Consider the following 69,479-nt stretch of genomic DNA (forward strand, 5'->3'; position numbering starts at 1 on the left):
TCTCATAACCCCTCCGTTTCAAAGAAATCAGCGGCAGGACGATTGCCGGTAAACTCCCTTGTGCACAGGAAAGCCTCCGCCCTGCCCCAGCCGCAGCCCTTTCCTGCCCCAGGTCCTGCTCGGCTGTGTGGCTCATCGCGAAGGCTGTGGTCACCACACAGGCCAGGGAGGCTCGGTGACAGGGCCATGCGTCTTATTTGCACCTGCTGTGTGTTCAGAGGGGCGACAGGACACAGGCTGGGCCAGGGGCGCCCTTCCCGCGGACCCCGCCCTAACCTGGGCCCGGGACCCGCTCGGACCCTCCCAGCTGGCGCCGCCCTGAGGACGGGGCGCGGGACTTTCCCGGGCGCCTCCGAACCCGCACCAGGTCCTCGCGCGGAGCAGGCGCCACACCCAGCGCTGCGGCCTGGACGTGAGCCCGCAGCGCGCGCTCTGCTCTGCACCGGGACGGGTGCTGCTGGGCGTGGCTGCCTTTCCCCTGCTGACACTGAAGCTCTCGCAGTTCAGGGTCCATAGCAGCTGAGTGGCCTCTTTGTTTCTGAATGTTCATGGTCCTGAGGCAATGTCACAGGAGCATTAAAGGACGGGGTCTGAGCTGTGCGCCACCGTGAAGGACTCTGGGAAGGTAAGGAGACACGAGCATTTCCGCGATCCGCTGCAGGTCCAACGTCTGCATCAGGTGGAAAGCCAGGGACTGCAGGAGAAGATGGCGACCTGGAAGACAATGGCAGCTGTCCCCGAGCTCCCCACTTAGCGACGTCTCATTCCACACCACAACAGAACAACAAGAAGGGGCAGTTAAGCGAGGCCAAATCTCTGCTCTCAGCAGGAAGGAAGGGAGGGGCCTGCGTGCAGCCGCCTTGGGTCTAAAACCGCTCACAGGGTTTCCTCTGGCAGAGGCCACGGCGAGGCGCCCTGCGGACTCCTTGCTGGTGGGACAGTGGTCACTGGTGAATGTCGTTCCATTAAAGTCTCTAAAAGTTGTCCTAAGGCCATATAGCAAGTGCAGAAACGTTAATTTTTTTAACTCTACTGAATCTTAGTAAGAGGGGTGAGAATGTGCATAGTAGTTGAGCCATGACTTTCTCCTTCCCCAACACACCTTCAGCTCCCCTCGAAGGAGATTCCATTCTGGGCGGATGCGGAGGCCCAGCGGACGCCACCCCTCTGCCCTGGGACCCCAGAGAGCGTGGCGCCTTCCAACAGGGGCAGGCGGGTAGCGGTTCTCATCCCTCCGGCCTGCTCCTCACTCCAGTCTCAGTGGCTATGATGTAAGATAAAGTCAGAGCACATTGTGAGTAGGACTTCAATGAAAACATAAGCTTTGACATTGACCCGTGGCCTTGTTACCAGGACCTCGTACCCTGGTGTTGGTTTGTTCCCGGGGGCTGGCCAGAGGGCTAGCGCGTGAAACCGGATTAAGGCTGAATGCAAAAGTTCAGGCAAATACAACAATCAAAGTCTGAACCAACAGGAACAAAAAGCCAGATGAAACAGACTTTTCATTTACTCTTTATTGACAGCACGTTATGTGCCAAAAAGATATCAGAAAGGAAATTATAAATATTTGAGATGAATGAAAATGAAAAAGCAACATAACAAAATCTATGAGGAGTACCTAAAACAACACTTAGAGGAAAATGCATAGGTGGAAACATGCATGTAGCTACACTGAATAGACAATAATGAGCTCGAACCAATACCCTACTATTCTGCTTTAAGTAGTGATTGAGGCAGCAACGTATACCTAAGGAATCACAAGAAAAACATAATAAAGACTGGAGTGGAAATTAATGAACTAGAGAATAGAAAAACACTACAGAAAACCAACAAAACTAAAGCTAGGTTCTTCGGAAATACCAACAAATTGACAAATCTTTAGACCGTTTTAGCTAAAAACATAGAGAATTACTAAATCAGGAATAAAAGTGGGGACAGTGTTACCGAGTTTATCAAAATATAACAATTATAAGGACACGTCGCAAACAATTTTATGCCCCCCCAAATTAGAAAGCATAGATGAAATGGAAAAATTCATAAACTAAAATTGACTCAAGAAAAAAAAATAGAACATCGAAATAGACCTATAATACATACAAAGGTTAAATTACTAATAAAAATTATTACCTATCAGGAAAAACCCAGGCCCAGATGGGTTCCCTGATGATATATAACTACAGAAATGTATCTGCTATGCATATGGACAGAAAAACCTTCAACAAAATACTAAAAAACTAATCCAGTGCTATTCAAAAAGGCATATACCCTGCGACTAAGGGAAATCTATCCCAGGAGTGCAAAACTGGCTTCACATCCAGAAATCAATTAGTGCAGTAAATCAAAACAACAGAATGAAGAAGAAAAAACACAGGACAATCTCAGTAGATTTAGAAGCACTCGACAGCACTGAACACCCTTTCAAAAAAACAAATAAACACTCAACCCTCTAGGAAGAGACAGGAGCTTCCACAACCTGCGAAAGGCACCTGTAGAAACGCCACCGCTGGCGCTGTACTGGGCGAGGACAGACTGAAGCCTCCCCCGCTAAGATCGGGGGGAACACCCAGAGGCCTGCTCTCGTCCGTCCACTCTGTACTCTGTGCGGGAGGGTCTGACGAGGGCAGTCAGGCCCTAAAGTCACTGTTCAAAAATGAGAATGAAGTTTCCAGTAGAAAACTTCACGTTCCCACTCACTCCCTCAGTAGGGAGTGCTCCTGTCTCTTTAAGTTGTCACCTCTGCCCCGCCTCCCAGGGCTTCCTGCCCTCTGAGGCTGAGAGGCAGGACACTCTCCTCCCTCCGAAGAGGAGGAAGAGCCTGCTGCGCGCTCACAACCCCAGGACAGCAGTCGGTCAGGGGCTTCTGGGGCCCAGTCACAGCCTGCAGCCTCCTCTGCAGGAAAGGTGAGCCCAGCCGGGGAGGCAGCCGCAGGGGCGGGGCTGTGAGGGTGGGGAAGGGCTCAGCGGGGGCAGGGGGCTCGCTGAGTGAGCACCTGAGGGCCAGGGGGTCAGGGGGCAGCGGGAAGGGGCGCGGGGCCTAGAAGGAGAGACTCAGGACCCCCGAGTCCCACACAGGGCAGGCTCCCAGCAGCAGCTCCGCCGGCCCCCAGGCCCAGGGACCGGCGCTCTCCCAAGGGCCCCCCAAACAAGGAGGGAGGGGTGGCTGGCTCTCCTGCAGGGACCGAGGCTCCCTTAGAAGGCGCAGGCTCTCTCCCCACCTGCATAGTCACACAAGCAGACAGGCTTCTGAGCACATGGAAGCCAGTCTGACCTCAGAACAAGGGACAAAGTGACAATTCTGTGGGAACCTGGGCTGAACCACCTAACACAGCCCGCTCTCCTCCGAGTTGTCCACACAGGGTCTTGCAGGAGGAGGCCAACGTCATGACCACGGTCTTCGCCCCTTGACCCACCTCTGCCCTTAGACACTTGCTCCCCAGCCGGAGCTGCCAGGCTATGTGGGCGCGGAGCCGCTGAGCGCCGCCCCCACTGCCAGCAGGACGAGGGGCTGAACCAGGGGGACTGGTCCAGAGACTCGGGCCTCAGGCTGAGCGCCTGGGAAGCACCCGCAGCGGGGAGCGGGGCTGCTGCTGTTCTGAAAGTGCGGGTCTGCGCCCCGGCACCGCTGAGAAGTTGCCTCTCCCAGAATCCCCTGGATAGCGCCCAGAGCCAGGGGGTTCAGGGAGCCCTGGGCGAGGTGAAGAAACCTGCCCTGGGGGTTTCAGACACAGGACCCTGGGTGCTGTCCACCCTTCAAGGACAGCGTGTGTTCTGTGACCCAGGTGTCAGCTCCCTGGGACCGCAGAGAACTTTCTGAATCCCACCGCAGACGCTGCGGGAAGCTCTGAAGGGCCTGCCCTCGGTCCTGGGACTTCCCTGGGCCTTCCCACCTCCATCTTGGACCAGGACGCTTTGCTGCCACTAAATTCCTGGTCTTTGCTCTGAATCTGTGGCTCTTTCTCCCACTCTGGTCTGTTGACACCCACGGGAGTGTGTGGATCCTCCAGGCAGCCGGGCGGCGGGGGGTGTGAATGTTAGAGTGGCCTGGGCGGGGGAGGGGGCGGGTTCCTGCAGGAACGCCATCGCCTTTGGGCTGAGGGCCAGGCCAGCCTGTCCTCGAAGTGCTTTGGCCAGAGACGAGGTATTCGGCCCACATCCCCCTTGGCCTTTCCTTAGCAGGTGCCACCAGGAGAGAACGCAGTCCCTGCGGTAACCAGGTGGAATTAGAAGTGGACGATGGACAGGACTCAGACAGCCTTGGGGAAGGGGGGGGGGCGGGGGGAGCACTGGACGGTCACAGTGGTGAGGGCACAGGCGGCTGGAAAGGCCTGGAATCTGCTCTCTGGGGGCAGCCCAGTGACGGGGTCCTGGTCACGAGGCTGGAGAGGACACTGAGGTCACACAGTGCGCTGTGCTCCGGTTTCCGTGATCGTAGAAGGGCCGATCCTATTAAATGTTGCCTGATTGGCTGCAACCATGTGATTGGGAGGAGCCTCAGCCTGGGAGGCGGGGCATCAGGAGCCGGATGGGCGTGGCCCTGGCTCTCCTGGACACAGATCCCAGGAGACACACGTAGACAGGACTAGGATTTGAGTCCGGAGCGCGGAGTCACAGGCTCTCCAGGTCGCCCGGGACCTACATATGTTCTCCAGTTTCCCAAACCCCAAATCCAGTTCTCTTCCGGTTTGTCTCCCGCGCCCACCGCTCTAAGGGCTTCCCTCCCGGAGCCATTGTTTGGGTTCTCAGTTTCCCAAAGCCTCCTGGGAAAACGTAGTAGCCACAGCTTTGGTCGCCGACAGAGAACTACCTGGGAGAAAAGGGCACCTGAAGCTCTGTCCCTGACCTGAGTCACCGTCCCCGTCTCCCCTCGGCCGTGGCATCTGACGGCCCTGAAAAGACCAACCGAGCTCAGCAGACCCTGTCCCAGCACCACCCCGCCCCTGCCCGGGCCCGGGCCCTTCCGGAGTTCGTCCCTCAGCTCCGTTGTTCAGGGGACGCGGGACCCAAGACTGTGTCACGGTGCTGTCCCCAGCTCTTTGGAGGTAGTTACACCTATGTGATGAACCAACTGTGTTTGGGACTCTTTCAGCGGAGCATGGGAGGCCAGAAGAAGGCAAGAGACGAGGAAAGCGCCTACGGTAAGAGCGCGTCTCGCACTGCGAACTCGCCCCCAGGGGTGAGCTCTGGGAGATGAGGTAAATGGGCGAGCTCCAGACCGAGCAGACAGGCCCCAAAGGGCTCCCCGAGGTGTCGGGGCCAAACAGCAGGAGGCCTGAGGCGTGCGCAGCGGCTGCGGCTCTGCCCCTGCCCAGCTGGGGGCACTAACCTCTTAGACTGGCCGGCGCCTCCGTGGCCAAAGTGTGAGATGAGGACACTCAGCCCACTCTGACCTCCACGGAGGAGGGTGCAGAGGGCATCAGCTCGGGCACCAGAGGGGGATTCATCAGGTAAGAGCCTTAGAGACCCAGGATGCAGGGGAGGGGGGGAACAGGTGTCTTACTGGTAGGCAGCAGGTTTCAGAGGGAGGGGCGGGAGGAGCAGGGAGGAGGAGCGAGAGAAGGAAGAAGGAAGGAAAGAAGGGATCTGATCTCATCCTCCCAACACCCCCAGGAGGAAACGACACCACGCTATTACTCCCCGTTTTGCTCTAAGGTTTAATTAGCACCTAGATGAGGGAACTTCCCGGGTGGCACCGCTGGCTTATGGCGGGACTGTGAGTCAATCCCGAGGTGTCTGGGACCCCACACAGCCCGTCACGCCCAGGCCACTGCCCCCTCCTGCCCTTCTTCCCTGGGTGGCATCTGGGAGGAGAAGGGCAGAGGCCGCTGAAGCTGCCCAACGGGGACGGCTGTGCTCGGTGGGGACCACCAAGGATAGAGCAGGCGAGGCGGAGCCTGGACTGTAAAGGGGCGTCCTCGAGAGAAATGCCCACCCCGGGGCTGAGCATCTGCAGGGGCACACGGAGAACCTGAGATGACAGGGCAGATGGTGAAGGTCCCCCAGGGTCAAACGGCTCTGACCAACGACCCCAATAACAGTTTGCCTGGAAAAGCAGAGTTGAAACATGGTTGTTCTCCTTTGGTTAAAGGCCTCGGGGGTGGTGGGTGGGGGCAGGTAACCAAGGTACTTAGGTGCTTATGGGTTTGGAAGCTCACAGACCCCTGTCCTCCAGGTTCCAAGGACGCCACGCAGGTCCTGCAGGAGCGCCGGCTGAGGCTGATCCTGGCCGGGAGGTCAGGGACAGGCAAGAGCGCCACTGGGAACAGCATCCTGGGCGAGAGACGCTTCCTCTCCAGGCTGGCAGCCACCTCGGTGACCAGAACCTGCGAGGTGGGGAGCTGCACGTGGGGTCAGTGGCTCGTGGAAGTCATGGACACCCCGGACCTTTTCAGCCCCCGGGTCGCCAAGACAGACCCGGGGGTGCAAGGAGCGGACACGCTGCTACCTGCTGTCGGCACCCGGGCCCCACGCGGTGGTCCTGGTGACTCAGCTGGGCCGCTTCACGGCGCAGGACCAGGAGGCCCTGAGGGCACTGAAGAAACTGTTCGGGCGCCGTGTGTTGGCGCGCACCGTGGTGCTGTTCACGCGCAAGGAGGACCTGGCGGGCGGCTCGCTGCAGGAGTACGTGCGCGACACGGACAACCGCGCGCTGCGCCGGCTGGTGGCCAAGTGCGGGGGCCACGTGTGCGCCTTCAACAACAGGGCGGTGGGCGCGGAGCAGGAAGCCCAGGTGCAGGAGCTGCTGCAGATGGTGGAGCGCCTGGTGAGCGACCACTCTGGCAAACACTTCACCAACAAGGTGTATCGCCTGGCGCAGAAGCTGGCCACAAACCCACAGAAGCAGAGTGACAAGGTGACCAAGAAGCTGGCGGGCCGGAAGCAGGGCTTGCTCAGGCGGTTGTTCCCGGCTGCCAGGCAGGGAAGCTGATCGGACCCCGCTGCTGGGCTCCCTGGCCATTCTCTGGCTGGTGTTCGCCAGACACCGGCCTGAGGCCAAGCGGAGGTCCTCAGTGACAGGCTGTAGAGATGAAGTTGACGCGTCGGCTGAGCATCACACGCCTCCCTGGTGTCTGTCCCTCCAGGGTCCGCATGCTTTCTATGTGTCCCTCCCCTGGCAGTGATACATCAAGGGCAAAACGCCGCCAGGGCCTGTCTCCCCGCAGAACGTGCCCGTGTGACCTGGCCCTCTCTGAGCTCCTTTCTTACTTAAGCCACATAACTGTCGCCCCTTTTGCCTGCCTTCTACTGACCTCAGGCTCCTGTCCCCTGTCAGGGAATCAGCCCCCATGTGCCCACGGGGCCACGGGCGGGAACCAACACAGAGCCTCAGTCCACGCCCCTTTGTTCCCATTGACCAGGCCCTGAATGAATAAATGCACTGGGCGCTCACGCTGTGTTGTCGGAAGTCAGCCTCTGTAGCTGTCGGTTCCCCTGCCTGATCCCCGCATTGAACGAGGACACTACTCTGTCAGCCCCAGCCCCACCTGCAAAACCACACACGTGACCAAGTGCAGAGACACGCGTGCGCGCACACACGCACTGGGGGTTGTGCCCACAGGAAGAGAACACACTGGAGAACTGTCCCTCTGTTGCAGCAGGGACGACCCCCTGTGTCACCCCTCAGTCCCCTTAGCAGCTCGAATGCAGAGGCTTCTACAAGGCCAAGGAAACTAAAACTAGAGACGCGAGTCATGAGGAGCCGCTGAGACCCTGTGAAAATCCACTTCCACGGGGCCCTTGCTCACTGGCTGGCACGCTCACGGGGGAGGGCGTGCTTTTCAACTCGGGGGTAAAGCCTAAAAAATTAAGAGGTCTGGAAACTTCTAATTCAACCTCATGATTAAGGGCGGACAGGCCTCGGTGGGCCGAGCACTGGGGACGCACTGGCGGGCGAAGCGCCAGCCCCTCTGCCCCAGGCGGGTCCGGCAGCTCAGCTCCGGGCCCCGGTGGGTGGGCCGGGTCGGCCCCGCTGACCTCTGCACCCGCGCCGCCCCTCTGTCCCCGGAGACTCCCCACCACACCAAACCCAGGCTCCCCCGGTCCTGCCGGGCGCCCACAGCGCCCTGGGCCGGTGCCTTCGCAGACAGAGTCCCAGGTCACTGATGCCCTCGGGTCACTGAAGAGACACGCCAAAGCGGGGGATAACCGGCCACGGCGGAGCAGGTAGGGGCGCGAGAGGCCCGCAGCCCCGCCTGGACCCACTGCGGACACGAACGGGGACCCAGCGCCGAGGCCGACACGCGGCACTTCCGCTGTCAAGGTCCCTTTGCACCCAGGCTTGCGCGCAGGTCCCCGCGGGGCCCTGAGGCGCAGTCTTGGTTTTGGTCTTGTCCACTTTTCAATACCCTTTTGCAAGGACCAAACAGGAAAAGTCTGCCATTGTCACGTTGCTGAGAGAGGAGGAGGCCACCGGGAAACAAAGGAGAAAGAAAGAAAAGCAGAGTCCGGTGCGAGCAATGTGACGTTTGATTCTTGGCCTAAGGTCAGAGGGATGGAGCCCAGAGATCCCCAGGGACAGCAGCTGAGCCGCTGGGAGTGCGGGGAGGAGCCCCGGGGGCCCCAGGAGCAGACACGCCCATCGCAGCTGCAGCCAGGACCCCTCAGGGAGGGGCGTGGGTTTGCTGTCTGTGCCCAGGGAGAGGACAGGGATTGGCGGGCAGATCAAACACACGACCCAACCATAAGCTGCTCAGAGAAACATCCTTTCAAATATCATGGCAGAAACAGGCTCAACATTAAAGGATGGAGAAGGTAAATGGTGCAACTATTAATCATGCAAAAGGAAGAAGGAATGGCTATACTCGTAGCAAATAAATCAGACTTCAGAACAAAGGAAACTACCAGATGCAGAAAGGAACATTGTCGAGTGATAAAAAGGTCACTCCACCCGGAAGACAAAGCAATCCTACATGTCTTCTCCAACAACAGAGAGGCAAAACCTCCGCGCAGAAGCTGACGAGCGAAAGGAGCATTAGGCAATTCCAGACCATGGTTAGAGACTCCCCCCCCCCCCCCCGACTCCCCCAGCCACCAAGGGAAGAGCTACAGAGAAAATGACCCGGGACCGGGAAGGCCGCCCTGACACCTCCCATCAACGGGGCTAATGGACATTTGTAGAAGTTGAAATTTACAGAAGACACGTATTTTCAGGTGCACATGGACCATATGCCACGCTAGGCCCCGTTCTGAGCTTTAACACAAATCTTACCCAATTTAAAAGAACTGAAATGGAGAGGAACCCGCCCTCGGGTCACAGCGGCGTGTAGCGCGAGCTCAGGAATGGAAAACAGCAGGTGCCGCTCCTCCACTGCCCGTCCGCGGCCGGCAGAGCCGGGACTCCCTGCACCGTCCTCGCAACCGGAGAAAGGCCTGTGGACGGCCCTTCAAGGTCAAAGCCTAAGTCTGAAAAGGGACTTTCCTGGGCCTGGAAGGCACTCATGGCACTGTCACTGAAGGAACAGTACGGGGCAAAGGGACAGTCTCCCTTTCATTCTACTCATTGGTGAAACCAGTCTCTCTGTTGAGGAGAAGAGGAGAGAATGTCCCCCACCACATGTAGGTCCCCTGGCCCAACACCCCTCACTCCTTTCACTCTTAGAGGACAGATGGCCTTGCTCATGTGGGGACAGCGGCAGTCTCTGCTCTCCCTTGGCAGAATATTAGCAAACTGAACTCTCCAGGACAATAAGAGGGCCACACGCCACAGGCAGGTGCACGTAAGTCGGTGCACCTCCTCTCATTGCAGGGAATGTGTACCTTCCTGTGGTGGATGCCGTCGTTAGGTAGGACCAGGGTCTCAAGGTCTGGGAGGCTCTTCCTAAATGTGTTCCATTCTTTTTTAATTGATTACTGGAGAGGGATTTGTTGTTTCACTTATTTACGTAGTCATTGGTTAGTCCTTGTATGTGTGCTAAGCCGGAATCAAACCCGCAACCTGGGCCCATCAGGACAACACGCTAACCTGCAGAGCTGCCCGGCCAGGGCGAAATGCGTTCTTCTACACGGTGAGCTGAAGCGCAGGGCTTTGCAGGCGCAGCCGTCAGCAGGACGGCCACGCAACCCCACGCCACCCCACAGCCTCCCCGTGGGGAGAAGAGCTTTGGATGTGAGACCCCATCTCCTTTACTTGCTGCAAGTAAATAAAATGGCCTTGTGACAACCAGGCCTCGTCCTTGAACAGAACACCCCAAGCGGTGAACCCCTTCAGTGTAGACATCGTGAGACTCTAGCCACAAAAGTGTCAAGGCCAAGGGGACGTGCCGGGATACAGGATGTAAGAGCTACCGGTGGGTTCGTAGAGGCTAGGACAGGGGTCACAGAGGGATCGGTGGCTTGTGGACAAGAGACATTTGTCTTTCACGCCCTGGAGGGTGGAGCCCAGGGGCAGGTCGCCCTCAACGGTGGGTCCAGGGAGGGCTCTCCTGGGGCTGCAGAGGGACAGCTTCCCGCTGGGTCCCCAGGGGCAGGAGGGAGAGCCGGCGCCCCGGGGCCCTTTATATGGCACGGAGCTCCCTCAAGGGGCCGTCCAAGGGCACCACCCTCTTGGCATCAGGTTTCAACGCCTGGGTTTGAGGGACAGCAACCCTCAGACCACAGCAGACACCGGCCCACCCTCACGCCTTCGGGTTCTCGCAGAGGGTGGGCGTCTCCACGGTGACCCCTGTAGAATCATGACCTACCTCTCCCTTCTTAAACAGTATTTCTGTAAATAATGGCCCGTTTGCTTAAGCACTCTAGAAACTGACTCCAAAAGAAGCGACATTGACCTTCCGACATTCCAGCTTCCAGAGACCGGCTGACCCTCAGCCGGTGACCGGCAGCGAAGGTGCTGGCGGGCACGTAGCCCCTGCCCAGAGGACGCTCAGCCGCTCCTTTGTTCTGTTTCCTTTCCCCTCCTTCCCGTCCTCACTGGAACCCCTGCCCACGTCCAGTTGGTCGGATGGTCTTTGAGACAAGAACCACCCCCTTCCCAGGCCGCTGGACTTTGAATAAACCACGCTTCCTTACGCAGCCCCTGTCCCCCGAGCGCCGCTTTCGAAGCTGCAGGCCGCTGGGCCCGAGCTCCGTGTTGGGTTTTTACAGTCACGCATGAAAGAGCGTGCGACCTGCCCTCGGCCCCAGGGTCCCACGTGCTGTTACTGGTGACCCAGCTGGGCCGCCTCACCACGGTGACAATGCCAACACGATGGCAATGAGGAGGGCGAAGGAGGTCTTTGGGGCACGAGCCCTGAGACACGCGGTGGTCCCCTTCACCCACAAGGAGGACTCGGGGGGCGAGTCCTTGGGTGGGTCCATAGCCCATGTGGACAACCTCAGCCTGCGGGGCCTGGTCCAGGGGTGCGGGGGCCGGTACTGTGGCTTCAACAACCGGGCCACCGGGGAGGAGCAGAGGGCGCAGCTGGCAGAGCTGATGGCTGTGGTCGAGAGCCTGGAGTGGGAGCCCCAGGGTGGCGCCTTCTACAGCCGCAGCCTCTTCTCCCTGCCCTGGGGCTCCGCGAGGGCATGGTGGCGCCCGCGGAGAAGAGCACAGGCGCCACCTGGCCCAGGTGCACTGTGTTTTTGTATGTGCTATGCTGGCGTGTGTTGTGTCTTTGAATATTTGGGAGTATATGGGTCTGTTATGGTTGTGAGCGTTTTGTGTGAGTGGTCTGTGGCGTGTTTGGGCTGTGGTTGTGGGTATGCCTGAGTGTTTGTGTATGTCTCTGCTGGGGGTGTGTATGTTTGTGAGCGTGTGTGTTGTGAGTACATTGCGTGAGTGCTCTGTGGCGTGTTTGGGGTGCGTGTTACATTTGTGGTGTGCGTGTGCGCTGTGTCTGTGTGTGTGTCTGTGGTCCGTGGTCCGTGGTCCATTACAAGGCACGGTGGCTAAGGGGGCAGAAGGACGCCGTGTGCTTCCTGTCCTGCCCCAAACGCCCGCAGCGTTGCGGGGAAGAGGCTCCGTGAGTTTCACTTTCCTCCTGACAAACAACGGGGGCCGCGCCTGCTCCGTGTCCCCGATGGAGACACACTGGGCGGGGGCAGAGGCGGGAGGCACCGTGCAGGGCAGGTGTGCGGGGGCCCCGGGGGACAGACACCCCCTGACTGTGACTGTCCCCCGTGTCCTGCGTGCCCCAGCAGGCAGTCCCGTCCCCAGCCCGCAGGGGAGACGGAGCAGAGACAGCGGGACGGGCTGCGGAACGGGGAGCCCCGTCAGCCCGTGGGGCAGAGCGGGTGACGGCAGGGCGCAGTGCTCTCTCCCCCGGAGGGTGACGGACGGCACTTCCTGCTGGGGTGACGGGGCCCCCTGCAAACACGGGGACGCGCCCTAGACAATGTCATAAAATGGGCCGGTCACCTGTAGGGACCACAGGGACATCCCGTCGAGGCGCGGCTTTCGCACCCACGGGGCCTCTGAGGCCCAGGCGGCGAGACGTCGCTGACAGGTGGCCATGAAGAAGGGCAGTGGGGTCCCCGGCTCCCGCAGGGCTGTCCTCGCATCATGAGGCTCCTGTGCCAGGGCTCCGGGCCTCCTCACCACAGCACCCGGCCGGCCGCCCGCCTCCGAGCCCCGTGCCGCCCGCACGGCCAGGCCGCCCTCCGGGACCATCCTGGCCCCAGGCCCGGCCCGCCCGCAGCCGGCCCCTCAGCACAGCCTCCTGCGCACGCCCCCGCCCCCCCCCCACTGCGCACCCTCCGGCCACCGTCTTCCCACGGCTCCTGGGACAGACTGTCAGCCCTGCTTCTGTGTCTCTGCTCCTGCTCCTCCTCCTCCTCCTCCTCACAGGGCGGCCCCAGGACCCAGGGTCCCTCCTGACGCCATCGTTCCTCAGGTGGCAGGTTGATGACTCCTCCATGAAATTGCTTGAACTCACAATGAGGGCCCCGGGCGGGGGCAAAGAAACAGGGTCCCTGAAAGGGGCAGAAAGTGTCTCATGCCTTCCTCCCCTCTCCTCACTCAGTCTATACCCCTGCCCCAAAGCAACGCAAACACTTCCTTCTTGGAGGAGAAAGGCAAAGCCAGCGGCCTCAGGAAGCTCAGTCAGACATGTTGTTTCCTTAGGCGGAGGAAGGGGAACAGGAGCTGATTGTCTGGGACAGTCCTCCAGGAGCGTCATCCCAGCATCCGACCCAAGACGTGGCAGCAGGTAACCCTGAGCGAGGTGCGGACAGGGACGTGGGGTGCAGGGGCGCGCGGGGAGAGGCAGCGGAGCGCAACCAGTCAGCGCTTCACCCCGCAGAGGGCCCTTGGACGGGGCCTTCCTTACCCCCCGAAAACGAGGGAAAGACCCCAACTGGCACAGCGGGGGAAAGGGCGCGAGAGGCGGCACCAGCCGCGCCCTCCAGAAGGGGAGTGTGACAAGACGGCTCCCCTCGGCGGGGGCTTGCAAGCCAGCGAGCCCACGGTGGGGGGGGCGCGGGGCTGGCTCGGGTCGGGGCGCGGAGGGTCAGCAGGGCCGCCCCGCACCATGGAAGGCACGGCTGCCTCAGAGCGAGCGGGGCTGGCCCCCCCCCAGGGCTCCCCCCGCAAGCTACTGCGTCGGGGCCGCGCTCACGAGTCAGGGGGGCGGCCTCCTCATCTCACCGGGGAGCCAGAGCTCGGGCGCTGGCCATGCATCCGTTTCCTGGCCAGAAGAAATATTTGTGATTCATTGTGTGTTTGACCACAAGTGATTGTTTTTACTCCATGAACCTCAGCGGCCCGAGTCACTGGGAGAAAGCCCTGTTAATAGCCTGCGTGGGAAATGCACCCATACGAGAGCTGACACCTGCTTTAGCCTTTCTCATGGCAACCAAGGTTACATACTACTTTTGAAACCCTCCCCAGAGCCTGAGTGGCGTGCCTGGCGTGCGCCGGCTCCGGGCTCGCCCCGAGGGCAGTTCCCGTGTTCGCCCAGCTCCAGGCCGGCGGGGGGGGGGGGGTAGGGAGGGACACTATGCGCACCCGGTTTCTTTGACACCAGCCCCCCTCGCCCCCCACTCACTCACGTTGTTTTCAAAGCCAAGCGGGGGAAGCTGGAGGAAACCAGAGTCCCCAGCCAGTGTTAGTGGGTGAGTCGGACAGAAAAGGATGCTAGTCCCACCTTGAGGAGGGTTGGGGCTCTATCACGGAGACCCATCAATGTCTTCATTGTGCTGCAGACCCGGAAACCAGAGGGCTCCTTTGGCACTGGCCTCTGTGCTCCAGGCTGTGAGCTGAAAGGCCAGGGGAGGGAATTCTCTTCCGGTCCTCAGACTCCAGTGCTCTCTGAAACCCTAACCTTAGGTTTTCAGTACCAGGCTGGCATGTCCGTGTCTCCTCTTGGCCTGTGGTTCCTGTGCACTGCTGGGCGGGAACACTCAGCCCAGATGTCAGGGACGGAGCCTAAGAACGTGCCCCCAGGGAGCCTCTGTGCTGTGGAGCCTGGGGTCCTGTTGAAAGGTGCCACCCTCCCCACGTTCAAGATGCAAAAGCAGAGGGAGGTGATGGGGGCAGGCACTCGGGGACAAGACGTAGACACAGAGGCCACGCTCTGCCCTCGTCACCAGGGACACCTAGGAAAGCCCATTCAGGATGGGCCGATTCTGTCTGGGTGAGAACACAGGACTCTGAGAAGACCTTTCAAACCTGAACATGGAACTGCGGTGCCTGCCGCATCGTCCAGCAGTTCCATGCTGGGCAGGTGCCCCGTAGAATCCAAAACAGAGGTGCAGAGCGGCACTGGTCCGCTCGTGTTTGCAGCTGTGTTATTCGCAGTAGCAAAAAGCAAAGACAACGTGTGTCCACGTGTAAGGACAACACAGCGCGGTCCGAGTGTGCAATGGGATGTTATTTGGCCTTGAAACAGAAGGGAATTCTGACTCGAGCCACAGTGTGGATGAGCCTGGGCCACACGGTGATGGCCGGTGAAGTAAACCCGACACCGAAGGTCAAAGGCGCAGGGACCCACATCTCTGAGGCCCCTTGGAGGGCACAATCCACAGAGACAGGAAGGAGCTCATAGTGAGCGGGGGCCCAGCGGGAGGAGGGATGAGGAGTTCCTGCTGCATGAAGACCGACTTTCACTTTGGGGTGACAGAAAAAATCATGAGATGCCTTAAAAATGATGATGGCACAGCCCTGTGAAGGTGCGCGATGCCACTGAGCTGCACGTCCAAAGTTAGTGAGAACAGGGATTTTTATGTTGTGTGCATTTGCCCCCATAAAACATTTTAAAAAGACAGGAGTGTGGGCCCAGAGCGGGTCTCTGAGCCAGGCTCCCAGGTCTCCAGGCCTCCCAGGACAGGCTGCCCCCTGGGTCGCGAGCATAGCCAGGGCGGAGGCCTCTGAGGAGGCTATGGGTGGGCGGGGGCGGGGTGGGTCATGGGCTCTAACCCCCACGCTCTGCTTTGTCTGGACGCTTCCAGGTCCGCCGGGGGAGGGCCAGCTCCCGAGGAGGCTGAGGCTCCTGCTGGTGGGGAAAAGCGGAAGCGGGAAGAGCGCCACTGGAAACAGCATCCTGGGCTGGAACGCGTTCGAGTCCAGGCTCAGCGCCAGGCCCGTGACCATGACCATCCAGCAGGGCATCCGAGACTGGAACGGGATGGAGCTGGAGGTGACCGACACCCCTGATATTCTGTCCCCTCGGGCTCCAGGGGAGGGGACAGCTCCGGACCCCTGGGCAGCCATCGCATGCTGCGCCCCAGGGCTACACGCGGTGCTGCTGGTGACGCAGCTGGGCCGCTTCACGGAGGAGGACCTGGTGGTGGTCCAGCGCCTCCAGGAGGTCTTCGGGCAGGGCGTCCTGGCCCGCACCATCCTCGTGTTCACCCGGAAAGAGGAACTGGACGGCATCTCCCTGGACGAGTATCTGCGCAACATGGACAACCCGAAGCTCGCTTGGCTGGACACGGTCTGCGCGAGGCGGCATTGCGGCTTCAGCAACAGGGCGGTGGGCGCGGGGCAGGAGGCCCCGCTGGAGCAGCTCATGGACTTCATCAAAATGATCCTGTGGGAACACGAATACCGTCCTTAGATCAACAGAGCTTACCCCGGGCCGCCCGCCGCCAAAGGACCTGAGCGCAGCAGGCCGGGGAGGGCGAGGCGTCCAGGGCGAGGCTCCCAGGAAGCGCCATTGCGGAGTCCTGGTCTCAGAGCCCGTGCCCAATCAGGGCACCTGAGAAAACCCACAGACATCTCCCGAAAGGACACCGCCTGAGTGCCTGCCGGACTCCAGCGGGGACAGCTGTGTCCTGGGGGCCTCCCCAGGCCTGGGTCCGCCTTCCAGCCTGTCCCTTCCCTCTGCATCCCATGGCTCACGCCAATGTCCAGGGCGGTGTCTGCTGAGTCAGAGGGTGTGGGTCCCACGGTCGCGGCTCCCATCCGGGTCCCTCATCGGGCTTTCCCGGCCGGGGGCGCCCTGCGGACCCCTGCAGCCCGCCGGCCCACACGGACCTCACGTCGCGTTGGCAGCGCATTTGTTGAAGTCTTGTACCCGAGAGAACCAGAGCCTCCTGAGCACAGGGCCTCCTCACTCTCCGTGTGACCCCACTGCGTCCTGGTCACGGGAGTCACTCCTGAACAGTGACAGCCAGTCAGTGCGGGACATTGACCAGGGGACTCTCAGCGCTTGGGCTACGTCCTCCCGCACACAGGGGCAGCGCAGTGGTGAGGTGGGTCAGGACAGGGGCGTGGCCCTGCAGCAGGTGGGGAGGGACAGCCGCTGGCTGGGCAGGAGGAAGGGGACAGAGAGGGAGGGGCCCAGGAGTGGCCCTTTCCTCTGCCCCGAAGGTGGCCATCAGGCCCCAGCAAATGAGCCTCGTGGGGGCCGCCTGGTGGGAATGATGAGCCACGTGGGGTCTACGAGGAGCCGGGCCTGGTCAGGACAGCGGCCTGGGACCTGCTATAGGACATGGAGGCCCCGGAGGTGCTTGGGGGGCTTGGGCAGAGGAGCTGCCTCCCCTGAAGGGGACTGGGTCAGGGGTGCAACGATGAGGGCCCCTCTCATTTCCTCTGCCGCCTCATGTTAGAAATCAGAGGGGGCTCTCCCCCTGCCCAGCCTCACCACAGCCATTCCCTTCTCGCCTGACGGCGGAGACGGCAGGCAGGGGCCCGTGTCCGGGGTGTAGTGGGCCCCCAGGAAGGTGTCCGTGGTGTCGGGTGGGGGGCAGGGAAGGCAGGGAACCTGTAAGGGAGCGGCTGGGGGCCGTGAGCTCAGTGAGGAGCACCCGCCGGGTCCGCGGGGAGGACTCTGCGCCCTGCGGGGACTTCCTAGAGGGCTGCTCCTGCGGACAGGGCCGTAGGGGGTAAGGTGGACAAGGGACAGAGGACGTCAGGATGGTGGTCAGCCCCGGCCTCGGATCGGTAAGTGCCATCTGACCCCACAAGGACACTGACGCACCTCAGGTGCCGCTCAGCCCCTCTGAGGCTCAGGATGCTCCTGGGGAATCTGACCAAGGGATGGAAACAGGACAGGTGGGAACGGGGGCAATGCCCCTGAGAGACCCCTCTGTGCTTCCTTCGCACCACGTGGCAGGGGGTCTCTAGCTGCCTTCTTCAGGGAGGGGCGGAAAATACAGCAGAGGTGAGTGTTGGGGAACAATCAGAGATCCGAGAGGCAGCCACGGGTCTGTCTGGATGCTCACCCGCCGCTCAGAGACCCTCTGCCGTCAGGGGCCCCTGGTCTCCCCGTGTGGAGGCCGCGGCCCCCACTGTCCCCAGACACGGGGGACACCTGCGGAAGCCGTCGCGTGTCATTGGCCGAACGATTCAGGGAAGCGTCTCAGGGCAGAACAGAGACCTAGTCTGGGGGGTCCTTGGACAGAACCGTTTGTTCAGTCAGCCGTCTACTGCCCCGGATGGGAGCCCCGCCGTTTCCGCTGTGAGGCCTGCGCGCTCCTGGGACCCGGCAGGACTGGCAGTTCTGGTCCTTTTCTTCTCTTTGTGCATAAAATATGGATTTGATGACAATGGCTTTGATTTCCTCATGCATGTATTGCCTTTGTTATTCTCAGGCCTTTATTCTTCTATGTGAAAATTAAAAAACCCCTGGTGTAACTTTCTGAAGGGAAGCTTATTGGATCGGCCCCTGCCCCTGCGCCAGGTTCGGGGTAAACCATCAATATTTCAAGGTCGGGGAGTCAAGGTCACCTTGTTTCTAAGGGAGCGGAATTGCTCCTTCAGAGTCAAAGTTCAAACCATTTGCATTTCCATTAGGACAAGATAAATTGTTTATTGTTTTATCTGTTAATTCATTTAATAATAGAAACTACAAGCATTTCACCAAATGACACCCATTCCGTGATCCTAAATGACAAGTCACTCAATACATGGCATTCATGAAAAATTCTAAGGGAACAGTGTTTAATTATATCAAATATGATGTGTCCTCTCCTTTATGACTCAAAATCAGGGATGATGTCGCTCACAACATTTTAGGAGCGGGGACAAATGCTGCCGTCACTCCCCAAGGCTCTAGAGGGCGGGAAGGGCGGCTGTGGGTCCCCTCAGTTCTGGACCCTCCGCCGTCTGCCCCACGAAGAAAGACCTGGTGGGGTGGGGGCGGGGCAGGGAGAGGGGGTTCTCTGGGCCAAGGCTGTGAAAATAGTCACCTTTAGTTATTTTCAAAAAGTCTCCCAACCCTGGGGGAAAGCAGGAGAACCAGGGTCTATGCCACCTGACGGGCCCAGCGACACCAGCTTGTTTCCTCCATGGCGGTCAAGCCAGTGGCTCTGCGTCTCAGGGCAGGGTCCCAGCCCCCAGCTCCCCTGGAATAGGGCTGATGGAATACGGAGAAAATACAAAATAATGACTTTAAAACATCTGCTGGAAGGGGCTGGAAGTGACCAAACAAAGACTGACGCTCTAGGGCACGTGACCCTTATTAGTCAATAACCTGTGGTCAAGAGGAGGGGGCCACGCTCCTGCCACATTGAGGGGGTGTCCCCTGACAGCACGCTCGGTCCTGCTGACCCAGGAACAGCCCTCAGGCAGAGATTCCCAGTGACCAGATGGCAGGTGGGGGACACCTGGGGGCAGCCAGAGCTGACCAGAAGGTGATGAGGAGCCCCCCAAAAGAACAGAGGCACGAGAGGGTAGGGCTTTAGAAATTCTGCAAATGCCCAGGCCACTGTTGCTCAGTTGGTTGGAGCATCATCCTCCCGTAAAAAAAAGGGCCGTGGGTTTGAGTCCCAGTCAGGTCACATGCCAAGGTTGCGGGTTTGGTCCCAGGTCTGGATGGTCCCCGGGTCTGGGGGCATGTGCCAGGCGGCCCGTAGGTGCTTCTCTCTTGAATGCGTGTTTCTCTCCCTTTCTCTCTCCCTTCTTCAATCTTTAAAAGTTCTGACAAGATGTCCTCAGGTGAGAATTTTTAAAAAAAAGAAATTCTGCATACAATCGCCACTCAAATCTTGGCTGACCTTGGACCTTGAACCTCCAAAGGGTCCAGGGGGAAGTTGTTCTGGGAGGCAGGAAGGGCAGGCCAAAGGTGTCAGCAGGGCCCACAGCAGCAAAGATGGGCTTTGAGGCTCCAGCCCACCAAGTATGGCACTGAGATCCCCAAAGGGCCTCCTTTGAGAGGAAAAAGCAAACATCTGCTTTAAGGGATTTGCGCAAAGGAGGAGCAGCGCTGCGGTGCTCCCCTTCCCGCGCCGCCCCAGGGTCCAGCAGGGGCGTCCGACCTTCAGCCCGCAGGCCGCGTGCAGCCCAGGCGGCTGCGGGCGCAGCCCAACACAAAAACATAAATTTACTTAAAACGTTATGAGACTTTTGTGATGATGTGTCACAATGTATTTAACGTGTGGCCCAAGACAACTCTTCTTCCAGTGTGGCCCTGAGATGCCAAAAGGTGGACACCCCGGTGGGTTTCCCGTAACTTAGGTGACAAACTCAATGTCCTTCAGGGGAAGATAATAATATCCAGAGTCTCTATCAACATATTACCTACGATATTCTATAAACTGTTAAAAATTCTTCTTTTCTAAGGCAAGGCTAGAAAGCTGTCATTTCCCTCTGTGCATGTTTGTCTTGATCGCACAGATTTGTGTGTATTCTTTTTTCACTCTCATTCAGTTTAAACTATTTCTATATTCTTTGTGTTTTGTTTTCATTTTAAAGACTTTCTTTACTTATTTTTAGAGAGAGGAGAAGGGAGGGAGTAAGAGAGGCAGAGAGACATGCGTGTGTGGTTGCCTCTCGTGTGCCCCCAACCGGGGACCCGGTCCGTGCCCAGGGCCTGTGCCCTGCCTGGGAATCGAAGCAGCCGCCTTGTGGATTGCAGGATGACAACCCATCTGCTGAGCCACACCAGCCAGGGCTGTGATGTCCTTTTTCTCTCAGGCTTTATTTAGAAACATGTGCTTCATTTTCAAATATTTGAGTATTTTCTAGAAACTGCAGTGTCCAATGTGGCAGCCAACAGCCACTTGTGGCGCCAGGTCCCATGAAATGTGGCTGGTGTACCCGAGCAATGGAACCCTGCACTTTAAGTATAGTTTTCATTTACAGTTTAAAACAGAAGCAGTGTAAATATTCACCAAGAAATGCAGCTCATGGTTTTGGTAGAAATACATTTTACTCTAAGTGTTTAATCACGTGGTACTGCTGTGTCACGATGCACCATGTCCGGTGTTACACGCACACACATGCTCAACCTGGTCGACACCAACAGACTGATTCCTTTTGAATTAGCTTTTCCACTCTCCTTTGAGTGCCCTATGGACAGAGCATGAGTTACAGTGACACCTGTCTGCATTGTCATTGGTGATCCAATGGAGATCCTGATTATTCTTTTATTTGATTTATAATAAAATTAAATTGATTTTTAGTTTAAAAAATAAGCATGGACACATCCTTCACTCTCAAACGTGGGCTTGAGGTCTGGGAGAAGATCGGTTACACGGCCCACGGCCAACGGAGGTCGCGCTTGGCTGCGGGGCAGCAACGCCACTCGGAGCTGTCAGAGACGGCGGGAGTTTGATGAAACCCGTCCTCTCAATGGTCAAAAGCAGAGTCAACAAGACTAGTAACCGGAACTACAATTAGGTGTCCAACAAAAACATCTTAAACAGTATTTAAAAGGATCAGAGCCTGTAACTTGGACCAGGAGCAAAACGGGTTGGATAAAATTGCACCCCCCAAAAAAAAGAAAAAAGAAAAGAAAGAAAACCACTTTTAAGTGGAGAAGTGGTAAAAGAGATTATTACTTTGGTTATGGAAAGTTTGGTTGGAAAATTTTAAGAAAAGACCAAAACATTTTTCAAGTATACTGAATGTGAAAGACCTCCCATGAAGGCATCAACCAATTACCTATAAAAGCCAAGATGGTTTTAACAGTATCAAAGATTAATTGATTTAAAATTTGAAACATCGCAAGTATTTTTCTTTCTTTCTTTCGGTTTGGCTGTATGTATTGAAATGCTGAAGCGGGTCCGCAAAGAGGACCCCACTGAGCATCAGCCCCTGGCAACGCCCTGCGGAGCTTCTGCCTGCCAATGCTGCTGCTGTGCTGACTCCAGAGGACCTCGTACTTTCCTGTGACAGAGGAAGGAAAAAAAAAGCCCTGGCTCTGGCTGGGTGGCTCAGTGAGCTGGAGCATCACCCAGCACCCCAAGAGGTTTCAGTTCGGTCCCTGGTCAGGTTCCACACAGAGGCAACCGATCTCTCTCTCTCTCTCTCTTTCTCTCAAATCAATAAACATATCCTTGGATGATGATTTTTTTTTAAAAAAAAGCTCTGTATCTTTAAGCCACAGAGAGGTAATTGCTGAAAATTAAATCGCTATCGATTTCCCCTCCCTGCTGAGAATCCAAACGTTACTGTCTTTGTCAGCTGTAAAAAAATAAGAACAGCAACAGACAAACACACTCGGGGAGAGGAGGTAAAGAATGTCCTTTCAGGGCCTGAACCGAAGGACATGCACAAAGCAAACAATAGCACTCAGTAAATTAGATTTTAAAAATACATTCCATGTCAGCGGTCGAAGGAGCCCCAGCGCTCGTGGATGCAGCTGGACCGCGGGCATCTGGGGGACCGTGTGAAGGTAGCACCCGACTGACATCCTTCTCTTCCCCTCCCAAACTGATTACACCAGGGGTCTGTTTCATTTCAGATTCCTCTTCTCCCGATGTTGATGTTTTTTCACTTCCTCCCTCTGATGTTTGCCCCTCCGGACCCCCAGAAGCAGTGTTGCCGCTCACAGAGGCACTTGCGCTGAATCTGGCGGCCCTGCCTTCCCCCGGGAGTCTCCATCTTTATTCCTCCTCTTCCCTCAGGGCACGCCTCCCCTCCCCCTCTCTGCCTCCTGCTAACCCTCCCCAGATGTTTTTCTTTACAGCTACAGGGGAAGTGAGATATGAGACACTTGCACAAATAATATTGTATGTCTTAAAGAATTCCGCAATCTATAAAGAATGTTGTAAACTCAGAGGGGAAAATTCAAAGTGGTGGTGGAGGTATGTTCCAATCTTTTGAACCTATCAGATGAGAATCTGAATTGCTATTTGGCACCAGCCCCTCATGGTGGAAGCATGTGCTTCAGATGCAGGGGTGACCCTTGCTGGGACCTACTGGCAATGGGACAAAGAGGAACTTCCCCTGGCCCCTTCCCAGTGACAACGAGAACACAACAGGGCATCCCGTGGTGCCATACGTGGGGCAAGGATTCGGCGCAGCTGGATAGTCCACGTGAGAATTCACCTTCCAGCTGACCTTCCTGTGGAAACGTTTCCATCTCATCCAAGACACCGGTAGGACTCACACCTCTTTGACAACACATTAGATTCTTTACTCGCCACTCCGTAGCAAGTGCCTGGTGCACACGAGGCCGTTGCGAAACACTCCACACCCTTCCCTTTGCAGAGCTGGTGACACTGGCTCAGGAACGTGCCCACAGCACGGACAGCCCCACGTCCTGGCCGCTCTTTAGAGGGACCTCCTGAGCTGCCCCCTTGATCTCTCCTCTGCGCTCTTGGTCACATGCCACTGGCCTCTGTCCTTCGTGTCCGGGTCACACAGACCTGCCATTCAGTCCTCTCGCCAGTGTCACAGTAACAGCACATTCAGGGCTTTCTGTAGCCTTTATCTTTGTCACTGCAGATGTTGGGAGTCACAAGGAGGGTCCCCCAAATAGCCCTGTGTATCACTGCCCCAAGCTGACCATGTTCCTTTGGGAATGAGGAAGGGCTAACCCTACAGCCCAGTAGTGAGAGACACCTCATAAACTATCCCCTTCTCAGGAAGGGAAACTGGTTGGTCTCTTTCTGGGTGTGAAAACATTTTAAACTGTTATTTTATTTTTCAAAAAAAGGAAGCAGGCTCTCCTCTCCCCTTTCGGCAAGCAGTGACAGGACACGCCCTGCTTTTTGGTTTTGGTTCTTTCTCCAGGAAGAAGTTTCCTCGGGCGTGCGGCCACCAGGACCTGCTGCTAGAACATGGAGACGTGCTTTGGGAGACGTGCTCCTAGAAACAATTTGGGGAGGAGTCCCCAGGAGAGAAGGGACAGATTTCAACTGCTCTTATCCATGAATAAAGGGATCTTATTTGCAACCAGGAAATCCACAGGGTCTCAGAAACCTTGGTTATACGAAACTTCTACAGGCACCGAAGGTACGAAGCAAAGAGAATGGCGTCTCTGGTGGGCAGAGGGGTTGGGGGAAGGGAAGCCAAGCTGAAAAAACACCTAGAAGTTTTATCAAAACGGGAAATTCATCCCTGTGCTCTTAGAAGTAGTATTAGTGGTCTTTTCTAAGGTAAAAGAGTTCCAGTTCTGCACAAATATGAGAAGAAAGAAAAGCTTTATTATGGTAAAAGTGAACAAACAATTCAAGGGGGCGGGATGGGGCGTGCGGACCACCCGCCCACAGGGAGTCATCAAAGTGCGGGCTGATGGAGGTGCGGTGGCAACAGCGAGCTGCCCAAGAAAAGGAGAGACCTAGTCACTCAGGAACGAGCTCACGTGGAGGCTGGTCACGGCGCTTCTACAGACACATCAGACGATTCCGAACGACGCTCTCTTGCCTGGGGAATCTGTGTCTCTCCCCCTTTCTGCCATTTCACTTCGCTGAGCTCTCAGAGGTCTTTTTTTTGGACAGCTCTTTGTTCTTCAGTGGGCCGGTGAGAGGGAACAACGTGAGACCTTCCGGAAAACGTAATTCAACAAATTCACGTTCATCAAGAAAGAATTCTAAAAGCACCTCTGCCCATAGATTACTTAATGCAAAGAATCTGATTTCACTAACTACCAGGGTAAGGTAATTCTCAAGGTCAAGAAGGCAAAAATCAGGAGGAGAAGCCGCAGACGGAGACTACCTGCCAGTCTGGGAAGCATCTGGAGGAGAAAGGGTTCCTGGGGGTGAGCAGAGCCGCCCAGGGAGCGGCTCCCAGGGAGCATCTATACATTCTGCTATGGAGTTTGACAGGTTGGGCATGCGTCCCTCCCTGTGACATCAGTCACATGCCCACCGATTGCCAACAGCGAACTTCCCCAGCCTCCCCAGTCCTGAGAGCCTGAGGGACAGAAAGAGAGAGCTTGGACTCTGGGGCATGAGTTACGGGGAAGAGGAACCTGGAAATATGCAGGAAACAGGGACAGACTTTCATGACTTTTCTAGGAATTAGAACACGCAAGCAAGAACGAAGCCAGAAACCTTCAATACTCCTAAGATGATGTCGAGTATCTCATTCTGACTCTCAACTTTTTCCCTGGCGTTTTGCTGCCTTGAAAGACAGTGACTCTCCCTGACTGCCAGCTCCCTCTCCATCTCTGCCCTCCTCCTTTCCCGCTCCAGACGGTCCTCCAGGTTTCTGATTTTCTCCTCATACTGCTCTCTTATCTGCCTCTTCTCCCTCTCCAGCTCAGCTCTGATTTGCTTTTGTATCACTTGGACCTGTTTCTGAATCTCCTCCTCTGCCCTCCGGTACATCTCGTTGGTGTAGAACCCTCCCTCGTTCTCCCTCGCCAGGCGCTGGACCAGGTCCAGCAGCTGAGCCCTCTGGGCCTCCTGCTCGGCCCCTGTCGCCTTGTTGTTGAACGCACAGTGACGACCCCTGAACTGCTGCATCAGGTCTTGAATGAATTCTGGAGCCCCGTCTAAGAAATCACAGAACTCCTCGCTGCCCAGGTCATCCTTCCGCGTGAAGAGGAGAATCATGTGTCTCCTCGCTGTGGGACCAAACATCCTCAGCACCTTCTCTGCAGCCTGTTGCTCTTCCTTTGTGTACCGGGCCACCGGGACCACCAGGAGCAGAGCGTGAGGCCCGGGGGACGTCAGGAGGATGCAGCGAGCGATCTCCTTTTGCGTGTCAGCATCCGGCACCTCGGTGTCGAAAAGGCCTGGCGTGTCCACGACCACGATTTCTCTCCCGTTCCACGTGCTGCTCCCTTTCTCACAGACCTTGGTGACGGATTTTGCAGTGATGCTGGAACAAAACACGTTCTTCCCGAGGATGCTGTTCCCTGTGGCACTTTTTCCGGCTCCAGTCTTACCCACTAAGACTAGTCTCAGTTGTGACTCTCCGAGGTCCTGGTTTCCAGGCCCTGGGACATCAGGAAACAAAAGCCACAGGGTCAGGACTGACCTCCAGCATGTCCCCGCCGGCTCACACCTACCAGTGTCATCTGTGCTGCCTGCCAGGGTCCTGTCCCGTGAGTGACCTCTACACCCACAGGGGCACGGAGGTGCTCCTGCTGTAGGACATGGGGCCCCCAACATGTCGCCTGAGTCCCTTGGGCTGCTCACTGTGACCTTTGGCAGCTAAGGTCATGACTGCTGTTTCTAGGCCTCTACGTGGTGGAGTGGTTTGCCAAACCAGCCAGAGCTCAAATGATCCAGTCGCTTTCGATACATCGGAAAGTGAAGGGGGTTATGTGGGAAATGCAGGGAGCCACTCAGGGGAATTTGGCGGTTATCGTGCGGCCACCTGGAGCAGGGACACTAGGGACCTGAATAAAAATTACTCTCACGTTCCTCCTTCCCGACCACCTCTGGGGCCCAAAGGGGGCAGAGAAACACCCAGAGAGGCCACCGCGGGACCCCCGGGTGTGTGCTCAGTTTAGGAAGTAGGAGACCAGACACGTCGTCCAGCCTGGGTCAGTCAGGACACCGTGACGTCTCCTCCTCTTAGCGGTGATGCTACGTCAGGAGGGGACAGGGTGGAGGGTCGAGGGAAAAGGAAGAGCCGAGTCCGTGGAGGGAAGAGGAGCAATGGGGTTGGAGACATTGGATCTTGCTCAGATGGGGGCTCGCAGACAGGACACGGGAACCCCCCGCCCGCCGCCCACCAGCCGGGCCTGGGGAGCCGAGCCCCTCTCACCGTGGCGGGTCCTGGGTTCGCTGACACGCGTGCTGGGCACTGGAGCTGCCATTGGCGCGTGAGCTCCTGTGGGCGAGAAGCAGAGCTCCCGTGAGGGGACGGGAGAGTGACCGGCACCCGACCCTGGCGCGGCCGCAGCGTCTTCCTCCCACAGACCCGCTGCTGCCGGATGCCCCGCCCTCGTCCCGGCTCTTGAGCTCCGCCCCCTCGTCAGTCTCCTCTCCGCGTTTGCGCTTCCTCTGCACAAACACACAGGCTGCACGTGCTGCCTCAGCTCCGCTTCCCGGCGCCCTTCCCCACCCCCTCGTCCCTCGTCGCTCTGCCCGCCATCTGGACGTTCCCCGAGGCCCAGACCCTCCGCAGAGCTCTGACCCGCGGAGTCCCACTCAGCCTCCCCACTGGGCCAGTTCATGGGCGCCTCGCAGAGAACCGGCCACAGGAAACCCTCGACCTCCCTGTGCCCAGCCCGTCCTGCCTCCAGGTGACGGGACGATCTGCCCGCGTTCAGCGGACGGCCTCAGCCCCGGCCTCAGCCCGCGCTCCCGCGGGGCCACGGAGCCACGGCGCCGCCTGCGCGCGGCTCCCTCACTTTTGCTCCTCAGTCCCAGGGGCTCTACCTCCAAGTCAGGCAAACGCGTCCCTTCTCCCGCCTGCGGATGCATCCAGGCCCCTGGGGTTGGTTCCCTGTCAAGGACCCTAACCGATCCTCCCGTCCTCCGTCCCTCTTCACGTCTACAATCCGAGACTTTTTAAACTAAACCTTGATTGGTTTTCTCCAGCGCCCCCAACGCCCCCAGCACCGCCCCGCCCGACAGTGCAGCTGTGCTGAGGTCCCCCCGTGTTGGCCCTCACGGCGCCCCAGACAGTCTCACATATATTCCTACGCTCTGTACGTGCTGCAAGGGTCATTTCTTTGTACAAATACCCTCTGAGCAGCACTCCTGTAACAGGTGGGAGTTTGTACCGCTCAGCCTGCTGAACAGCTTAGAGCCCGAATCAATCAGCAGACACAGGAAACTGAAAGCAACAAGAAATCTGTCGAAAATCAGTCAGCAGAGAGAGGAAACCGAAAGCAATGAAAAATCTCCGCTGAGAGCACGTTGGCCAGGGGGCTTAGCACCGACCCAGGGCAGGGGTCCCCACTGCTCCCAACCCCACACTTTCCTGCCCCTCCCCCCAACACACGCACAATCACCCTCATACCTTTAGCTGGAAAGCCTGTGTCCTGTTCGGGTCTCTGGTTTGAAGGCTCAGTTAGGACTTGAGGAAGAGGAGGAGAGAGGAAGGGAGGGGAGGAGCTGTGCACGCTGGCTGGCGTAAGAGGCCTCTGCCCAGGAAGGCACGCGTTAAAACTGACCGAGAGCCCTGGCCGGGGCTGCTCAGTTGGTCAGAATGCTGTGCCGTACACCAAATGATTGCAGGTTCAGTTCCTGAGGAGGGCACATACCTAGACTGCGGCTTCCGTCCCTGGTTGGGGCCCACACACCAAGCCACCAATCGATGTTTCTCTCACGTGGATGTCGACCTACATCTTGTTCTCTCTCTCCCTCCCTCCCTCTCTCTCTCAAAAATCGATAGAAATATCGCCTTGGGTGATGAAATAAATAGATAGGTAGATAAATAAATAAATGGAACGAGAGACCAAAAGCTTCCCAAGCAAGGAAAGATCAAGGAGTTCATCGCCGCCTAACATGAGTTACAAGAAATATTACAGGGACTTATTTAAGAAGAGGAAATAATCGTAAGGAAGTAACACATATAAATACTAACGTGGCAATAAACAGCTACTCATCAATAATCCATTTCAATGTGAATGGACTAAATGCGCCGATCTTAAGACCTAAGGTTGCTGAATGGATAAGAAAACAGGACCCATATACATGCTGTCTATAAGAGATCCCCTTCAGGACAATCAAGATGGCAGAGGAGTGAATGGGAGTCACACTGACCTCCTCCCAGAACCAATCCGGAATTACAACTAAACTGTGGAGAAGTCACCTGGAACAAACAACGGAACAATAGCAAAAGAGGAGCCTTGTAACCTTGGACAGACAGAAGAATGAGCTTTACCACAACCTAAGCGGTAAGGAGTGTGGCAGAGACTCGAGAAGGCAGGTGGGTCGCCTACAGGTGGCAGCGCCAGAAGGTAATTGAAACAGCCCGTCGGATTCCCCTGACAGGGCTGGGGTCTAAACCGTAAGCAGGGATCTCCAGCCTCCAGCGCCAGAGCCCCCAAATTACATGGATAACAGCCAGCTGTGAAAAGCGGCGGGGTTGCCCTCTGCCAGAGACAGGTGGCTGGACACAAAGAGCCGTTGAAACGGCCAACATATACATTTTTATTTGCAGCCACTTACCCTGGTCTCCTGCAAAGGCAAGGGCAGAATAGGCTCGAGAGGCCTGAGGAGAGACTGGAGAAGGAGGCTTTGGGGAGAAAACTGAGAGAGTCGCTGGTGGGATCCTGGCGCTGACTCATCCCTCACACGGCAGCAGCCATCTTGCTCAGGCAGGCCACTCCCCCGAGTGGCCGCACCATGAGAGGACACAATCGCCCTGCCCCCAGGAGCATTCCGTCCCGCCCCGTGGTGTCTAAGCCAGCCTGCTGAGTGCAGAGACTGACTACATTAACAGCTGAAGGAGACGGCCACACACAGTGGATTCCCGGAAGTCTCAAACAGACTGCCGACGGTCAGACAGGGTCAACATCTGACACCATCAGAGGCAGATCCAGAAAGAAAAAGACACAGCAGTCTCCTACCATTGAAGTTCACAGCACAAAGTCAGGAAATCAAGACAGAGCAATTTAAGAAACAGAAGCCAAAAAGAAGAGTCTCACAAATAATGAGAAGACAAAGAAACACTCCCCCAGTTGAAGGGAAAGGAGGAATCCCCAGAAAGAGAACTCAGTGAAATAGGGCAAGGAAACTCTCAGACATTGAGTTCAAAGCAATGGTTCTAAGGAAGCTCAATGAGCTCAGTGAGCTCAGAGAGAATTACAAAAAGCTACAGGGAAACGATAAGGAACTTACTGCAAACTATTTCAGCATGAGAAAGGACATAGAAAGTATCGATAAGAAACAAGAGGAAATGAAGAATACACTTTCCGAATTGAAGAACACAGTAGAAGGAATCAAGAGCAGGCTAGATGAAGCAGAGGAACAAATCAGTGAGCTGGAGAATAAGGTACACAGAAGGTCCCAGAAAGAGCAGAAAAATGAAAAAATACTAAAAAAGAATGAAGAGACTTTTAGGGCAATGCAGGACAACCTGAAATGCAATAAGACCCGTATAATAGGGACACCAGAAGGAGAAGAGGAGAAAGGGATAGAGAACCTGTTTGAAAACGTAACGACGGGAAACTGCCCTAATGTGAGGAGAGAAAAAGTCACACAAGTCCAGGAAGCACAGAGGGTCCCTTTCAAGAGGAGCCCGATGAAGCCCACTCCAAGACACATCATACACATCATCGTTACAATGGCAAATATCAAAGACACACAGAGAATCCGAAAGGCAGCAAGGGAGAAAGAGGTAGTAACATATTAGGGAGCCCTAATGCAGCTAGGAGCTGACTTCTCAACAGAAACTCTACAAACCAGAAGGGAATGCCAACAAATATTCCAAGTCATGAAAAGCAAAGGCCCGCAGCCAAGACTGCTCTGCCCAGCAAGGCTCTCAATCAAAATGGAAGGTGAAATAAGAATTTTCCCAGACAAAAGGAGGCCAAAAAAATACACCTCCACGAAGCCAGCATAGCAAGAGACGTTAAAGGGACCGCTTGGAGAAGATGAAGAAAAAGAGTCTATGAATACCCAGTTCCTTTCACAGTCACCAATACTTGATATTACCGATATTTGTAACACTTATTAATCTGATTGTGACAAAGATGTGTTATTTTAGTTGTTCCATTATTAGTTTTTGAAACTAAACCCGTTTCTGTATATTTCTTGCCTATTTCTATTGTTTTAAAAAGGCTTTAAATGGCTTTTTGGCATTCTTTATCCATGTTTTGATTAAATGTTTGTAGAATTGTTTTCCCTAAAAAGAAAACTATTAACCTTTTGTAGATGTGTTGCAAATACTTTCCTATTCCATTACTGGTCCTTTAACTTTTTTAATATGTATAGTACAGTATAGTCTTAAATGTTTAATATAGTCGTAATGTCAATATTTTACTGTATAGCTTCTGGGGTTGGCTATGTTACTCCAGGGTAAGAAAAATATTATTTTGCATTTTCTCCAAAAACTCGTTAGATTTTATGTATTGATTTTGAACTCACCTGAATATTTTCTGTACAATGTGTGAAACAGGGCTCTATATTTGTTGATTTTAAGTAATAGTGGCCCATGCACCTTATTTGTTGAATAAGCCTTATTTTCCCCATGGATTTGAAATGTCAATTTAATCATATATCCCATAGTTAGACAAATATGTACGTTTCTTTCTAGGATGCTCATTTTATTTTATTGATCTACTTGATTATTTCTGTGCTGGTGTCATGTTGTTTTAATTGCTGAGACTGTATAATGGATTTAAATTTTTTCCTATTTTATAATAGATTTTGACGTTTAAAATATAAATACATAAAATCAATCTGCATTTAAAAAAGGAAAGAAAGAAGGAACTCCTACCTTCGCAACAACATGGATGGAACTGGAGGGTAGTATGTTAAGTGAAATAAACCAGTCAGTGAAAGACGAATACCGTATGATTTCGCCTATACATAGAATCTATTCAATACAGTAAACTAACAAACAAAAGAAACCACAGGCACGGAAACGTGGAGCAGACGGAAAGTGACCAGAGGGGATGGGGAAGGAGGACAGTGGTGGAAAGGAGGGGAAGGGACTGGACCAAGAACACGTATGAATGAGCCACGGACACGGACAACAGAGTGGGAACTGACTGCTGAACAGGGGGCGGGGTGGGATGGGGGGCGGGGGCAAAAGCGAAGAAACGCAGACAACTGTTACAGAATAAGCAAGTATTGAAAATTAAAGAAAAAGAGATGCCCTTCAGAATGAAAGACACAAAGACACTGAAAGTGGAGGGATGAAAAACTATTTAATGCAAATGAAAAAATGCAAAAGAGGCCATCGACAAAGTGAAAAGACAACCGTCTGAATGGGAGAACATACTTACAATCACAGAGCTGATTAAGAGGCTAATATCCAAAGTCTGTAAAGAACTCATACAACTGATTGCAAAAAACAAACAATTCGATTTCAAAACATAGGCAGAAGTTCTGAATAGACATTTTTCCAGTAAAAAGACGTAGAGATGGCCAAGAAGCATTTGAAATGATGTTCAACATCACAATCATTAGGCAACTGCAAATCAAAACCTCAGGGAGGTATCACCTCACACCTGTTAGAATGGCTGTTATCAACCCGACAAAAATGAGGAGTGTTGGCGAGGATGTGGAGCAAAGGGAACCCTTAGGTAAACACTGTTCGTGGGGATGTAAACTAGTGCAGCCGCTGAGGAAAACGGTATGGAGGGCCCTCAAAAACGAAAACTAGCTCGCCAGCGGGCGTGGCTCAGTTGGAGGGAGCGACCGCCTTTGGCGGAAGGGTTGCGGGCGCGGCCCCTGGTCCGAGCGCTTGCCGGTCTTGGCCGATCGGCGCTTCCCTCCGGCATCGTTGTTTTTCTCCTTCTTCTCTCTCTGAAAGCAATGAAAACAAGTGCCCGGGGGGCGGGGGTCAAAGACAATTCAAGACAGAATATCATATGACCCACCAATTTCACTACTGGATGTTTAGCTGCGGGAAACAGAAACACTTTCCAGCATTATTTACAACCACCAAGACTCGGAAAGGACCGAAGTGTTCAGATATGGACGAATGGATAAAGAAACTGTGATGTGTATGGAATAGCGTCCAGCCATAGAGCACCCCAAATCTTGGCATTTGAACAACACGGATCATCTGAAGGGCATTTGCTAAGTGAAATTCAGTCCGATAGAGAAACACAAATATTGTATGATCTCTCTTATATGTGGAATCCAAAACAAATACACAAACGAAAGAAACTAAGCTTACGGATCCAGAGAGCGGACTGGTGGTCCCCAGAGGTGAGGGGTGAGGAAAGCAGTTGAGGGGGGTCAAAAGGTAAATATTAAAATAAAATAAAAAGAAATACTTCCACATTGCAACATGTGCGCAGGTATGCAAGGTAATGGGAAATACTCAAACTCGTTAGAAAAATGTTTACAAAATTGATTATTAAATCTACTGAAGAAAGCACTGAATTTTATTTTCTGCAAATTGAAATTTAATAAAGCTCGGAAATTGCAGGTATGGAGGTAAAACTGGATGCAACCAGTAGATTCGGTCGTGGGAGGCCGAGTGTGAATGAGGCCACAGGCTGTCACGCGGGCTTGTGTCCGTGCCCTGTTACAACACGGATCTGTGCCTTTTCCTCTCTAGAGACGGAATCCATTTTGGCACAATTTTTTATACTTCTCACCCAAGGAGAGCTAATTGATTTTAGAAAGAGAGGCGGGGGTGGGGGTGGGGGAGAGAGAGAGACGTCAGTGTGAGAGAGAAACATCGGTGAGCCCCCTCCCGCGGGCTGCGGGAGCAGACGCAGACCTGCAGCCGTCTGCCGTGCGCGGTGCCCTCCAACCGACTAGCTACCCGGCCAGCGTTCTTCGTTGGTTTGTCTGTCTGTCTGTCTGTTTGTTTGACTTTATTGATTGAGAGAGGGAGGGAGAGTGACGGAGACAAAGACAGAGAAACATCAATTTGCCCTTCCGCTGACTTAGGCCTCTTGCGTGCTTCCTGACCACAGGTGGAAACCACAACCCGGTGTGCAGTGAAGATGCTCCCACCAGCGGAGCTACAGCCGGGCTATTTCTGCACCTCTTCAAGCTCAAAGCCTCAAAGGGTTTGAAATTTCCTTGTCAACAATTTTTAATCTCATAAACATTTCCTGTTTTTTCATTTTGACACCTTTCCAACCCACTTCCTACCTCTCATGCAGGTGAATAGCGCGTCTGCCCCACTTTGTTGGCCATGACGCGGGACAAGCCCACTCAGCTCTCTCACCCCATCGCGCCCCAGTCCCAGGAAGCCCGGGGTCGGCCGTGCTGTCGGCCCACTTCTCAGGACCTTCCCAGACTTGGCGGTGGGAGCCTCGGTGACCAGAGGTCTCGACCAGTCCTGGAAGGCAGGCAGGGATGAGGATGAACCGGGGAGCCCTCCGGTCACCCCACCCCCGGGAGGCTAAGCCTGAGTGGCCGCCAGCGCTGACCCGAGCACCTGGGTGGGGTCGGCTCCGGAAACGTCGCTGCGGCCGTGGGGGCCTGGGCTGACCGTAGGTGATTGCCCCCTTATACCTGTTAGAATAGTTGTTGTGAGCAGGACAAGTGATAAGAATTTGGTGGTTGTGGAGAAAAAGGAACCCTCATTCACTGCTGGTGGGAATGGAAACTGGTACAGCCACTATGGAAATGGTATCGAGCGACCTCCAAAATTCAGAATAGAGTTACCATGTGACGTAGCATTTCCTCTTCTGGGGATCTACCCAAAAAATAGGAAATCATTTATTTGTAAAGATGGATGTATGCACCGGAACGTTCATTGCAGGTCTGCTCACGGCAGCCAAGACACGGAAGCAACCCAGGTCCCCTCTGACGTCTGCCTGGAGGAGGACGACGCGGTGCGTGTGCGCCACGGGACGCACGCAGCCATAGGAAGGGTGAGACACTGCCGATGGCGGCAGCTCTTGAGGGCATCGCGCCAGGGGAAGTAAGGCAGATGCGGAAGAACAAAACCCATATGATTTCCTTCCAATGTGGGGTGTAAAACAGAAAGCAACCCGTGAACAAAGAAGAAAAGCAAACAAAAACACCTAGACACACACCACATGCGCTGGCGACCCGAGGACAAGAGGGGTCAAATATATCGTAATGGAAGGAGACTTGACTTTGGGTGGTGAACGTAATTCGACACACAGATGATGGGTTATAGAATTGTACCTATATAATTTTAATCAGGAATGTCACCCCAGTGAATCTAATGAAATAAGAAAGAAATGTAAAAGAAATAAAATTACTACTTTGGAAGAAATACGTGTACTCATGTATTAGCAAAAAGGATGAAATTAATCCGCAAAATATGCCTTAATCAGTAAGGAAATGATAAAAATAAGAGCAAGCTATGAACTGGGAGAAAATATTTGTAAATCGCACATCTCGTAAAGAACTTGTACATATATTTGATAAAGAGCTGACAAAGAACAGACTGCGACTTCAGTTCAGATGGCGACGTAGGCAGACGTGGCTCACCTCTTTGCAAAACCACCACAAAATCACAACTAAAATTGAGAGCAAACGTCACTCACAACTGTGAGAGATGGACAGAGCGGAGGTCCGACAATTATGGAATTAAAGCAGCCGCGTCCAACCAGGCTCGTAGGAGGGCTGTTCCTCACCCAAGTGTGGTGGATGAAAATTCGGGAGGGTTCTCTTGGGAGCAAGGATCAGGTCCCCGTCAGGCCTCCCAGCCCAGGGTCCCGGTGCCAGGAAGATAAGTCCCCACAACTTCTGGCTGCAAAAACCAGCAGGGACGGAGTCGGTGGAAGAAACTTCTGGAGCCCTGAGCGGTTTCTCTTAAGGAACCCACAGATGGATTTACTGGCTCACTCTTACTCCCCCTGAGCTCCAGCACCGGGGTGGCAGCTTGAGGGGCATGCAGGGAGGGACGGAAGTGTCTGGCATCAAGGTGAGCAGAGGCCGAAGCTCCTTTTCTGAAACCTCGTGCCAAGAAGCTGTGGGCTGACGCCGTGTCTAAAACTCTGTCAACGTGGCTGACACTGTGTGACCCACCCTGGAGATCCCCAGAGGCTCCACCCCACCCAACTTAGGAGCCCACCCAGGCTGCTTTTCCGTAGGAATGGCTGGTCTTGGCTCCTGCTTTCGAACTTCCTAAAGCCTCCCAAAGAAGCAACAGCTGGCCTCAGTGAGTCCCAGGCCTGGCACTAGCGGCAGCCAGCCTAGATTCACAGCTTGGCTGTGCCTGGGAATCTCCACGCCCAGCACAAGTAGCAGCACCTCAGGCTGCTTTACAGCTCAGGCAGGGTGGCCCCAGAAAGAACTCAGGTGGGGGCTGACCTTGGTCTGGACCACGCAGGAAACCCCAGGGTCATCACACGCAGTGGACAGCTACGCACCATGTTGGAGCACCGCCGCCCTGCCCCCGCACAGCTGGTCCTCCGCAGAGGGCGGAGGTGCTGGTCAGTGGTCACAGCCAGTCCTTGCAGCTGACTGGCCTCGGTGATACCTCCCATTGATCTGCCAACAGCAACCAAGGCTCAACCACAAGAGGAGGGTGTCCTCAGCCCACAGGGAGGGCACAGTTAAGTACCCAGCTTGGGGGATAGGGGAGGGTGTGCCACTGGACGCACCAGGACACCTACTACATTAGGGCACACTCTCTACCTAATACATAGAAACAAACACAGGGAGGCTGCCAAAAGGAGAAGACAAAGAAACATGGCTCAAATGAGAGAACAAGTCAGAACTCCAGAAAAAGAACTAAAGGAAATGGAGAAAGCAATCTATTAGAGGCAGAGTTCAAAACGCTGGTTATAAGAATGCTCAAGGAACTTAGTGAGGACCTCAGCAGCATAAAAAAGACCCCGTCAGAAACGAAGGATACACTAATTGACATAACGAACAAATACAGAGAATTGCACTCTGCGACTTCTGGCTGAGATGGAGGCATAGGTAGACACACTTTGCCTCTTTGCACAACCGAAAGAAGGACAACAACAAATTTAAAAACAACAAATAACCTTGCACCACCAACGATGTAGAGAAGAAGCGTTCATCCAGACACGTAGGAGGGGCAGAGGCGGGCGGCCGACGCGGAGAGGATGTGCGGCAAGGCAGCGGCTGGAGGACCGGACGGTCCCACCTTGCGTGCAGATAAACCGGAGGAACAGCTGGGGACTGAGACAGACTGAGCAACCAGGGTTCCAGTGCTGGGAAAGAAAGCCCCAAAACCTCAGGAGGTAAAAACCTGTGGGGGTTGCGGCCGCGGGAGAAACTCCCAGCCTCACAGGAGAGTCTGTGGGAGAGATCCACAGGCCCCTAGAACATACACAAACCCACCCACCCGGGGAGCAGCACCAGAAAGGCCCAATTTGCTCGTGGGTAGTGGGGGAAGTGACTGAGAGCCAAGCAAGCTGCATTGTTCCCTCTCGGACCTCTCCCCCACATACAGTGTCACAACTCGGCCGCCTGGCTTGCCCTGCCCTGGCAGATACCTGAAGCTCCACCCCTTCCAATGAAAGGGGTGCGCCGAGACAAAGAAATATGGCCCGAGTGAAAGAACAGATCAAAGCTCCAAAAATAGAACTAAGCCATGACCGGATAGCCAACCCATCAGATGCACAGATCAAAACACTGGTAATCTGGATGCTCACTGAATTGTTGAGTATGGTCGCAAAATGGAGGAAAAAGCGAAGGCTGTGCAAAGTGAAATAAAGAAAAATGTACAGGGCACCAACAGTGAAAGGAAGGAAACCGGGACTCAGAGCAACAATTTGGAGCAGAAGGAATAAACAAACATTCGACCGGAAGAAATGAAGAAACAAGAATTCGAAAAATGAGGGGAGGCTTAGGACCTCTGGGACAATTTTAAACGTCCCAGCATCTGAATAATAGGGGTGCCGGAAGGAGAAGAGGAAGAACAAGAAGTTGAAAACTTATTTGAAAAAATAATGAAGGAGAACTTCCTCCATCTGGCCAAGGAAATAGACTTCCAGGAGATCCAGGAAGCTCAGAGAGTCCCAAAGAAGTAGGACCCAAGGAAGCACACACCAAGGCACATCATAATTAAGTTCCCCAAGATTAACGATAAGGAGAGAATCTTAAAAGCATCGAGAGCAAAGGAGACGGTTACCTACAAAGGAATTCCTATAAGATGTGTACTGATTTCTCACAAGAAACCTTGCAGGCAAGAAGGGGCTCATAAGAAGTTTCAGAGTCATGAAAAGCAAGGACCTACAACCAAGATTACTCTATCTAGCAAAGCTACCATTTAGGATGGAAGGGCAGATAAAGTGCTTCCCAGACAAGGGCAAGTTAAAGGAGTTCCTCATGACCAAGTCCTTATTAAATGAAATGTGTAAGGGACTTATCTGAGAAAAAGAAGATCAAAAACTATGAAGAGTAAAACACAGCGGAGGGGAAGGGGTAAGAACGGGGGGAAAAGGTGCAGGGAATAAGCAGCATACATAGTAGGTACAAAATAGGCAGGGGAAGTTCAAAAGAGTATAGGAAATGAAGAAGCCAAAGAACTTATACGTATAAGCCATGGACACGAACGGAGGGGGAGGATGCGGGGGAAAGGGGGCGGTGGTGGAGGGTGGAGGGGACTAAAGGGGAGAAAAAAATGGGACAACTGTAATTGTATAATCAATAAAATATATATATTTTTAAAAAGAACAATTACAGGGAAATAACAATAGAGTAGATGAAGTCTAGAATCAAATCAATGGTTTGGAACATAGGAACCAGACAACCAATCAGAACAAGAAGAAGAAAAAAGAACCCAAAGCAATGAGGATAGTCTAAGAAGTCTCTGGGACAGCTCAAAAGGCCCACTATTTGCATCATCAGGGTGCCAGAAGGAGAAGAGAAAGAACAAGAAACGGGAACTCTATTTGAAAAAATAATGAAAGAAAACTTCCCTAATTGGACGAAGGAAATAGACAAGCAAGTCCAGGAAGCACAGAGAGTCCCAAACAAGAGGGATGCAAAGAGGCCTACTCCAAGACTCATAATTAAAATGCCAAAAGATAAGATAAAGAGAGAATCTTGAAAGCAGTAAGAGAAGTTATTTACCTACAGGGGAGGTCCCATACAACTGTCAGCTGATTCCTCACAAGGAACTTTGCACACTAGAACAGATGGGCAATATTCAAAGTCATGAAATGCAGAGACCCGCAGCCAAGATTGCCCTTCCCAGCAAAGATGTCATTGGAACGCAAGGGCCAATAAAGAGCTTCCCAGACAAGAAAAAACTAAAGGAGTTCATCATCACCGAGCCAATATTATATGTAATGTTAAAGGGACTTATTTAAGAAGAAGGAGAGGATCAAAACTATGAACCATGAAATGGCAAAAATATATAGATCTATCAAAAAGTGAATCTAAAAAGCAAACTAAGCAAACAAGAAAAACAGACACAGAATCATGGATGCAGAGAGCGTTCTGATGGTTGCCAATGGGATGCGGGGGGGAGAACGGGTGAGGAGGCGAGGGGACGCAGTAGTACAGATAGGAGATTCCAGAACAGCCATGGGGATGTGGAGAGCAGCACAGGAGTCGGAGCAGCAAGGAACTTCCCGGCGGACCCGCAGACGGGAACCGCGGTGAGGGGATTGCGTGAGGGAGTCGGGGTGCTGGGTGGCGGGGGGCAAAGGGGGAAAAACGGAACAGCTCTAATAGCATAATCAATAAAACAAATTGTTTTTTAAAAGAACAGAATGTATACAGAACTCTTACCTAGCATTAATAGAAGACAAATAACCCAATTTAAAACAGAAAAAAGGGAGGAATCAGCATCTTTGACATATAACACACAGACAGTGATGAGAGCATAGAGCAGCCTGGCTTTTGCAGGCGTCTCACCAGGGATGCCGTGACCACGACCGGACCCCGAGCCGGGCCCTCCTGCCCTGCGTCTTCCCTGCCCACCCTCCCGTCCCCCGCCCCTCCCCACCGCAGCCCCTTCTGTGCGGTGCGCAGATGTGCCCGGCACGTCCCCGGCCATGAACACCTGCGGGGCTGCGACCCAGACCGGAGCTGAGGTCTCAGACCCGGAGCAGGAGATGGGGACGATTCTCTGCAACATGGCCATTTGTTGATGCCAAATCCCAATTAAGGAAGAATTTCAGAAAACCACGATGCTTTCTAACAGGAAGAAAGAACTTGAGAGCCGTCGCGGTAGGCGCTCCGCTTTTCATCCTTGTTTATAAACGGAGATGAGACTGCCCCTTTAAAAGCACAGGTTGTTCGGAAAACGGCCGGGAGTGATGTGACACAGGTCCTCACGTGGAGCCGGGGAGACCCCAGGACGCAGCCGACCACAGCGGGTGGGGAGGTGGCAGTTCAGTGAGGAAGGGAGTTCCTTACACAGCTGGTCGTGGGTGGCCCCCAAGACAGATGTTTTGTGCACCTGCCAGATCTGAAAAGTGCATATAGACCCCTCAGCGGGGCTGAGTCGGCCGCACCATCCCGCTGGTCTCAACAGCACGTGATTACCTCAAGGCCGTGTCCCCGAGACAGCTCCTTGGAAGGGACAGGGAGAGATAAATGATTGGGGACAGGGGCAGGGGCGGTGGCCTTGGTCCGGTTTTCAGGTCAACTGGAGGTGACGCCTGCCCCATGCCCTCCCCAGAGTAACAGACACAGTGGGATCGGGGGTCCCGTGTCTGAGACAAAGGAACACAGGCCTTGGTGGCAGGAAAAGGTCTACTTGCACGTGTGACAAGTAGAGGACACAGAGGAGTGACTGCCAAAGCTCTGCCTCTCCCACGCGCGGCTCCTCCCTCCGTCACGCCCTCCGTCGGGGCAGTTCCACGCTGCGTCCTGCTCTGCAGCGGCCGCCCCACCAGCCGCCGCCTGGCCGGGCCCACCCCGTCACAGCTCCTCTGCCCCGCACGGTGCGACACGGTAGCGTCTAGGAAGAGGTGCGAGGCTGAGCCCCACCTCCCGTCTCTCACCCACACTCCCCGCTGGCGACCACCCCTCCTGCTCTGCAGTGGGCCCAGGCAGGGCAGCAAGGGGCTTCCTGAGCTCGGAGGTGGCTGGTTTGGTGGCTGCGCTCTCAGCTGCCACAGCCACAATGCTGTGCCACGCGGGAGAAAACACAGGTAAGGACAGCAATTCCCAGAACCAGGGACAAGCTTCTCTACCCAGAACCCCATGACCCAAACCACTGACGTGGCAAGTCCCCCGGGCCGGGGCTCGGATCCCTCAGGGTGTGACCGGTACCCTCGTGTGATTTTGTAATGGTGAGACCTCAGCAGACTCCCCAGGCGTGAACGCAGAGCGTTCTGCTTGGGTAACGACAGAGAGTTCAGCTCCCAGGAGAAATGTTTCTGGTGTCGGAAATCACTGCAGGGATTTTTTTGTTTTCAATACAATAATAGAGATCAGGGTACATGGGAAAGAGAAAAGTCTGTGGGTGTCGCTAAGGTCGATCCATCCCTCTAATGAGATACTTGTCAGAGAGCCAAGTGCAGGGGTTTCCTACAAGCAGGGGACACAGGGTTTGCAAGTGACAAGGGACATTGCTGGTAACAGTGAGGAAATGACACCCTAACCCTGGGGTGAAGGAGAGCTGGGACCCAGAAGCGGGGTGGGTAGAGGAGGTGTGACCTTCCGCACCAGGTGGCAGCAGGTCAGAGGTGACCTGGCAGGGAGGGAGGCAGCAGGACAATACCCCAACTTGCCTTTCTACCCCGAAGAGGGTCCTGCCCACACTCGCCATCGGCAGACGCCGAGCAGGACTCCGAGAGCCAGGAACCCCGCTGACGTGGTCGGACAGGGCGGGGCCTCCGGGACGGGGCCGCTGCCACTCTGAGCTCTTCTGGCTAAATGTTCAAGTGCAGAGTGCAGCGCAGCGTTTGCAGACCAGCTGCGAGCAGGACGCGCTTGGCAAGAACTCAACCAGGTGAGCGCCGCCAACTGCAACTGTGCGACTGAGCCGTTCGTGTACGTGGGCCACGGCTCGGCCTCCCTTCCCGGAGAGAGCCCTGCGGGTGTGAATCCCCGTCTCCTTCGCTTACTGTGCGTAGGTAGCACCATGTGACAACCACGTCTCGCCCCTGAGCAGAACACCCCAAGTGGCGAACCCTTGAGTTCGGTAACAATGTGACCCGCGTAGAGCATCCTCCGGGGGCAGAGAGCTGGGGGGAAGGGGGCAATGTGGGGGTCTGCAGAGGCAAAGGAGAAGCATTTCGCCCAGAAGATATTTTTGAGTTATAGTCAGGGGAACTTCACGTTAGGATGGTGCCTTGAAAAGAAACGGGAGAACAGCAATACGGGGATTTGGCGCCTTCCAGGCGTCCGGGGACCTCAGAACCCCCTTGCTGGGTGGGGGGCGGCGCCTGCGGCTTCACTGACCGCGGGCTCGTGGACGCAGACGGGAAAAATGAGCCTCGGCAGAGGGGCTGACACCTGACACACAAAGGATTTCCTATTAGATTTTTCCTAAACTGAGTTTTTGAACTCTACATAGTGTACTGTGTCCTGACTGCGCCCACTTCGTACCTTCCCAAATGTGCGGGCGCTGCGGGATGGTGGGGCCTGAGCTGGGAGGATGCCCTGGGGAGCTACCGCCGCCCAACACACCAGCCCAAAGCTGAGCGGTTGGACACAACATCGTTTATTTTTCTCGTGAATCTGCAGTCTGGGTGGGATGCGGTGGGGATGGCCCGTCCTTGCTCTCTGCAGCGTCCTCTGAGGTGGTTCCACTGGCAGCTGGAGAGCCCACTGCCCGGGGGCCACACGGGCAGAAGGGAGAGCAGCGGGGGCGGGCAGGACTCACGTCCTCTTCATGGGGCGTCTCGATGGGCAACGCGGGCTTCCTCACGGCATGGCGGCCACGTTCCGAGGGCGTGTACCCCAGAGAGCAGGGCAATTGTCCCTGTCTAACTTCGGAAGTCTCACCACCCACTACTTATCCAAGCAGTCACAGAGTCCCCACAACTCAGCAGAAGGCATAACAGCTCAGACTTCAAGAAAAACAGGTGGGATAGAAGAAATCGTGACAGCCATCTTTGGAAAATGCATTCTGCCACATGACAAATCATGGTAAGTTAAGAAGAAAAAATAAATTTGCATTGTTTCCAAAACATATGCAATATATTTGAAAGTGCTCTCCAAATATGATTGAGAACACCTGCAAATATGTTTTTCTCAGCTTCTTTGTGTGTATTTCAATCTATCGTATTTCTCCTTTAGGGATTTTACTTTTCCCTCTATCTCTTGTTTTCATGTTTTTTTGCCAAGTATACTCTTTTACCAGTTTTCTCCTTTCTAAAGGATAGTACACTTTTTCTTCACAGTCCGTTCCATGCCTCTCGGCTTCTCCACTCTGCCCTCGTGCCTGGAATCAGAGAAGTGAGCCCCTCCATTCTCCTGCACCGTTGCCTCAACCACCTGCACCAGCTCCTGCACTTGAGCTTCCCTCTCAGCCTCATCTGCACTTCTGTTATTGAAGGCGCAGCAGCGTAAGTCACACTCCACAATGACAGATTTTAGGCGCTTGTCTGCCTTTGCCATAAAGTCACTCAGCATCTGATTCTCCTCCAAATGATCTTTGTGAGTGAACAAAATGATCATGTGCTTCATGGCACGCTCCCCAAAGGTGGCCTTGATCAATTCAACTGCCTTGTATTCCTCATCCGTGAAGTAACCCAGCTTTACAACCAGAATGATGGCGTGAGGTCCGGGGTGGGTGAGGACAACAGACTCCCTGACTTTTTCCCAGCTGGTCTCCAGTGTCTCCTTGGTGTCAAAGAACCCTGGGGTGTCCACGACAACAAGATCCCTCCCCTTCCAGCGCCGTGATGCTTTCTGACAGCTCTTGGTAACAGACATGGCGCTAATTCTAGAATCAAATACCCTTTCCCCGAGGATGGTGTTTGCTGTTGCACTTTTCCCACATCCGGTTCTTCCCACCAGAACAATCCTCAGAGCGTTGTCCTGAAGGCCGGCCATGCTGGTGTCAAGAGGCTCTGGGTGCAGGTTCCCACGAGGCCCTAAAGAAGGGAAGGATTGAGGGGTCAACTTGGGTAAGTGGGGACCATTCCCAATCTGTTTTCCTCCCTGGAAATTGTAATAGTATGTTATTCATATTGATCCCAGTAACAACAGGGAGATGACACAGGTCAATTACTATGGAAGAAATAATAGCGCAGAATTTTCCCACAACACAGCATGAAGTCCACACCCTTCCCCAGGAGAACACATTTAAACCTTGCCCCTGATCTCTCAGTGCTGCTGAAGCTGCTCCTCACCAAGTAAAAAAGAAGGAAGCGTTTCAGTGCTTTCTGTAGATCAAGTATAATGTTGACCCTGAAGGCTAACTAAGATTTCCCCAATAAATAAAGCTGTAAATGTGTCGATGTCGAAATAGTAATACAAAAACACTAACTAAATTATAAGACACTAAAAAAGTATACACCGTCATTAAGGGGGATTTAATTCAGAAATACAAGGATGGTCCAATATGAAAAAATTGGTTGTTACCACACATCCCATTAACAGCTGAACAAGAAAACTACTCAGATGCAGAAAAGACATTTGACCCAATTGAACACTGACTCATGTTTAAAACATTTCATAAAATTACAATTAAATAGACACTTCTCTGAAGTTAAAATAATGGATTATAAAGTGCATTTGCACAAAGAAAAAATAAAATTAATCAGCACAACCAAGAAAAAGGCGGAGGAGGGGGAACTAGCTCTCCCAGGAGACAGACCCGTGGCTTCTGTCATCAGAGCCGCTCGGGGCTGGTGCTCGAGTAGGGAAACGGGGACACGCAAACAGAGAATTCAGAAATCTCCAAATTATGCAGAGCGTGTTCCTTTACATTCTGTTTAATCGCAAGGTCGCAGTAGATCCAACAAGGCCGCATCTCACGTCAGCGGGTGCGAGGCAGCTATTGAAGCGACTCTGGGGCAACAGCGCGACCACGCGGAGGTGGGGGCTCCTCCCTGGCCGCCCGCCGCTCCTGTGTCAGCTACGCTCCAGGTGCAGATGGAAAAACTGACCCCCAGAAATAAGAGAAACAACGCGGACAGAGCCTTTGTAACCTGGGGGTAGGGAAACTGTTTCTAAGATTTAACACAGAGAAAGGAAAAGGACTAATAAGTGTGATTACATACAAATCTCACAGATCATGGGAGGAAAAACACACCATACACAGATTAAAGCAAACACGTCAAACTAGGGAAAGACATTTTCCAACTTCCACCAATGGGGGTGAATTTCCCTGTTATGCAAACAAAATCGAAAAGCACAGAAACTAAATTTCAACAGCTTGAGAGAAAACTGAGCAAAAGGTGGGAGTAATCATTCAGAGAAAAAGAAATTTAAATGTGCCTTGAATATATCAAAAGACATTAACATGCAGTCATGATAGAGAAAAAGAAATCAAAACACAAAAAGTAAAATAAGTGAATAAAATAAATTAAAATCACACCTCTGTTTCTGAGGTGAGACACTACCTGTCACCTCGAGGTCTGGCAGGACTCCCAATGTGCACTGAGAGTTGCGGGGTGGGGGGCTGCAGGCCCCGCCCCGCACGGCCAGGAAGGAGGGAAACCCAGGCCGACCCGCATAGGGGAGCCCGCAGAGTCTTGCAAAGCCCGTGTGCATGTTCCTTCGGTGATCAATCCCCTAGTTTAGCTTTTATCCCCGAAAGGCACTCACAAAAATTACAGCAAAAATCACGCATAAGGCTATTTACTGCATCATTACTTGTAACAGCAAAAGACCAAGAACCTATCAACTGGCCAGCAGCAGGGCACGGGCTGGATGAACGAAGGCGTGTTCACTCTGGGAAGGACGAGCCGGCCGGGGAAGGGCTGAGAAGCGTCCCTCTGTCCCGGCGCGGAGAGGCCTCCAGGGTGTCTGCCGTCAGGGGAAGAACATGATATGGAGTTTGCCCATTTCTCCACTAAGGGGGAATATGAACATCATCCACAGAATATAATATGCACATTATTCATGCATGTGAAAAGGCAACAGCAGGATAATCTGACAACTAAACCAACGGACGGGAGACAGGGTGGAGGGACAGGGACAGAGGCAAGAACTGCGTGTCCTGGGCGCATGTACATTAAATAGGTTTCATCTTGAATCTAGGTAGGGAGTTTACCTAATTACACAGCACAAATTGTATTTTAAAATACTAAAATCGAAAGCAAATGAGACAAACAAATCTAACTGAATTCTGTGAGGTGGATAAACCCCGCAAGGAATTGGTCCAAGAGACTAGAAAATGCAGTCATTTCATTGTCCATCTCTATTGAGGTGTCTCTAAAACACACACACAAGTACACACACACGTACACACACACACACACACACACACACACACACACTCCAAAACCTGAAAATAAATCTCCAATTGTTCTAAAAAAATCCTCAACTTAGCTGCAGGCGTGCCTCCATGCGTGTGTAGCTTTGAAGCCCATTGAAAAGGCACAGAGACGGGAGTGAGCCCGGTGACAAGGGGCCCCTGTGGGCCCAGCTCTGGCCTTCAGACGCCGGGACACCGGGACCCTAAGGAGAGGGCGCTGACTCGGGGGCCGGGCGGGCAGGTGCGCGGGGCCGCGCTCCCTCGTCAGCCGCAGAGTGGGTGTGCTCACAGGGACCAACGGCCACTCCAGGAGGATCCCATGGGACCCCAGTGGGACAGTCTGAGCGTCGATAATAATTCCAATGAATTAAAATGCATCGAATATGTTGAAATGCATGGGGTCATAACAGTGCCTTTTAAAAAGTGGCCCATTGCTCCCTTGGGCATCTGCGGGGACGCATCGCGCTGTTCTGCCGGCGACAAACAAAGGGGAAGAGTCAGGCGTTTACCTGTCTCTCTTATGCACCTGCACCTTGTGGGAACAGAGAGTGCTTGAGGGGTGCGTGGTTTTCACAGGGTTATTCCATCCAGTACGTGAAGGGAGAATGGCCGCATTTGCCTGCCAGCACGTGTGACCCTTGATGGAACTAAGGCAGCCATGGGTGTCGGTGAGTGTCGCAGACAGACGGACAACCAGGCATCACGTGCCTTCCGACGGGAGCGGACAGCTGCACCGGGGAAGTGTTCCCACCAGGACACAGCCACCCGGAACCCGGCCAAGCCTCTCCCTGGACAGAACTTCTCACGCGCGCCGGCGCGAGAGCAGCCAGCGCACCGACACCTGTGACGGAGCCGACAGAACACGCGCGGCCCAACTCTGCTGGGCAGGAGACGCCCCCTTCTCACCCGGAAACCTCCCGGAAAGCAGCAGGGACGGTGGGCACCTACATATTAAGTTAAACTTAACAGACATCACACAATTGTGATTGACGGATCGTATTTGAATCTAACTGCAAACAATTTTTAAAAATATGAGACAATCAGGAAAATCTGATTGCAACTGGTATTTTTTTAATTCTAGCTGCTTTGCGAAGTGTGATGGCGGCAATATTTTTCAATGATTTCATATATTTATGGATAAACTGAAACAATGTGTGATATCTGCTTCCAAATACTGTGGGGTAAATAGGAGTAGTGATTCTATGGATGAAACAAGAGTGGCATCAGTTGACAACCGCTGGGCTTGGTCTAGGTCCATGGAAGTTCCTTGTAATACTCTTTACGTTTGAGTAAGTTGAAATTTTTCCACAATAAAACATTTAACCTGGGTGTAGTATAACCACTACTCTATACCAAGCACCCTGATACATAGTTTTTACATTATCTCATTTACTCCTCAAAAATAGCCAACAAGGAAGTTCATTTTAGTATTCTACCTTCTTCTTCACCCTCACCTGGGGATATGTGTATAGATTTTAGAAAGAAAAGGAGGGAAGGAGGGAGAGGGAAACAACGCTGGGAGAGAGAAACATTGATTGGTGCCTCCCGTCCCGCCCCAACTGGGGACCACATCCACACCATCTCCCTGTACAGGACGTCACTCCAACCAAATGAGCCACCCGGCCAGGGCTTTGTTCTAACTTATAAAATAAGGACACTGATGTGGCTCAGAAATGCTGAGACACCTGCCCAAGGTCACCACGCTGACAGCTGCTGGGCAGAGCGGGCACCCGATTGAACGTGAGCCTGACGCCCGCCTTCCCTCCTGACCGCGGCCTCTGCCTGGCTCCTCCTCGGCCTCGACTCTAAACCCCCACCCGTCAGAGCTGGACGAGGGGCGGGCGGGGAGGGGCGCCCACGCCCTCCAGGGCGGAGGCCTGCAGGGGAGCCGCGCAGGGCAAGAACAGGGGGCTCCTCTGCGCTGCTCCCGCACCTCCGCGCCCTCCTCACCGCGCGCGGCACACGGTGGGGCCCCGGCCTCTCTGTGTTGAATGACGGACCCTGCGTCCTTGATTCCTCTGCCACCAGGGACGCGGGCCACCCCTGGAGGGGGGGTCCCCACCCGGCCTGGGATCCTGATCTTCGCAGTGGAAAGACGCATTTAGACAGCGTGGTGTCTACATCGCCGTCAGCCCTGAGCACCTGCCCCGGGGACACTGGTTTCCGCTCAGGGGGGAGGAAGGCGCATCATGGTCTGTCACCAGCACACGCCTGAAGGCGCCCCCATCAACATACGAGTCCTGTCATATGAGGCACACGACATTCTGCTGATAACACAGCCCCTTGCTCCCCTTCCTACCCCCCCACCGCCCTCTCACAGCACTCGCATCCCCCCGTGGGGTTGCCGCCGTCCCTGGTCCCTCCTGGGACCGGCACCACCACCCCCGCACATGCCCGGGCCCTTCTGTCCCCGCAGCTCTGTCCCTCAGGCGCGTCCCCGCCAGGCTCACCTTCTGTGCAACCCGCTGACCAGTGCCTGCTTGTCCCCAGTGAAGCTCCTTCAGTGGCTGCTTCTGCTCTCACTGTGGGGAGGGCGGATCCGCTCCCCAGGCCACAGACCCAGGAAGCCGAGGCGGGCGGGGCCGGCGCAGGAGCTGTTTGCCTTTAAAGAGACGGAACCAGCGGCCCGTAGCTTGCTGGGTGCTCCAGTTTTGCCAAGTTCAAACCTCGGCTCCACGGGCCGGCTCTTGCACCAAAATTTCCAAAACTATGTTCAGCATTGTGGGTGATAGCGGTGGATGCGAAAGACCCGCATCAATGACCCAAGTCTGGCCTGGAGAGCCAGGCCCAGCGTCTGGTCACTTCCCTGTGCTGTGGGCGGCGGCGGGGACTCTGGGAGAAGGCGGGCGGGGCAGGTGACCGGGGCGCCCTCGGGTGCTGCTGGTATTGTAGGAGGCGGGCTGTGAGTCCAGTCTGTCAGGAGGGGCTCACGTTCCTCATTCAGAAATCGACAAGACCCAGCTGCAGAGTCCAAGGAGTCCTCACTATTGGGGGCCAAGGCGCAGAGAGAGGGAGGGGATCTGTAGAAAAGTCTTCTGTGACCGCACAGACTCCGGGCGGTTTCACGTGGTCCCTGCCGGCTTGAGAGTGCGCAGGACCCGCCTAGTAAGACGCTCCCGGGGAGCGGGCGCAACTGTCTCTCCCAACCCCCCGCCTTCCCCACCCCGGGCCCCGACGGGGCACCTGTCCTAGACCCACCCAGCGGGCGGATGCAACGGGCTCGGGAACAGGTTTCAGAGAGAGGCAGGCTGTCAAAGCTCCCACGGTGGACAAGCTGCTCTAGCTGACCGCGGCGTCTCCGTACAGCTTTGAGTTCTTATGTGTTTGGGGGCCCTAGGTTGAGAAATTGGATTGGTCAGTGCCTAAGCTTTCGGGCAGGCAGTGAGAGGACAGGATGTGGCAGGAAGCAGGGGACCGTGGGGGGGCTACTCACGGAGGGAAGCAGCAAGTTCTGGAAGGGGGGGTTCATGACCATATCATGGGTCCGTAGCATTGGACCCATTGTTGGTGTTAACGGCCGGGGTCACCTTGAACGGCCCAGGGAGTTTCCTGATGTCCTGCAGACACGCAGGCCAGGACCAGCTATGGAAATCACAAGGTCTGGCACAAAAGGAAAAATCCAGGCTGTTTTTTCAAAAAATCATGAAGATTTTCAAGATGCCGTTGACAGAGCACAGACCCCCGTGAGGGGCCCCTAAGCACAGGGCCCGGGGCAGCCGTACAGGGGGCCGACCTGACCGGGCTGCACGTGTGTGAGCGGGGACCACACCTCCTGCTCAGAGTATCCCCCCACGGCCCCGTCTCTGGTCACCCTCCACGGTCCCCGCTTGAGCCTCGTCCTGCCGGGAGCCGCCTTGCGTCTGCAGGTGTGACGCGCAGGTGCTCTGCTCAGGTCCCCAAAGGGAGGGGGGAGGAGGATGAGAGGATCCACAGGAGCTGCAGGGAGAGGACGCGGGTCCGGGACGGGAACGGCCTTGAGGCCAGTGGCCCGGAGGGGCCCTGGACCTTGGCAGCCCCATCCGGTCCGCGACATCGGGGGTGGGGGCACCTCCCTCTAGGACACCCGCGATACCTCTCTCCTGACTGTCCACGTGGCCACGCTCCTCGTCCCGGGGGGTCCTGTCCACGTCCAGGTCTGCCGTGACCCTCCTGCCCCGCAGCGGGTCCCCACCCGCAGCTCCTGAAGGTGCTCTGCCCGCTCCCCGGACGCGGCTCCCGCCACACGGTCAGGAGCAAGGACGTGACCCTGGGGAAAGCCACGGCTTCCTTTGCTTCATTCCCTTTCGTTCTTTTTCCCGTTCATTCTTTGCATCACACACACACACACGGATGTATATGAATTTTTCAAAGGTGGGGGTTTTAGAAACATTTCTTTAGATTTTCTCGGGGCCCGCCTCGTGGAGCTCAGGATCTTTTCCGCTGCTGTCATCCAGACAATCCAAAGCTCAGACCTCCCTTGACATCACGGAAAGACCGACAGGAGCTGAAAGGAAGGGCCCCTCCCCCTGTCCCGACTCTCCCACGAACGAGCGGCCAGCCTGGGTGCGCCCCGACGCCCGCGGCCGCCATGACCAAGGACCAGCAGCCTCGCGGCCTGAGGCCAAGGATGCCTCCTCCCGGAGCCCTGCAGGCCAGGCGCCTGCTCATAGGCCCGTGGAGATCACCTGCGGGCATCCTCGGGGCTGGCCTTTCCGCAGGCTCCAGGGGGCGTCCTCCTTGCCTCTCCCGCTTCTAGAAGCTGCCAGAATTCCTTGGCTTCTGACCGCGCCACCCCTGCCTCTGCTGCCGACGCCACAGGGCCTCCTTCCTCCTGTCACCGTCCTGCCTCCCTCCTCTGAGGCCCCTGCGGTTCCGTGCGGGACCCGCTCACAGCACCCAGGACAATCTCCCCATCGCCCTGTCTTGAAGGAACCGCGTCTGCAAAGACCCCTTAGCAATAAGGCGACATTCACCGCTTCTGGGGATGCGGGCGCGGCTTTCTTCGGGGTGGGGGGACTATGTAACCTACTGCACGTGGGTAAGGGAACCTCTCTGCAGCGCCCATTGTCAAGCATAAAATGAGGTCCTTTCACCGGAGAGCAGACTGAGAGCCGTGGGGGGTCGTGTTAAAGCTCAGTGGGGATTGGGGTGGAGGGATTGAACAGCAACGGAAAAACTGAGGAACACAGACAACAGTGTGGTGACTGCCCTGGAGAGGGGGTCGGGGTGGAGGCGGGTATAGGGGGATTAAGGGGGATGGACGGAGACCTGCCTTGGGGCGGTGAACCCACAATACAGCCTGCAGATGACGAGTTGTCCAACTGTGCACCTGACACCTGTATCACATTGTTAACCACGGTCACCCCCAATAAATTCAATAAAGGGCAGAGAAATAATAACCAAATATATAACATGGAGTATTGACTTCGCTGGGCTGGGGTTGGTACCAGGGGGTAGGGCTGCTGTAAAAACACTGCCAGCCTGGCCGTGGCTGTGGGACTGGGGACGGTCAGGCGCTGGGGGAACTCCGAGGCTCATGGGGACGGAGGCGAAGGCCGCCTTGGAGGGACTTCACTGCACATGTGAATGTTGAAGGCGAGATCTGAGATCAAAGTGAGGACCCTGTCCTTGGCCCCCAGAGGAAAGGGGGGTTTCCGGAGTTGGGGAGAGTCGCCCAGTCTGTCAGCTGTGGGGTGGAAGGAGGGGTTTGTAAGGGATGCACTGGAGTGTTCAGCAAAGGGCTTTCCACACTCAGCGTGAGGGGGCGCAGCCTGGCTTCTCCTTTTCAAAGGCCGAAGGCAAGAGATCTGATTGATCCAGCCGCCAGCCAAGGACCTCCGGGGACGGCCAGCTGCCATGCGAGGCTGGGAACCACTGAGGGAGGACCCTCCGTGGAGCCTTCAGAACCTGATGGGCTCGGCCGGCCTTCCGATGCGGACCGCCAGGACTGCGGGACCAGAAGTTTCTACCGTTTTCTGCGACCCAGCATGTGGGACAGGGTTTCAGCCGCCCTGGGAATCCCCTAGGACACCGTCCTCTTTCCCTCCCCGTCTCTCCTGCCTCCCCGTGTTCCAGCCTCGGCACAACCAGGGCCCGTGACTCCACGTGAGTGCGCGATAGCTTGAGGGCGTCCTTCCCAGCGGCATCCACACGCAGGGCCCAGGAGGACCCAGGGACCTGGGGACCAGGACTCGCTGGCTTTCTGGGAAAGGCCTGTGACCTCTTTCTGACCCTGGGCTCAACCCCATCTCTGTGCCCTCAAGTTACACAACACGGAAACAAAACCAAAGACTTGTTTTGAGAGAGACAGAGGAAATGAGGGGCTTCTGAACCAGTAAGTGCACGGGCCTGCGGCCAGGCTGCTGGGGGCTCAGCAGGTCCTGAGACCCCGTCCGTGTGAGAGCAGCCCCCGGCCTGCCAGCCGGAAGGAAGAGCCGTGCAAACTCCCACAGACACAGCCCACAGCGAGTGCTCACAGGGGGAACGGGAGGGGCGGTAAAGGGTCAAGAGGGTAAAATACATGGTGGCAGAAGGAGCCTTGACTGTGGGCAGTGGGCACACAATGCAACACGCAGATGACGTGTCAGAGAACCGCACACTTGAAATCTGTGTCAAGTTTGTAAAAATTACTACAAAACATACAAAGAAAAAAGTATGACCCATATACTTAGAAAATTCCAGCAACAGAAACTACCCCTGAGAGGCCCTCGATATTGGATGAGAAGACAGGGCTTCAGAGCAGCAATTACAAAAATATTTAAAGAACTGACGAAAATCACACCTAAAAACATAAAGGAAGCTATGACGACAATATCTCATCAAAGAGACAATGTCAGTAAAGAAAGAGAATTTTTTTTTTTTTAAGAACAGAATACAAGTTCTGGAGGTGAAAGTAAAACTGAAGTGATGATTTTTACTAGACGGGTTCAATGATAGGTTTGAACCAGCACGAAAAAGAGTAAATGACTGATGAAAAATAACAGAAGTCAAGGGGAAATAGGCAAGTCAAGAATAATGGTTGTAGATTTCAACACCCCACTTCCAATAATGCTTAGAGCAACTAAGCAGAAGGTCGACCAAGAAAGCGAGCATGTGACCGACTAGGTCCAACACCAGGATGCTCTGCCCAGCCACAGCGGAATAGACATCCTTTCCACCTGCACAAGGGAAGTTCTCCTAAACAGACCATGCCCGAGACCATAGAATAAGCCTCAGTGAATTTAGGGGCTTGAAATCACACAGGGTATATTCTCCAGCCAAAAGGAAATAAGATTAACAATTGATAACAGAAAAATATTGGAAGGATTCAATAATAAATGGATTTTAACAATATAATTTCAAATAACCAATGAATCAAAGGAGATATCAAAAAGGAAGTTATTATTATTTGAGATGAATAACAATGAAACAACAACATAGCAAAACTATGAGGGGTAGCTAAAACGACACTTAGAGGAAAATTCATATAGATGGGAATGTATGTGTTGCTACATTGGATAAAGAACAATGATCTCAACCCAATAACCTAATATTCCACATTAAGGACTGATTGAGGCAGCAAGCTATGGCTAAAGTAATCACTGAAAGAATATCATAAAGAGCAGAGTGGAAATCAATGGACTAGAGAACAGAAAAACAGTAGAGAAAACCAACAGAGCCAAGGCTAGGTTCTTTGGAAATATCAACAAGTTGACAAACCTTTAGCTAGTTTGACTAAAAACATATAGAGAATTACTAAATCAGGAATAGAACAGTAGCAATTACTACTGAGTTTATTAAAATGTAATAATTATAAAGAAGTATCGTAAACAGTTTTATATCCCCCAAATTAGATAGCACAGATGAAGTAGAAAAATTCATAAACAACCAAAACTGAATCAAGGAAAAAATACAACATCTAGATAGACCTATAATATATAAAAAGATTAAATTACTAATAAAAAATATTACCTACCAAGAAAAACCCAGATCCAGATGGCTTCTCTGATGAATTCTACCAAACATTTAGGAAGAATTAATATCAATTCTTCAAAAACTCCTCTAAAAATTTGAAGAGGAAGAACACTTCCTAACTCAACATCTGATGCCAGCACTGTCCTGCCACCAAACCATCACAGCAGTAGAAAACTACAGAGGATGTATCTCCTATGCATATGGAAGCAAAAAACCTCAACAAAATACCAACAAAAAGAATGCAGCGATATATAAAAAGGCACATACACCATGGCCAAGTGGGATGTATGCCAGGAATGCAATACTGGTTGCACATTCAGAAATCAATCAGTGTAATAAATCTTATCAACAGAATAAAGAAGAAAAAACACATGACAATCTAACTAGATTTAGAAAAGGCACTTGACAAAACTGAACACTCTTTCAAAATAACAACACTCAACAATCTAGGAAGAGAAGGGAACTTCCTCAACCTCCTAAAAGCCATCTGTAGAAAGCCCACAGCCGGCACCGTGCTCAGTGATGACAGACTGAAAGCTCTCCTGTCAAGATCAGGGATAAGCCACAGAGACCTGCTCCTGTCACTTGATTCAACTCTGCACAGGAAGGACTGACGAGGACAATCAGGCCAGAAAAGACACTGTTCAAAACGAGAAGGAGTCAACATCTGACAGTCAGTCCACGGGAGGCGTCACATTAACAATGTAAAAGATACAAATTATTTGATCATCTCAATAAATAAAGAAAAGGCATTGGACAAAATCCAACATCCTTTCATAATACAAACTCTTAAACTGGGCACAAAGGAAATGTACCTCCACATAATAAAGCCCATACAAGCTGAACCCACAGCTAAGGTCATTCGCGAAAGTGAAAAGCTGAAAGCTTTCCCTCTAAGATCAGGAATGGTACAGGCATGCCCACTCTTACCACTTTTGTTCAACATACTACTGGAAGTCCTGGTCAGAGCAATTAAGCATAAGAAAAATGAAGGGCATCCAAATCAAAAAAGAAAAAGTAAAATTGTCTCTTTGCGAACGACATAATCTTATACAGAGAAAATCCTAAAGAATTCAGGGGGAAAAAAACTGTGAGAAATAATAAGCATATTCAGTAAATTTGCAGGAAACAAAATCAATATATAAATGCAAAAAATCAGTTGCAATTTCTTTCGCCAATAATGATTTATCAGAAAGAGAAATAAGAAAATAATCCCATCTACTATAACATCACAAAGAATAAAATACTGAGGAGTAATTCAACCAAGGAGTTGAAAGACCTGCATATTGAAAACTATTAGATACTGATAAAAGAAGTTGAAGAAGACACAAATAAATGGAAAGCTATTTTGTGCTTGTGGATGGGAAGAATTAATATTTTTCCAATGTCCATGACTCAGAGCAATCTACAGATTCAACACAATTCTTATCAAAATTCCAATGGCATTTTCCACAAAAATAGAAAAAAAAACTAAAAATTTTATAGAAAAACAAAAGATCCTCAGTAACCATACAATGGGAAGACCATACAATGGGAAAAGGATAGCCTCTTCAACAAATGGTGCTGGGAAAACGGGATAACCACACGGAAAAGAATGCACTTGGACTCCAACCTGATACACAGACATCAGCTCCAAATAGACTCAAATCTGAACATATGACCTGAAACTCTGAACCTCCTAGAAGAAAACAAAGGGTATGAGCTCCTTGACATCAGCCTTGGTAATCATTGCTTGGATCTGCCCCCAAAAGCAAAGAAACTAAAACACAAATAAGTAAGTGGGGCAATGTCACATTAATAAGCTACCGCAGAGCAAAGGAAACCACCCTCAATACGAAAAGACCAGAAGATATTTGCCAGTCATGTATCTGATCAGGCATTAATATGCAAAATACATGGGAAACTCATATAACTCAGTAGCAAAAATCCAAACCATCCTTTTTTTGAAAATGAGCTGACAGATGAAATAGATGTTATTTAAAAAAAAAAAAAAAAGAAAGAAAGAAAGACATATAAATGGCCAACAGAAAAAGGGATGCAACATCACTACTCATCAGGGAATTGGAAATCAAAACCACAACGAGATATCACCTCACACCTGTTGGACTGCCTATGGTCAAACAGACAGAAAGGACAAGTGTTGGCCAGGACGTGGAGAAAAGGGGAGCCTTTCGCACTGTTGGCGGGAATGTAAAGGGGGGCAGCCACTGTGGGAAACGACACGGAAAGCCATCAAAGGGTTAAAAACAGCACTGCCACACAACCCACACGGACACCTATCCAAGGGAACGAACAGGATCTCAGGGAGACATCAGCAGGTCCCTGCTCACTGCAGCATCGCCCTCAGTAGCCGAGGTACGGAAGCCCCCTCGGGCTGTGTCTACGGATGGACGCACGAAGGTAACATGAGATGTACGAGTACACAGGAGGGGGCAAAAGTAGGTTTATGGTGGTGAGTACACAAAAGCTATAATTAAGAAATAGTGATACAAGGTTAGCGTCTATGTTGCGCACGCACAACCCTAAGCCTACTTTTGCCCACCCGCGTGCGCGCGCGCGTGTGTGTGTGTGTGTGTGTGTGTACGGTCTCCGCAATGAGAATCAGAAGGACATCTTTCAATTTGCAGATGGACCACCAGGTGACTATAGTTAATGACACTGTCTTCTGTACTTGAAAGTTGCTGGGAGAGTAGACCTTAAATATTGTCACCACAGAAAAGAAATAGGAGTTACAGGATGTGGCTCAGCGGTCACGTTATGGTGGTGATCGTTTCTGCAAATCTATAAATGTATCAAATCAACACGTTCTGTACTTTAAACTCACACAATGTTTCGTGTCAGTTATAGCTCAGGCGGAAACAGCAGGTGGAGTTCAGCGGGTGTTGGGTCCTTCATTGAGACAATGGGCACAAACGGGCTGAAATCAGACCCCAGCAGACAAGCTTCAGATGAACATAAACCCCTCAGGGCATGTGGGCAAAGTCACCTCCAGGGCCTCTGAGTGGGTCAGGCATGGTCCCATCTCTTCTGTGACCAGCCCGGGCCCAGGCCCAGGCCCCGCACCCCCATGGCCCTGGGCAACTCCCTACACGCGCACCCTGGCCACTTCCTCCCTCCCTGGCGGGAGACAGATCCTGGTTGAGGCTGGAGGTGAATACAAGCCTCAGAACCTCTTATGCTCTTGTCCTCTAAGGTTACAGCCTCTGGGGGGACAAGCTGTTGATGTCACAGGAACAATCTGACAACATCACCATGGACCACAGTAGAATTTCCCAGTGAAAACTTTTAGACATAGTATCTCCAATGACCTTAATCACTCAGGGAGCAGCTGGAAGGAAAGGACCCAGCGAGGAGCCCCTTCCGGAATGACCTCTGGGACTCCAGCTCTAAGCGACAAGCAAGTCACTGACCTCAAGCACCATGAGCAGCCGCCCAGAACATGGAACCTCAAGGGCAAGACCGTAAGCCAGTCTCACACAGCGGCATGAGAAACAAAGGAAAGATGAGGCCAAACGCTGCAAAACAGGAAGCAGGCCAGGAAACACCTTTTCTCCACCAACAGCATGAGACTGTGAGATAGAGAGAAAAAAACTCAAGAACCTACAAAGGAAACGCAAAGCAAAGAAACCACTGAAATAACAAGCAGCAGCCAGCGATCAGCTAGAAAAAGCCCATTGGAGGAAACTCAGAAAGAGACAGCTTTGCTCCTGCAGTTAGGAGATTGTGCATAGAGCCTTTTAAGTGATGATAGGGAACGAATTGGATACTAGAAATCAGCACAAATGTGTCTTCTCCTTAAACCTGATGGAGCGCCCTGAATGTCCTTTGGTCCACATTTAATGTTCATCTCTAATTATTCCAATATTCCAAATAGGAGGGAAATGTTTAAATGTTTGTTAAATGGGCTTTTCCTGCCCTTCAATATAGCGTGGGGAGAAGGGGGATTATAGTGTTTTTTGTTTTCAACCAAAACTGGACGGTCTAAAAGAGAGATGTTGTTTTTATTGACTAAGGGACAGGATCACCTATACACAAACAAAGCACCTTAAAATTTAGGAAAAAAGAAAGAGAAAGAGTCAAGAGAAGAGAGTGATCAAGAGGAGAGAGGACGTCTGTGCGCAGATTCTTGTAATGTGCAGGTTTCTAAAACTAAAAAGGAAGGACGGAAGGAAGAAGGGAGGGAGAGAATGCTGAATGCGCACAATTGGGCATAAATTCCTGTTTAAAAACCCAGTAAAAACGCTGCAGGTTGGGCTTCCAGAGCCACAGGCCGAAGCAGGAACGCACACAACTTCCCGGGAAGGAGGGGACAGGGAAGGCAGAGGCCAGAGGACTGGGGGCGCCTGGAGGCAGGGGTGCGGCTCCGCTGTGGATCAAACGTCACCAAGTCATCAAGGAGAAGGAGACACTCAGCTGACATGTGACTGGCAGATTTTAAATGGAGGGCCTGGGACATGTCGGATATGGGGCTATAATTTAAAAAGTTATATTACATATCCCAGTTATCTGTACTTATGTATGGTACATGCCTCTCACGGTATGTACTTCCACTTACCAGTTGCCGTATTCAATTTGCTAGTATTTTGTTGAGAATTTTTATGTCTGTATTCACAAAGATATTGGACTGCAGTCTTCTTTTCTTATAACATCCTTGAATGATACTAACCTCATGAAATGAACTGTGAAGAGCTTCTTCCTCTCCTGTGTTTTGAAAGTGTTTGCAAAATATTGGGATTAAGCCTTTAAATGTTTAGTAGAATTCACCAGTGAAGCCATCTGGCGCTAAGTTTCTCTTAGGTGGTAGTTTTGCTGTTGTTTTTTAACCACTAATTTAACCTCCTTACGTCACAGGGAGATTCAGTCTTATTTCCACTTGAGTCCCCCTCAGCCCTTCGTGTCTCGGTAGGAACCGAAGGCGCAGCACTGAGAAGCAAAAGGAGACAACAAAGCCTGGCTTCCTGCGCAGTGAGCAGACGGCCTGCGGCTGTGACTGATGCTGTCAAGTCCCCCCTTAGCTCTTGTGCAGAGCCACGCCCTCCCCGCCGAGCTCCGCGGAGCCCCCAGGGCGCCCCACGCAGGACATGGCAACGAGCCGCCTTTGCCCCACTGTTCTCTGGGTGGTCACGGGCCTCGTCAGAGCCGAGGATCTCTCTGTCCCACCCCGCCCCCTCTTCGCTTTCCTTTTCCGATGTCAGTTCTGCCGCGAGGTCTGAGGCTCCCTCTGTCCAGCTCCCCTTCCTCCCTTGTCTTTAGCAGACCCTCTAGGTTCCGAGCCCCCAATAAACCTCTTGTACACCTCAAGCTTCCTCAGCAAGTGCTTCTAGAAGGAAGTAACACAACAGAATTGTCATGTCCTCCCCACCCCCACCCCTAACGGTAGCCCTAAAGGACGGTGGTGATTTGCTAACTGGGAGACAATGCCCACATGTCCCCAACCTCATCAGTTCCCATGTCACCTGCTCACTCGTACCTTCCTTCAGACAGAAGGGAAGTTCCGGGAAGAGGCACAATCACCCCTAGACCTTGTTCCACTCGAGTTCCTGGTTCTAACTGAGGCTACATTTATTCATCCTCGCTATAGTGAAGGGCGCAGAGTGGGACTTTCCTGAGCTGGTGGAGGTCTAGTAAAGTGGCTGTCATTTGTCATCTAAAGGTATCCAGGCACCAAAGATGCACAGACTTGCCAGAGTTGAACTATCTACTGCCTCTCCGAGGAGGCATGCTCTTCCCCAAGTCAGAAAAATAAAGTCAGGAGGACGTGCATTCATAACTCATCTTTATTATTCCACTCAACTGAGCCTACTGACACACACATTTTCCAGAATTTGTCCCAAGAAGGGTTACGTAAGGTACAAAAGTACTGATGGCGACAGCCCATGCTCTTATAACCGGCTTAATCTTAAAGGTAAGCTGACACTTTCAAAAAACAAAGGACATAGATCCTGTCCCGAAAGCATCTAGGAAGTGGTTAATATTGAAGTCCTGTGGCCCTACAGCTAGGGGGAGAAGATTGCATCGTTTTCCTCTGAAACAGCGCCCCCTTCAGGCAGCTCTCAGTTTCACCTGCTCACGCGTGCGGGGGACATCACCCAGCTTCTGGAAGGGAGACGCGGCCTGAAGTGTGGAGGCTGGAAGGTGGGCCCAACACCTGCCGCGGCCACCCTGCGCCCCGGCAGGGGACCCCGAAGCCCCTGGTGTGTTCGCCGTTACTGTGTGAGTCCTCTGACTGTTAACCGAACCCCCAAGCCCCAAAAGGAGAGAGAGAGAGAAGAGGGAACAGGAGCTATCAGGACCTCTTTTCCACAGGAAATCTAGGATCGTACTTAGAATTCTAAAACTTTGCGAGGCTCTCTAATCTGGGCAGTTTTACCGCGCTTCCAAGTTTTGTTCTCATCTGTTCCCTGCGTGTGATGACTTAACAGACAATGTTTTGAAACCTCACAGAGTCGCCTTCATTTCCTCAGGGACAACCGAGAGGGTGTGACCAGACCCCATTGCGTTCAGACTGGAAATGGAGAGGGCACGAAGGAGCAGCCACCTCGTGAGGAAAGGACAGCGCAAGGGTCCCGCGGACCCCGGAGCCCAGCCCCTCCCCCCGCCATGCCCAGGACCAGCTGGGCATTGCCTCGCATCTCGTGTCTGGACGCCCTGGCTCTTGCGTAGCTGTGTGTGTTCCGGCCGCGGGCTGGCCTTGGCCTTGGTCCCAGTGTGAATCCTGACTTCACTGTACCTACACAAGGGAAGTCTTGTGACTTCGTTCTGATTGAATATCAGCCTCATCTCTGGAGCCCTTCCCTACCTTACTTCTTCTCGCTCCTTTACAATCCCCTGCTACCTGGCCCAGCCTGACGATGTATTTACCTGCAGCGAGCAGAAGCATCACACAGCGAGGGGCGCTGACCCTCAGCCCCCAGTGTCATGGGCCGCCTTCCCATCCACCCGTCCTCCCATCCCCCACCCCCATCCCCCGCCCTGAGCAGGCCACTAATTAAGGACCCCAGACATTTCAGCCAGCTATGACCACCAGTTGTTTAAATTATTTTTAAAAGATTTTATTTATTTATTTTTAAGGACAGGGGAAGAGAGAAAGAAGGAGAGAAACCTCCATGTGTGGTTGCCACTTGAGTGCCCCCTACTGGTGCCTGGCCTGCCACCCAGGCCTGTGCCCTTGGCTGGGAATCGAACCAGTGGCCCTTTAGCTTGCGGGCCAGTGCTCAGTCCGCCAAGCTGCAGCAGCCGGGGCTACATTCTTTAGAGTCTGAAAGAAACTTTTATTTTTTTTCTGGCATCTTTGGGGTTGTTTTCCAGACATTCACGCACAGGGATACCCATGCCGTTTCTATGGCTACGGATCAGCCCATTGGCCATGTCCAAAAGGGCTGCTACCTGGCCTTCCCTGGCCTCGCCAGTTTCTTTGTTATTAAAAACACAAACTCGACTCTTCCCACACTTTTTAAGTATCTCCTTAATAACTTTGTCGTCCGTGTTGGCGCAGTCATCATTAATGTCCTCGGCCCCCAGGTCTTCCTTCCGTGTGAAAAGCACAATCGTGCGTTTCGTGGCATCCTTTCCGAAGAGGCGCTCCAGCATCTTCACCGCCTCTTCGTCCTTGTGAATGACCCGCCCCAGCTGGAGCACCAGGCTCCCCACCCCATCCCCCTCATGTGTAAGGACTCAGGCCGGAAGGCTCCCACCCTCGGGCATTAGGTCCACTCACAGCAGCTGATTCGCTAAAACATGAGGCCTCGGCCATGGTGTCTCACCCCTGCTGTGTCACCCCCAAGAGCAGAGTCGGTTCAGAAGCAGAGCCATGGGCCTCGCGGGCTCTCCTGTCCCCAAAATAGACAGCACAGAAAACTGAGTTAGGGAAAAGGTCACCTGTTTTGTTTGTTTTGTTTTGAATCCTCAACTGGGGACATTTTTTCATGGCTTTTAGAGAGAGAGGAAGTGAGAGAGAGAAACATCGATGTAAGAGAGACACATAGGCGCCCGGACCACCAGGGGTCGAACCCATAACCTTTGGGTCACAGGACCACACTCCAACCAACTGAGCCAGCCACACCAGCCAGGGCTCGCACTTGTTCTGGAATAAAACATTAAGCCTTCAGGAACACACTGGATAAAACCAAAACTTCAAGTAACTCCACAATGATTTAGCAAGTTGCCTACCTGCTGAGTGGACCTTCTTCCTAAAGATCTGCCTGCTCGTGGGCTTTGGGAAAATTGCTTTTCTTGCCGCAAAGGCTGCCTCTGATGCGGACTGGAAGGATGGGAGCTCCCTGCCCCCTAGTGGCTTTGTGGCTAATGACAGGGGCAGAGCGCTTAGTGCTGCCTCCGCAGGTGCAACACCCATTCTCCCATCCCCTCCCAGGCTCTGGGGCAGGAGGGAGCGAGGCTGGGCTTCCAGGTGCCGCATTAGCCAGGAAGACACACATGGGACTGCCACGTGGAGGCCACCAGGTGCCGGCTCTGAACGATGCACAAGACAAATCCCCAGCGCAAGGTGCTCAGTCAAACGATGAGAAGAGACTAAACCTGTGGGGACGAAACAGTGGGATGTGCGGTCCCGATGCGCTCGAAGAGGAAGCTCTGCCAGCCCTGCAAGATGGAGAAACAACCAAGTGGGAACAGACGTAGAAACAAACCCACGAACCACCGTGGACTGCAGCAGGTCCCATAAGGGAGGGGATGAGAGGAGGAAGCCGCCCCCGGGGGAGCTGCGCCTGCCCGAGGACTGGGCAGGTGTACAGAAATCTCCTTGTGCGGGACCCGCGGCAGAGGGAGAAGGGCAAATGGCACAGCTCCGGGGTGCTGGGAGCAGCTGGACCTGGGCGGGGTGGGGAGTGGGAGATGGAGTCGGGCTGGAGGTAGGAGGACCAGAGCCAGGCTATTGGAAGAGTCCAAGCCCGAAACGCGGACGGGAACTAATAGAGCGACTTAAAACAAGTGCAGACAGTAAGGAACACTGTCGCATGTTAGAGTTTTCAAAAAGATTGTATACAAAAAATAGCAAACAGAACGATGACTTTTGTAAATGTGTAGAAACAGTTCACCAAGATTCATGTAAAACCTGCTATCCCCAGCAGGACCAAAGAGATACACTCTCCATTCTTGTCCGCCACGGAGATAAAGAGAGTTCAGAGAGGGAAATGCAGTAGGAACTGAATGAGACATTCCAAGAAATGAAAGCTCAGACAGCGCTCTTGGGGAGAGTGAAAGCGAAGACACAGGTCGCGATATGACTAGATACGTAAGCAGTTATTACAGGGACCAGCCAGAAGGTGGCGAAGAAGGGGATGAGATAGCCTCTCCTGGGTCAACCTTCACTGAAGTTAGTGCTGTTCCGCCCAACATCGCCAATGCTGGGAGGTCCTTGTTAGGTGGCTACTGCGTGTCTTACGTGCCTGCCTTTGTTCTTTGAGGCACTGGGGGTGATGAGAGGCCTCATCAGTTTCTGCTGTCACACTGGTCCCACGGGTGCAGCACCCGGCGTCGGGTGCACCAGCAGCAGACGCTGTCTGACATGAGAAGATGTAGACGCACACACCGTGCGTGTGGCCGGTAGGCAGAGACGAGGGACGGATGATAGGCGGGGAAAGGAGGGATTGGTCTCCAGTCTTATTTCCAATCAGCTCCACTCCACTCTTCAGCTTTATAAACATAACTCATCTCCACATTGTGTACGTGTGTGTGAGGTCTGACTCTGAGCGCTCTGAGAGGCGACTACACTCTATTTTGTACGTGCTTCCATTGAACACTGCTGTTAGCTTCATCACTGATCTGAAAGAAGGTGCCGTGAACTGAACGCTTGCGTTCCCCTGAATCCACACGTAGGATCTGTAACCTCCATCCAGTGTGATAGGAGGTAGAGACGGGCCTATTGGAGTCATCAGCGTTCACGAGGTCATGAGGGTGGGTCGCTCACAATGGGATTAGCAGCCTTATCCATTAGGGATAAGAAGGCAGAAATTACACCCTCTCCCCCTTGTGAAGACACAGGGGAAAAGTGGTTGTCTACCAGCCAGGAAAAGAGCTGTGAGAAAATAATTTTCTGTTGTTTAAGTCACTGATTCTATGGTATTTTGTTACGGCGGCCCAAGCTGACTAGGAAAGAAAGGAATGTATACATATACGTATAGTATATTCCTTGATTTCAGCAGCCAAAAAAAGGAAAAAACAATGAATGAATAAATAAGTGGAACAGCAAATGGATGTTTCTCTCTCTCTCTCTCTCTCTCAAATCAATAAATAAAAATAAAATAAAAACTTTTAATTAAAGAAGAGACTCCATTTTCTGATTCACACGAAGGCTAGTGGCCACCCTGGCTGATGGGTTGTGGGATAGTCTGGGGTCACATCAGTTTCTTGAAGCCTTTGTGGAGACAGGGCCGTGACAGGCTGGTGTGTCCAGCTTGGGGACCCTGAGTCTGAGACACTGGAGACAGGGCAGGCAGGGAAGCCCAAAACGTCATGACTCACCCCTGTTTCCTGTAAATTATTCGTGCAAACCCTCCCACTGAAAACAGCTAAAGGTCAAACAGAATAAAAAGAGGTTTAAATCTTCTCAAAAGTATCCAACAACTGCCCTGGCCAGCGTGGCTCAGTTGGTTGAAGCGCTGTCCCGAAACTGAAGGGCTGAAGGTTTGGTTCCTGGTCAGGGCACACGCCTCGGTTGTGGGCTCCGTCCCCAGCCAGGCGCCTGCATTCCCCGGTCTGGGCGCCTCCAGGAGGCAACCAGCCGCGGGCGCTTCTTTCTCTCCCTTCTTCTCACTCTCAAAGCAATGAAATTATGTCCTCAGGTGAAGATTAAAAAAAAAAAAAGTACCCAAGAACAATAAGGCAATAAGGAACCACCGGACCAAAGAAGGAGCATGTCACCCTCTTGGAAAATGGGAGCCTTTGCTTCGTAGCCTCCCTGGGAGGAGAGAATGGAAACTAAAGTCCAGTGGGAAGTACCAGAGCAAAGGGGTCCGCTCAGCCCCTCCCCCGGCCCCGCCATGACCTCTTGGACCAAAGGAAACGGCTCGAAGCCAAAACTTCAAATCAGCCTCAAACACGTAGGGAGGTAAAATACAACATGGGAAATATAATCAATAATCTTGTGATGGCCGCGTGGGGTATCAGGCAGCTGCCAGACCCCTGAGGGCAGAGGAGTGAAACCACTTTGTAAGTTGCATCAATGTCTAACCACTAGGCTGCACACCTGAAACTCACACAATATTGTATGTCAACCCTCATTGACAATTTTCTAACTTTTTAAGTAGAGATTAGTAAAGCGTATATTCTTTGATCCCCACATCACCCTTCAGTTTATCTAAAAACAACAACAATAATAATAAAGAAACATTGCTTTAAAATATATATAAATAAATAAACCAGCCTCGGACACCCCCCTCCCCTCACTAGGGTTTTAGCTGCTTGCAGAAGTATCGCCTGGGGAATTCTCCGGAGGCTAGAAGGACTGGGTGCAAATACCCTTCAACTCGGGGCTCCTCTTCCTCTCACCCAGCGGCAGGCGGTCCCCGCGGATGCGGCTCGGCTCCGGCCGGCGCTGCCTGAGTGCGATCCCGCAGACCGTTTCCAACCAAATCCCAGATTGCGTTTCATTCAGCGTGTCTCTCTCGAAAGGCACAGGTTCTGTCCTGACCAGAAGCACAGCAACCTAGTCAGAAGTGGGGGGAACGCATCAGTCGGCGTTACCAAACACCCAGTAAGCGTTCGCGCTCCGCCGTCGCAGCTGCTCGGGAAGACAGGCTCGCAGCGGCGGCCGCGGGCTCCGCGCTCGCTCGGGCTGCCCGCCTCCCCCGTCCCGCGGCGGCGGCCCCGCCGGGTTGCCCGCTGCCGGGCCTCTGCGCTCGCAGAGTGCGTTAGGCTTTCAGGAGCAAACTTTTGATGCTGGCTTGTGGGCTAAGTCTCTTTGGAAAGTTACTATGTTTCCTTGTATTTCCTCGTGAAACCTGGAAGAAGAAGAAAAATGTCTGACTTCTTTGCCTCCAATTTTCTCTTCGCTCCTATAATTGCCACCAACCTTCATTCCATCCGTAAGGGGACAGGGGACTTTTACGAGTCTGCTTCTTTGACGCGGTTCCATAGAGCATGCCGAAAAGCCTCGTGGTCCTACTTATTCACCTAGCAAATGTCTATTGGGAACCTACACGGTCCCTGACTGATACATTCTAACCTAAAGGTAGCAGGCCGGCCTTAGGGCCCCAGAGAAACTAACAGCCCTCGTTACAAATTCACTCCACATCAGTTCTCCCACTGTGCGCTAGAGGGCGCCACTCTCCCGTTGACATTTATTACAAAAAGTCTGGAGTATCTCCACATGCAGCCTGTTTTGGTTCTTTTTAAATGGAATACATTTAACATATAACATTCTATAAATGTAAGAGGTACAACATGTTCCTCTGATAATTTATTAATTGATTTTTTTTTAGAGAGAGAAAGTGGGAGAGAGACACACACGTATATCGATGTGTTGTTCCACATATTCATGCATCCATTGGCTCATTCTTGTACGTGCCCTGACCGGAGATCGAACCTGCCACCTTGGGATATGGGGATGACGCTGTAACCATCTGAGCTACCTTTGCCTCAGGTGACCCTATTAGGACAGGAAGTGAAGGGAGGCGGTGCTTCATGGTGGGGTCGCAGGAGGGTGGCGAGGGAAGGCCGGCGGGTGGAGGAGCTGCTCCGCGCGGGCCGCCTGCATTCTCCCCCAGGACGGGCCTTTTTCTGGGCCTTGCCCTCCTGCTCTGTGTTCGGTAGTGAGAGTAAATTCCCGTAACGCCAGCCCGATGGGCGCTCCGGCCCCCAGGGTGGGCGGGGTGACGGTGGCCGGGATCCTGGACCCGGGTGGAGGCAGCATCTTTTCCCCTCCGCCGCCGCCCGCCGAGCCAGCCACGTTATATTCGCCTCCTTTTCGGCAGCAGGACTGAGAAGGGAGGTGGGAAAGTGACGTGGGCAGAGCGCCGGCCCACGCGGACGGCCGGGGGCCCTGTTAACGCGCGGAGGCTGCCCGGAGTCTGCAGCTGGGCGGCGCTGGGCGTCAATAACAAGTTCCCGCGGGGACCGACGCTGCGGGTCGGTCAGGGGCAGGAGTGCTGGTCTACCACCCGGAATCCGCTCACCTCCTTGGGCCTCTGCTTTGCCCCTGGTGAACTGTCCCTTCCCCACTCTGGGTCCCCGGACTCCAGGGGCAGCTGGCCCCTCATCGGTGGTGTGTGCCCAGGCCTGGCCATTCACAGAGCTGCAGTCCCCTGGCCTGGCGCAGCCGCTGGTCCGGTCAAGGGCATCGGCCAGTTCAGGCCAGCCGGAGCGGGCCCTGCGACTGGTTCAGACCGTTGGGGGAGGAACGGAGGCCGGGCAGGCAGGGGCTGAGCGGCTGCCCGCTTCTGCCCGCCCCGCGAGCTGGGAGGCACTGAAGAAGGGCTGGGTCCCGGGTGTGTCCTTCTCAACAACATGAGCCCCCAGCGCCCCTTCTTGGTTGGCCAGTTTGAATGGAACCAGGGTCCTGCCTGATTCATCCCCAGCAACACCAGGTCTCAAAGGCCGTGTCCTCGAAGTATGACCCTCCCTGGCGGATAGAAACAACTAATGCAGCCCCAAGTGTGGGTCAAAGAGCGAGGCGCAGAAGGAAGGTTCTGGAGCAAGCCTCGGCCAGGGTCAGGCCCGGCCTGCACTATCAGCAGCAGGGAAGTCCCCCGCCCAGGTCTCACGCAGCGGCGCTGTCCAGCGCCCTCTGCTGCCGGCGCCTCGTGGGCGGCGAAGCGAGGAGTCAACTCAGCTCCAGGGACATCTCAGGCAGCGGGACGCTGGTGACAGCAAACCGCTGCCTCTGTGCTGCGCTTTGCAGCTACGTGCTCACGCGTGAGTCTGCATCCCCCCCCACCCCCGCGCCGGTGAGGTAGGAGGGGCGGGGTTTATTTTCGAGTCCCAACGAGGAGGTTAAAGTCAGGAGGGCTCTGGGACTGCCACCACCTCCCGGCGCAGACAGTCCTCTGGCCCGGCCCCTCCGCGGCTCACCTGTCGGGAGCCGATGGGAAGGACCTCAGCGGGTCGCTGGGGCTCCTTCCAGGGGCCCCTGTATCCTAACCCAGCTCCAAACAGCAGTCGTTATCCAGGTGGGGGGCGGGGCTAAGCTAACTGACTGCTGTCGTTTTTGAGCTGTGCTTCCTACAGCCTTTGGACACCACGTTACCTTGAACGCGAAGCCTCAAGCAATGAGGGAGGTAGCTGGGGGCCACCACCCTGCTTTGGCTGAGCCCCAAATGACCACTCCTCACACCAACTGATGTCAACAGAACATTTATTCCACTTGGTCATCTGCGGTGCATGTCAGTGACCTATGGAAATGTCCAGCCTACATGACCATTTAGGCACAGGCTTGTGCAGCCTTGAGGGGCAGGGGGTGGGGGGGGTCCCTCCTGTACCACTGCCCCAGCTATGGATGGGACCTCCGGCCTCCTAGGCTCCTAGGGTCATTGTTGCCCCGGGGCGGGAAGCCTGCAGCCCCCTGAAACACCCCTGCTATGAACCCACAACCGATAGGAGGTTGCCCTCTCCCCTTTGCGACCTCCCATCGCTGGCCCCCCCACCGCCTCGGCACTTGACCCATCAGCCAGTCAGCAACTGCGTGCCCGGTGCTGAGCCCAGCCCTGCACTAGCCCCTGTTGGGGTGCAAGAAGAAATGGCGTGCCCCTTGCTCTCAGAATGCTCACAGCGTTGTTGGAGAGTTAAGGCGCGCGCGCACAAGCACACACAGGAAGCTGGCGTGTAAGGCTGCACGCAGTCCCCGAGGGGGCGCTGGTGCGCTAACTCAGACCCTGTGCAGAGCAGGAAGGGGATGCGGGCTGGGCGGTGAGGGGAGCCCCGCTGGTGGAAAGAGGCGTGGCAGGGTCGAGCGGCACATTTCACCGCCATCCCAGGGAAGCCAGAGGCAGGAAGGAGGACGCACAGGACCAGCTGGGGGAGGGGCAGGGAGAACAAGCTGACAATCGGCAGAGGTGAGTCTGTGAGGCTCCCTCCATGTCGGCCAAGAATCAGAGGGAGTAGAAGCTCCAGGAGCCAGGAATGCCCACGCACTCTCTCTCTGATCTCCCCAGAGCAGGTTCTCACCCCAGGACAAGGCACATGGCAGATGGGCTCCCCTCCCCCCACCCCGACAACCCTGTTAAACCCTGCCCAGCCCTGGGACACCCCCCCCCCCCCGCAACCTAAACCCAATGCCGATTTGACCCTCACAACTCAAAGTCCTGGGCTTTGATCTCGATTGTGTGACGAAAAACCTCTCCCTGCTCCCAAGGGTTTCCCTAAATGTAACCTGCATCCAGAAAGCTGGTTGTCATCAAAAACCCACCCAGCCCTGGTGGGTCACACCGTTTCTGACAAGCAGTTCATTCTAGGGAGGCCAGTAAGCTCGCTCCAGGCCAACTGCACAGGCCTGGAGACCGGGGAGTCTGGTCTCTCCTCGTGGACGCCCGGGACGCACAGAAGCCCCTCTGCCGGCCTCTCCCTGCCCAGAGCTGGCTGGCACCAGGAGCAAGACCGCGTCTCCCTCCCCGGCCTTCCCCACACCATGCTTGGCAGACACCGAACGCCCGGACATGGCTGCTGGACATACGATTCCTGCTCCTGGGGTCCGACCAGCCCAAACTGCTGCTTCACCTGGCGTCCACACAAGGCCCAGCTTTGCCCACCTTCCCGGTGAGCCAGGAGCCCAGGGCTGCACCAGGGAGCCCGCAGCCTAGTCGATAGAGCCAGCAACCCCGAACCAGGGAAGAGCAAAGCCCGCCAGGGAGCCCCCGGCAACGTCTGGGGGAGGGCGGCAGCTCCAGAACCCTGAGGCCCCGTTTCTTAGGTCTGGAAGAAGAGAGTCACTATGAGGGTCCCCTCCTCAGAGTTCTTTATTCCCCAACAAGGGAAGGAGGGCCGGCGGGGGAGGGAGGAATGTTACTGCACGGTGGGCCCTCTGGGTCAGGCAGGGACAGGGCGACCGGTTGGGGCCCGGGGCTGAGGCGCCAGCCTGGAGCCCAGAAGCTTCTGGTGTTGCTGGTAGGTTCTTGCATCTCCGTGAGGACGTGTGTTTTCCTGGGAGGCAGGTTCATAACCTTTGTCAGCTTTTCACAGGGCTTCACGCCCCCAGGTGCAGGGAGAACCTTTGCCAAAAGGCAAGTGAGGCCGGCTGTGTGGTTCC

The 69,479-nt window shown here is 53.9% G+C and overlaps 4 protein-coding genes and 1 pseudogene across 4 annotated transcripts in view; 2 read left to right on the forward strand and 3 right to left on the reverse strand.

The window, feature by feature from the left end:
- The first annotated feature begins 5,090 nt into the window (after window positions 1-5,090).
- On the forward strand, window positions 5,091-7,475 carry LOC129086773 (GTPase IMAP family member 1-like). The gene is given in 3 exon segments (XM_054593472.1): window positions 5,091-5,135; window positions 6,170-6,414; window positions 6,416-7,475. Coding segments are annotated over 3 exon segments (798 nt in total). The 5' UTR covers window positions 5,091-5,092; the 3' UTR covers window positions 6,926-7,475.
- Window positions 7,476-11,182: 3,707 nt separating this feature from the next.
- LOC129086751 (GTPase IMAP family member 6-like) lies at window positions 11,183-17,018 on the forward strand. Its single transcript, XM_054593433.1, has 3 exons — window positions 11,183-11,497; window positions 13,037-13,121; window positions 15,361-17,018. Exons 1-3 carry the CDS (start codon window positions 11,183-11,185, stop codon window positions 15,966-15,968), a joined length of 1,008 nt encoding a protein of 335 aa, XP_054449408.1. The 3' UTR covers window positions 15,969-17,018.
- A 6,706-nt stretch (window positions 17,019-23,724) lies between these two features.
- LOC129086764 (GTPase IMAP family member 4-like) lies at window positions 23,725-27,497 on the reverse strand. The gene is made up of 3 exons (XM_054593458.1): window positions 27,446-27,497; window positions 26,243-26,308; window positions 23,725-25,466 (listed from the first exon to the last, which is right to left on the reverse strand). The coding sequence occupies exons 2-3, from the start codon at window positions 26,292-26,294 to the stop codon at window positions 24,544-24,546; spliced, it is 975 nt and encodes a 324-aa protein (XP_054449433.1). The 5' UTR covers window positions 26,295-26,308; window positions 27,446-27,497; the 3' UTR covers window positions 23,725-24,543.
- A 13,758-nt stretch (window positions 27,498-41,255) lies between these two features.
- On the reverse strand, window positions 41,256-47,870 carry LOC129086752 (GTPase IMAP family member 7-like; annotated as a pseudogene).
- A 20,688-nt stretch (window positions 47,871-68,558) lies between these two features.
- Window positions 68,559-69,479, reverse strand: part of LOC129086735 (zinc finger and SCAN domain-containing protein 2) — a 5,939-nt gene continuing 5,018 nt past the window's right edge. The window contains exon 4 of the mRNA XM_054593416.1: window positions 68,559-69,479. This exon is cut by the window's right edge and continues 371 nt beyond it. The gene's annotated coding sequence lies outside the window, so the exon portion shown is untranslated.

This window comes from Pteronotus mesoamericanus, unplaced genomic scaffold (assembly GCF_021234165.1).
Source record: "Pteronotus mesoamericanus isolate MK-2021 breed Mesoamerican mustached bat unplaced genomic scaffold, CSHL_Meso_final scaffold_409, whole genome shotgun sequence".
Taxonomy (NCBI): Eukaryota; Metazoa; Chordata; class Mammalia; order Chiroptera; family Mormoopidae; genus Pteronotus; species Pteronotus mesoamericanus.

Bases quoted from the DNA above. Each gene is read 5' to 3' on its own strand.
- LOC129086751 (XM_054593433.1), top strand. From the start codon at position 11,183: ATGGCAATGAGGAGGGCGAAGGAGGTCTTTGGGGCACGAGCCCTGAGA. The intron at 11,498-13,036 runs GCATGGTGGCGC...TTGTTTCCTTAG, and splicing joins TGCCCTGGGGCTCCGCGAGG to GCGGAGGAAGGGGAACAGGA. The intron at 13,122-15,360 runs GTAACCCTGAGC...GGACGCTTCCAG, and splicing joins GACCCAAGACGTGGCAGCAG to GTCCGCCGGGGGAGGGCCAG.
- LOC129086764 (XM_054593458.1), bottom strand. From the start codon at position 26,294: ATGGCAGCTCCAGTGCCCAGCACGCGTGTCAGCGAACCCAGGACCCGC. The intron at 25,467-26,242 runs GTGAGAGGGGCT...CTGATGTCCCAG, and splicing joins CGAACCCAGGACCCGCCACG to GGCCTGGAAACCAGGACCTC.